At 39.3% G+C, this 72,089-nt stretch overlaps 2 protein-coding genes across 2 annotated transcripts in view; one reads left to right on the top strand and one right to left on the bottom strand.

Annotated features, from left to right (window-relative positions):
• Window positions 1-3,034, bottom strand: part of vax1 (ventral anterior homeobox 1) — a 19,902-nt gene extending 16,868 nt beyond the window's left edge. Inside the window, exon 1 of the mRNA XM_062975661.1 lies at window positions 343-3,034. Within this exon, the coding sequence (XP_062831731.1) occupies window positions 343-619 (277 nt within the window). The 5' untranslated portion in view covers window positions 620-3,034. The remainder of the gene's footprint in view (window positions 1-342) is intronic.
• A 39,195-nt stretch (window positions 3,035-42,229) lies between these two features.
• On the top strand, window positions 42,230-71,791 carry kcnk18 (potassium two pore domain channel subfamily K member 18). The gene is made up of 3 exons (XM_062976975.1): window positions 42,230-42,251; window positions 63,170-63,313; window positions 67,487-71,791. The coding sequence occupies exons 1-3, from the start codon at window positions 42,230-42,232 to the stop codon at window positions 68,296-68,298; spliced, it is 978 nt and encodes a 325-aa protein (XP_062833045.1). The 3' UTR covers window positions 68,299-71,791.
• Window positions 71,792-72,089: the final 298 nt, after the last annotated feature.

Here is a 72,089-nt window from a genome sequence, read left to right as displayed (position 1 = left end):
GTTTCCAACAGATCTCACACCTCTGCCATAGATGTGGGCGAAACGTCAGGAAAGAATACTTCTGGTACATGGCCATACATCCCGGAAAACTCACAGCAACCCAATCATTCCGGCCATGAAAGCCTTCGACAACACAAAATAGACACTGCCCGATCTGGGATATCCAGCCACCTCCCAGTGCCCAGCCTCGATTGCAAAACAAACAGAGTTGTGAAACAAAACAAGGAGAGAGTGAAACAAACCTAGAGAGTGAAAGGGAAGAATGAAAAGTCTGCCTTTCCAAACACACACACAGACACACACAAATACACGCTCTCAGGCACAAGAACGCGACGCTCCTACCTCGGACTAATATTCTCCGACAATAATCCGGATCAGTCGAGCTGGATTTGTTTTTATTGCAATCTTCCACGGCGGCGCCGGAAGCTGAAAAAGTCCCTTGCTGCTCCTTCAAGAAGGCCGTCGAGAGCGTCCCCTCGCCGCCTTTCCCTTCCTTGCCCTCTTTATTATTATTGTTGGCGTGGTTGTTGTTGTTATGCCCGTTCTTGGACAACCGGTTGGCTTCCAGCTCCGGGTTGGTGTTGCATCTAACGTCCATTTTGTCTGGTTTCCCAAACATGTAGTGCAAGATGGTTTTAGTTTTAGTTTCTTCAAAAGGAAAGTACCCAAAAAGAAGGAGGAAAGGAGGGGGATTTGGGAGGGGGGGGGGGAGAGAGGAGAAGGGGTGGCGGTGTGGGTGGAAGCGAGGCGAAGCCGGTGTGTTGGGCGAGGGCACGTCTTCTGACCAGATGAGGGTCCCCTTGAATCCGGCGAAGGGGTCTGCAGAGAGAGAAAGAGGGAGAGAGAAGGAGGGAGAAAGAGAGAAAGAGAGAGAGAGGCAGGGAGCCTGCGCCTTCCTCAGTCCCCGCGTCCTAGTGCCAGTGTCCAGCTTTCTCCGTCGCCCCAATGATCAGGTACTCCACAGTGCAACTCTAAAGTGATTTAATGCCTCCCTTATTACAGAGGGGAGAGAGAGAGAGGGAGAGGGAGGCGGGGAAGAGAGAGATGTAGTTGTTAGATACCCAGAGGGACGCACACTCTCTGCTTCAATTGATTACGGGTAATTTTGCAGCCTCCACATTTAGGTTACCTCATGAATACACTAAATTGTTTGGATAATATATCACATCGTAATGGGTGGTTTGTATGCTTGTCCCCAATCAAGTCGAGTTTAGCCAGTGAATAAACTGAAATGATTGGCCTTGCTTTCAGGAAACACACAATCAAAAGACGGAGACTTCCAGAAGAAGGGGAGGAAAGAGAGAGAGAGGGAGGGGATTTTTTTTAAAAAAACTTTTGACAAATTCAGCCCGAATTGTCAGCAGCCATTATGAACTTTCTGATCCTTTTGTCATTTGGGAGTTGTAGTTGCTGGGATTTATAGTTCACCAACAATAGTTCACCTACAATCAATCCAACCAACGATAGAATTGAACCCAACTTGGCACACAGAACTCCCATGACCAACAGAAAATACTGGAAAGCTTTGGTGGACATTGACCTTGAGTTTTGGAGTTGTAGTTCACCTACATCCAGAGAGCACTGTGGATTCAAACAATGGCGGATCTGGACCAAACTTGGCAGGAATACTCAATATGCCCAAATGTGAACACTGGTAGATTTACAGTCTTTCTCCTCCAAGGCACGCCCCAGAAAAGGCATTGAGAGGCATAGAAAGACCCATGAACTTGGCTCAAGAGATCCTTGATGGCTCCACAAAAATAGCTACACAGGGCACAAACCCCCACCAGTGACTACCCGCCCAAAATGAAAAGAAGATATTGAAAATAACTGCACCCAGTCTCTGGGCACATAGCCCTTTGGAAATACAGTAGAGTCTCACTTATCCAACATTTGTTTATCCAACGTTCTGGATTATCCAACACAGTCTGCCTTTTAATAGTTAATGTTTTTGTAGTCAATGTTTTCAATACATTATGATGTTTTGGTACTAAATTCATAAATACAGTAATTACTACGTAGCATTACTGTGTATTGAACTACTTTTTCTGTCAAATTTGCTGTTAAACATGATGTTTTGGTGCTTAATTTGTAAAATCATAACCTAATTTGATGTCTAATAGGCTTTTCCTTAATCCCTCCTTATTATCCAACATATTCGCTTATTCAACATTCTGCCGGCCCGTTAATGTTGGATAAGTGAGACTCTACTGTAAATGACAATAATAACCTTATTGAAAATGAAAAATGATGTCATATCCATTTGGCAAATGTGAATCTCTATGAACATGTGGAGACCACCTTTTGAAAACCACTAGTCAAGAAAAGAATGATCTTGTTAGAAGTCAATTCTTTGAACAAGTGATATTCATAAGCATTCATGTAATGGCACACAGGTAACTCAGCTGTTAAACTGAAGAACCATGTCTTTGAACTGTCAAGGACAAAGACATGCCACTACAAAATATATATTTGGTTAGCAGAGGATGGTTGTTTCTTTGGCCTTGTTAGAAGTCAACTCTTTGGACAAGTGATATTCATAAGCATTCATGTCATGGCACACAGGTAACTTAGCCATTAAACTGAAGAACAACGTCTATGAACTAACAAAGACATGACACTACAAAAAATATTTGGTTAGCAGAGGATGGTTGTGCCTTTAAAATTGAAATTACAGTTGCAGTTGCCCAAAAGATATACACTCCCTTGAAACCTATTAGTTTAAAATATGCACTCAGAGATAAAAACAAAGCCTTCTTTGGAAAATAACCTATCTTGTTTACTCACAAACGTTTTGTACAAATTAGCCATAGAGGCATACTTCTTATTAAAGTTCAGTTATAGATAGGATGTAGTTCTCTATGTGTTGAGTACACAGGGTATCATTCTTAATCAATAGTCCATAGTCTTTAGGTATAGTTGTACTCACTGAAGTCCATAAGTCATACTTCTCTACTGAAGTCCAAACAGCAACTTGCATCCACCTCCAGTGAGGTGTTCAGCAGACACTGAATGTAAAATGGAGTCCTGAGTCTGAACATGTTCAGTACAATCACATATCTATAACCCCTCCCAAACAAAAATTTACAGAAAGTGGAAAATCAACATACACACAGAACACAGGTTAGCAAATATATACATTAACAAATGAACAGTGAAATGCTTGGGAGGTTGATATTTCCAACAGAAGAAATATCCCCTGGGGAAGAAGTCCAAGAGAATACCCTTCCTTCCTTTCCTAGTTTTTTTTTCCCTCGGAAGGGGAAAACAAGTAAAAAAGAATCCTTCCTTTTTCTCCCCAGCCAGCCATCTTCAACTCATCTCCCCTCCTGAATTCTATTCATACATTTGTGTGTGTGTGTGTGTGTCCCTCTTCCTTCCTTCTTCCCCATTCTCTGCACCTTGACAAACACTGAACACATTTGCTTTCTTTTCCTTTTTAAAAGGCCTGTTTTGTATTCAGATGGATCCAGGAGAGTGAGAGAGAGGGAGGGAGAGATCTCAACTGCGTGATCTACTAAAAAGGGGGGGGGGGTGTGTGCAAGAGAGAGAAGTCCTCCCCCCTGACTATTTCATTGTCTCTGCTACAATATCTTTGAGAACCGCAACAGCCCATAATCCAATAAGACCATTGATTAGGCTACAATGATTCAATTCAAGCGCCTGGCTTTGTGCGGAGAGCATGCTCCGGCCTTTCTTGTCACCTTGCAGGGCAGAAGCCCCCTTCATACTGCTCTCCTTATTCAGGCCTTTATGGGAAATGTAGAGCCAAAGGAGTGAAAGATGGCAATTATCTAATTGGACTATTAACAAACAATTCTCTGAGTGTGGCTGTCTGGCATTGGTTCTTGGGCGGGGTGAAAGGCCACATGTTGCACTGGCCTCCTTGACAAAAGAGTTTTAGGGGGCCAGGCAGAGAGAGGGGAAGGAGGGAGGGAGGGAGAGAAAGAAAGAAAGAAAGCGAGGGAACTTTTCACACAGCATCCAGGCATTTTTTTGAGTGAGATTACATCCTTTCCCGTACTCTCAGACTCAATACTTCTATATGAGGAGGAGATGGGGAGGGAACAGGAGGAGAGAGGCTTTTAGTTAACTTTCTCAAACTAAGAATGACACCGAACTGCTAAACAAGACAAACAAGACATTTTGAGCAGTGGGATAGAGCAGGACCTAGTTAGACCAAGGCTGTCTCCTTAAGCTCTCCACATCAAAACAGGAAAAGAAAGAGGCATTCTTCAAGTAAAATAGGATCTTGGGTGGGTGGGGGACCAAAAACAACCTCAAATTCGCCCAAGGACCCACTTGAATGGATTATTCATGTGCTGGGTCTGAACAGCAAAGATATAGAGGCTTTTCAGTACTCCCAGCCACACAAACACACACACATTTAGCAGGTTTGTTTCTCCTGGAGACTAATTGAAATCTGTGTTACAATTTGATCACCTCTTCACAGAACCACTTGGGCCTGTGGAAACTACCTGAAAAACTTCCATATTGAAACAGGGAGCTAATTATCCCAGCAGCTGTTGCCGTGTTGTGGTTAAGGTATTGGACAAGAGACAGGGGAGACTCAGTTTTCAGTCCTCATTGAGCCACAAAACTCCTTGGGTGATCCTGGGTGAGTCATGCTGTCTCAGACAAACAGCCTTGGCAGGGTTACTGAAATGATAAAACGAGGAGGAGATTCATGTATGGTCTTCTGCTTTGAGCTTAAGGGAAGAAAAGGGCACAAATATAACTTGACAATACTGTCTGTAAATCATCAACAATATTTGCTAATGTACCTGTTGCTATGTGAAGATTTGGGTTTCAGGATGCATTTACTGCTGGGTCTGCTTCTAGGGCCCCTTCCACACAGCTGAATAAAATCCCACATGAGCTTTGAACTGGAACATATGACAGTGTGGACTCAGACCACCCAGTTTAAAGCAGGTATTGTGGGATTTTCTGCCTTGATATTCTGGATTATATGATTGTGTGGATGCGCCCTAGCTCACATACCGTGAGGCTAGAAGCCAGTATATGAAGGCACTATATTCTGGTAACTACTCCCACAAGGAGCCTGACTCACCAACTTCACATCAAAAGTGCAGTATAATAAATGAATTGTTCAGCCTAACTCCTAATAGCTGAAATTAGATAGATATAGGGTAATTCCAATATCTTTTAGTATGTAGTGTTATTAATTAATTAATTATTATTATTATAATTACTATTTCATTATTTAAATTTTGCTGTCCACTACAGGCAGAATGGAGTAAGCTATGCTAGTAACAAATTCAGTATGAACAAATTGATTTCCTAATAGTTTCACTGGAAAAGGGAGAGAAGTAAACGTGTTAAGGAGGGATGCATTTTTCCATCAATTTATCAGTTAAATTAAACAATCTAATCAACCAACCAATCAAACCAACTTAAAGGTGCCCTTGATTAATCAGGCAACATTTTAGACAAATTGATTATTGATATAAGTATCTACACAAACTACATATGGGAAGCAGCTTTTAAAATAGGTGTTCCCTTTTTCTCATATTAGAAAGATTGTGCCTTCTAAGACAGTATTTTCAAACTCTGTGCTTTCATATGTTGGATTACAAGTCTCAGAATTCCTGGCATTTGCACACACTACAATATGGGGCTTCCAGGAGACAAAGTCCAGCAAAATGTGCAGTCTGAGGGTTGGGAAACACTCCTTTAAGATGATGTTGTTACAATGCCTCTATACACAATCCAAAAACAAAATATGACCCTTGCTTGTGCACTCTTCTTTTTCTAATGCAGAACCTTATTCACATTTAATCAACAATCACACTGTCAATTCACATAGTGAACCAATTAATAATGCAGTCGCACATTTTTCTATTCAGAAATATTGGTGCCTCCCATGTCATCAGGGCCACTATTATTCAATAATAATAGGAGGCTATTCAAGATAGCAAACATATTGGAGTGATCCAGTCCAATACCTTGGATAGATCTGTCAATGTTCTGATTAAACTCTAGAGCAGATTCACTAACCTTGGGTTCAGTAGCTACCTCTGCCTCCCACTGAAAGCAAAAAAAAATGTAATCCCAGAAATTGAGTATGAACCTTTAGGTTATGATAACCAACTAACCTACCTAAATATTAATGGATACCCTTTAACGTGAGAAACCATTGAGAACTTCGGTTCCATGTATAACAACAGTTTCCTCTGTCCTGGACATATTGCTCCAGGGAGCCAGGGCTTCTTGCACTGAAATATGCCTCACTTATTCTGCACTGTTGAATGTCAGTTATATGAACCTTACCTATTAGTCTCCTCATTGTCCACATTAATGGCATCTTTTATGTGCATTGTACTTTACTAGGCTGGAGCCTTTTACAATGGCTGCTTTTTTCCTCTCTCACCCTCAGACCATTTAGATAAAGAATGTAGTACTGTACATATTTCCAAGGGACAATGACAATAAAAAGCATTGCAATGGTTCATGTAGGAAACCATTAATATCTCTATCTGAAGGACACTGGTTTGCAAATGCAACAGTTCCCTTAATTTATTCTCTCTTGAATGCTCAGCTCTTGATACTGACTACTCAAAGCATGTATGAACTGACACTGTTATATCTGAAATAATGTGAGAGTTTGGTCTATGGGGGGGTTTTTGGTTCATGATGGATCTAGGAACCATTGCTATCCAAGGTGCTGAATTCTACTTCAGTAACAGGTTAACAGTTCAGGTGTAACTTGAAAATTTAGAATTCAGAGTGAATTAATCATTGATGTGGAAATCATCATAGCTTATCCACACATGCAACTCACTGCTTGACGTTGCAACCTTTTCGTGAAAAATATGCATATATGAACCAAACTGAGTTTTCCATCTCAGGTGGGACTGGATGATGTGTATTTGCTCTGCTGTTCCTCATGTGCACATATAAATCAATACTCAGTATGAATATAAACATGTGTGCTGGCTCCTGAAAAAGTCAGTTCTTTAGAAAGTCATGGGAACTGCTCCAAAATAAACATGCTTGGGATTAGAATACCTACCTTCTCTATTACGTGTATTTTAACCTGATCTGTAAGACGGTGTTACTTAGACCTTTTGTGAATTGGTTCACAATCTTCTCTCCTGATGCACACACAAGCTATGTAAGACTGTGAGAGTAATAGAAAAATGGATCATGTGAGGAAAGACTACTGGCATCACTAGACTGCTGAATCTCTCTGCCAATCTTCATACCCAAACCAGGTCTAGAAAACATTGGCTGACAAGCAAGATAGCTAATAGGAACATGGGAGAACAGGCCAATGTGGGTAAATAATGTATGATCTTTCATAAAAGTCAGTGTGGTACACGAACTGAACTTGGTTCAAGAGAAAAGTCAATGGAATTATCATAATTATCTTTTTATATGTTAAGCAGATTTTGTCTTCCCCAAGACTAGAGAAAATATTCAGTTGTTTCCACAATTGCAGATCTTTTTTCCCCTTCATGATGCCCAACAGGAGGTGAGTGCATTTCATGTGGATGATGATAGATAGTAGTGTGTGTATGTATGAACGGATGTGTGTATGTATGGCTGTGAGACAGAATTGCTTTGTGTACAAAGGTTGTTGTTGCTGCTGCTACTGTTGCATGCCTTCAAGTCATTTCTGAGTCATGGCAACCTTTCTTAGGAAGATTTATTCAGAGGGGTTTTGGCTTTGCCTTCCTTGAAAACTAACAGTATGTGACTTGCCCAAGGTCACAGGTGGGTTTCCATGCCTGAGGAGCAATTCAAACCCTAGCATTCAAAGTTGTAATCTAATCCTCAAACCACTATACCACGCATGATATAATGAGACATAATGTGGCATGAGACATCTCCACAAAATCACAAACCAGTATTTCCTTATGGCATCCATATGTATGGACACTGGAAACAAGGTGCTAGAATATGCATCACAGTCCAACAACTAAGCACAAATAACTCTGTTTGTATCTTAGTAGAGCATTAGGCCAGAGGGGCTATCAAAAATGTAGAGTCCTCCTTTTGTACAAATAGCTTGTATAACTTACTTGTATGCAATTTTTATGTCTGTATATGCCTTAAAATTCTTGTGACACTGCTCCTCTGTATAAAATAAACATGTAGTTAAATTAAAGAATGTCTGGAATTGGCTGTCTATTGGGAACCTTTATTTCCAACAAGACAAAAAGATTGCACTTGCATTCTGTTCCTGGAAAAATGTATAACAAGTGTTTTCAAATAAACCAGGCAATATAGGTCTATTATAAAGCGAAGAGAAAAATATACGTGTAAAATGTGTGTGGGTGTCATGTGTGTGAAGACATTTCCCCCATGCTTCAGTTATAATATTTTCTACACATATAGCATAATAAAAAGATGGAGGTGTTCGGCTCAATGATTCCATTTAAATCAAAATATTTTGAATTTAATCAATGTGTTTGACTACTATAGATGCAATAAAAAAAGCCAGGCACATCAATGGGTGAGTCTCAGTCAGCCCTCCTTGACCTAAATATAGCAATCTTACAAATCAAGTGAAAAAAAGAGATTGTGAACAGATATTCTTCTGCTTAAATAGAGGTCCTACCCCCCACCCCATCTATTATATTTATGGAGAGCTAGAATGTGCACATGTTTTATACCTCACAAATTTCAGGAGCCATTCCAAACTACACAGTTATGGCAGTATGATCCCACTTTAAATGTCATGGCAACATTCTGTGAAATCCTGGGATTTGCAGTTTATGAAAATTTATTTCATTTTTTTGCCAAAGAGCTCTAGTGCCTCAGCAAAACAACAATCTCAAAGATTTTATAGGACATTGTTATAGTAATTAAAGTGGAATCTTAACACAACCCAACAAAAAAAGTCTTGGTGTCTTGGTTTTTAGGCCTGTTCCTGGGGTTATTTAGGGTGCTAATTCAGAAAATTGTATTGGATTGACAACCTCTGCTCTAGTTTCTTAGATATGGTATCATGATTTTCTATGAAAACTGGTTTGTATCTCAAAAACCAAAGCTGATTGGGAAAAACCGATACCATTTTTGAAAACAGCAAGTCACATATACCTAGAAATAGGTCTAACATTTGAGGCACCAAAATATGTGTTGGCCAGTGTAATGCTCTAATGGTGTAGCATGAAAGGACCCCAGGGGCAAAAATTTACCTAGATGTGACTAGTGTGTGAACGACAAGTAGAAATCCTCACTTTTCATGATTCCTCTCAAGAGGAAAGGTATTCTTCTCAGATAGACTATTAGCTGATCTTGATATGTTGGTTTTCTATGAAGAATACCGTTCATGGAGCGCTATTCAGAAAGATTCACCTGTAAGAGCTCATGTTGTAATAATGGTACAAAACTCTGCTATCTGATAAATCTACTGTGAGGCTATGTTGCAGGTTGTGATGTTGTGACAGAGAAAGACTTTCAAAGACTATTAGAGTCATTTTGTGCACTGCATTTGATGACACAGTTTGAATGTTGGACTACAACTCTGGAGGCCAGGGTTTGAATCCCCATTCAGCCACAGAAACCCAAATCATACTGTTACAGCCTCAGAGGAAAGCAAAGGCAAATGCAATCTGAACAAACCCTGTTAAGAAAACCTTGTGATAAGTTTGCTTTTGGGTCACCATAAGTCTGAGATCACTTGAAGGCACACAATAACATCAGTAAGTATGTCTTTAGAAAATAAGTAAATATGCATGCACAATATCCTAACATTTCCTGCATTTTTGAGGCCTATACAGGTAGAACTCATATCTATCCCGTTAAATATCCACAGAACACTAGGAATATATGTTTGTTCTCCCAAACCTAGATATCTTAGCCTGGTATAAAAAGCAGAGCATTTGAGGGGCAATCTGTCTAATGAGATTTATTCTGAGCCAAACTGTACCCTTTCATATAAGTCATTTGATTCTGTTTAATTGACAAGAGCCAAATGTATTCAATAATAATAAAGACAAATATTTTTCGCCTCTCTTCAGGTCAAAACTATTTGTAATCTCGAAAAAAGAAAACAAAACATCAAAGCTGAAAACATCCACTCCAGGTTTTTCACTGGCTCCACAAACAAGAATACATAATTAAGAATGAAGTGAAAACAGGAACAATATTAAAGATGTATTGAAGAGCATAGCTTTATTTGTTGCATTAAACACAGGCCACTCAAACAAATGTGACTTAAAGCAGACACACACACTCAGAAAGGATATAATCTTCCCACAATGATGTCAATAAAACAGTATTACAGTCCAATGTCAGGTATTAAGCTCTATCTGGTTAGAGAACTGTGTTTCTATCAATCTTTGGACATTTTTTTAATCTACATTCTCTATAAGAATAGTCTGGGTAAATCATGGGAAGTAGTTTTTAATGTCTGGGCTAGTCCTAGAAGGATAAACTATTGCTTTTTGGGACTTAAGCACTGAACCACATCATCCAGCAATATAAGCTTCTCAGCTTTCTCACTTTTTATTACCAACTAAAGTTATGCTTCCTCTCTTAATCCCATACAAATGCCTCAGAAAGGCATAGTTAGGCCCTGGTATACAATCTTGGAATTACATACAACTGAATCTCACTTGAGTAATGTTTCTTTCTCTTAAAAAAAAAACCCTTTAAAAGATATGGGTGATCACTTTTATTGTTGTGTGTCTTCAAGTCCTTTCCAACTTATGGAAACTCTAAAATGAACATATTACAGGATTTTATGGGGCTGAGGATAATGACTCACCCAATGTCACCCATTGAACTTTCATGGCATAGCGGGGAATCTCCAAAGTTTAGCATAATGCTCAAACCACATAATGCTAATGCTATAATAATTCATTGTCCAGAAGTATTTCTGGCTGAACTACTAAAGGCGAGAATAAAGTGTTTGGATTTCAACAAATCAAACACGAAGTGTGGATATGTAAAGGTAAAGGGTTTCCCCTGACATTAAGTCAATTCGTGACTGACTGGGGTTGGTGCCCATCTCCATTTCTAAGCTGAAGAGCCAGCATTGTACATAAACATCTCCAAGGTCATAGGGCTGGCATGACTGCATGGACCACATTTACCTTCCCACCAGAGCAGTACCTATTGATCTACTCACATTTGAATGTTTTCGAACTGCTAGGTTGGCAGAAGCTGGGGCTAACAGTGGGAGCTTACCCCGGTCCGAGGATTTGAACCACTGACCTTTCAGTCAGCAAGTTCAGCAGCTCAGCAATTTAATCCACTGTGCCACCAGGGGCTCCTAAAAAAAGTGTGGATAGAAAGAATACCATGGGAGGATATCTCTAGCTATTGTTTCTAAATTAAACCAAATCAGGCTCAAGGTCAGAGACTACCTTCCAGTATCTAGTGAGCAGTGGGTGTACATGTCCCAAGGACATTTAAAACCTTGGGTCACTCTGGACCCCTCCCAACACCCCCTCATAAGACCACAGTAGAGTCTAGATAGCTAGATAGCACAGCCGGCCCTAGGTATTTTTCAAGTGTAAGTGAACAGAATTTTGGCGCCCCCCCCCCCAAAACCAATCACTGAAAAATAAAATGGTTGGATAAGCAAAAATGTTGGATAATAAGGAGGGATTAAGGAAGAGCCTATTAAACATCAAATTACATTAAGATTTTACAAATTAAACACCAGAACATAATGTTTTACAACAAATCAACAGAAAAAGCAGTTTCAACTGCGCCCCGTATGTTTTGTGCCCCAAGCAACCGCTTAATTCGCCTCATTGTTGGACCAGCTCTGGCTGCTAGGGCAAGGAAAGGTTTCTCTTTGACCCTGTCCCTGATTAATTTAATTTAGAAATAAGAATAAGATGCTTAGATGATCTTTCCATGGTATTGATTCACAGTGGCCATTAGCATATATATCAACAGACTTTAAAAATGCCCTGAAGTGACTACCTACACTTTGTCTTTGCCTTGGTGATATTCAAAACCTTTCTTCTTGCCTTAGAAACAACATCTTAACCTATGTCTTTTTGAGTAATTTGAACAGAAGGCAATTTTTTTCCTGACTGTAAATTGTAATAGCCAGTATGATGTAATGGTTTGGGCATTAGATTATACTCTGTAGAACAGAGTTTGATTCTCATCTTGCCCATGGAAACCCAGTGGGTGATTTTGGGAACTAACACATTCTTAACCCCAGACAACCAAGTGATAGATTCATTTTTAGGGTGTCCATAAATCAGAAATGACTAAAAGGCACACAACATTAAAGCATTTTGCATTATGACCACACCATTTTTGAACTACACCTCCAGACAATGTCTGAATGCTTCTGTCAAAGGTTTCACCTGTATAAGGCTCAATGTCTAGACATTTGCAACAAAGTAAACTTACCTTAACTAGTCACTTCTACTTTGTTTGAGCTGAACAGTGGGATACGAGGCAAGAAAACTTTGCTGTTGTGACACAGGATAACAGGAGTCTACATTCACCATAAATTCTTGGCTTTGACCTCTGACTCTGGAACTGTGAGAGCCACATTACCTTTAATTGACTCATTCTTCAAATGGGCACTTCATATAGTTCAATATACTTCCTAATGACTTGTAAGAGATTTCAAAAGCACGGTTAGCAAGAGAAGCTGCCCATGGCATTAGTTATTAAAATCTATAGAGGATTTCAGGGCAGTTTAGGGTTATCCTGCCTTCTGACAGAGGTACATAAGCACATTGGGAAACTGGGCAGCACGTCAAGAAGCCACATTGATCATGGATAAATGCAAGGTAATGCACAGTGGCCACAACATGTTAAATGTGTGAAAGAATCTGATGGCCTCTGAACATTTGGGACTCTCTGAAGAAAAAGTAACTGTTGTAGATATTAACTGCACCACTTTCATCTGGATCTTTGACTGTGATTTTTCAAAAGCTCTAAAAGGGATCATTTGGACACTGAAAATTGAAATGGTCTAGAAAAATGTCCCAAAAAGAGACATCTCTTTCCCACCCCTCTTAATACCATGATCAGTTTGGGTCATTTGCCTTGTAAGGTATATTTATTGGCAGTCTGAAAAGCTTCTGGAAACAGTGATGAAAATGACTGATTATAGGTATGGAAAGAGGCATGTACAAAAGAAGACTGTGCGGTATAGAATTATTTCGCTTGGCATGAATGAATTAGAGAAGGCCTGATGGTGGTAATCAGACTTATACTTGCACATTGGACGGCGAACACCTCTCTCCCACATCTCCTTTTTAACATAATATAGGAATAAATTCCAGGTTGAATTAAATGAGAGTCAAAGATACATCGGCAAGAGGTGTACTTTCTTGGAATATGCTGCTGCAGTGTGATTCTGCTGCCAACATTATGATTTTGAAAATGAGGTGTGTAATGTCACGGTTGTTTAATCAAACATAGTGCTGAAGCAAGTCAGAAACTGTTTCACAACATCACAATTTTTATCAATCACATGGGCTCAAAGTGCATAATTTTATCAGAAATTGTCTGTATTTTATAAAGAAATTGAGACACACTGACACAATATCTAAGTTCTGAAATTCTGGAATTCTCACTTGCTGGGCCACCTACAGCCAGATACTGACTCCCAAAGGACATTTAGAGTCCTAAAATTCGGAGATTTCATAAACTAAGGTACTATTTAAGGTTGCCCTCAATCCATAGCATGATCCCCTAGGGCAACGTTTCTCAACCTGGGGGTTGGGACCCCTGGAGGGGTCAAGAGGGGGTGTCAGAGGGGTCGCCAAAAGGCATCAGAAGACACATATTAATTCACATTAATTGAGTATTTGTAATTCACATTAATTGAGTATTTGTGCCAAGTTGCTGCCTTTTAAACTTTAAATTCGCTTTTCTTTTCTTTTCCTGGAGGTAGTGATCTATAGAAAGCCCTGGAACAATTAATACTAAAATTCTGTCTTAAATTTGATCAAAGAATTACAAGTGCTTATCTCATTTTGTTTCCAAAAGTGATGATTTCAATAGTAATAATTACATTTGGTATGAATAAAAATGCATGTTTGAAAAAACTTGTATTATTCAGGAAGACATAACAACTCCTTAAATTATTAAAAACTTGTCTTTCCTTGTAATGTTAAGTTTTTCCTTTCCATTTAATGGGATGGTTTATCCTTTTCAAGATACATCCCTTTGCAAAGTGAAACCATAAAATGTCCTTCACATTACCTGGATGATGGCAAACAGTATTAGAAGTTTCATTGTTACACTGAAGCATAATGTTCAAATGTTCTCCTTAACACAGTGGTTCTCAACCTGGGGTTCCCAGATGTTTTTGGCCTATAACTCCCAGAAATCCCAGCCAGTTTACCAGCTGTTAGGATTTCTGGGAGTTGAAGGCCAAAAACATCTGGGTAGCCCAGGTTGAAAACCACTTACTTAGCACCATTAACATTTAACCAAGGATCTGATTTCTCTTCTGCAATCTTTCAATTTTGATTCTAAAGAGGAGGCACACAATCTAGGTGACCATGAGCATTAGCCATAAAATTTGCATGATGAAAATTAAATAGCCAACACTCTCAGGAGTGGAAATTGCCAAAATCTGTCTTCTGGGGAGTCCAAGATTTTGGGTTCAAGCAGTTGAATAAAATAGTTCTGTCACCTGTTGTAGACACTTTTGCAGATAATCATCATCATCATCTGCAGCTGATTTTACATTATTTTGTACAACTAACTTGAAAAATTACATGCTCAAAATTGTAATCCAGTGCAATTCCACTGAGGAAGATTTTTATTCTGCTGATATTACATTGGATTTAGTCATTACTACAGTACTACATTCCATTACCTTCAGCTTCCTGGTGATAGGCACTCATTCACTCCTTCCATTTCAGAGGTTTTCAACCAGTGACAGAATTGTCTAAATGTTCCCCCATCCCCAGTGTCCATTTACTACTCTATATTAGTTGAAACATATAGTTTCCCCCAGTACGTCTTCTCATGGATCAGATAATGGGCACCTGAGATTTCATCTCTTCTGAGATCAGACTCTGGCTCTAGACTTGGTATGGATATCTTGTCCATCCTATTTATTCTCAGGTTCTGTTCTAGGGATATCTACTCTCTCATTTGTATGATATTTTAAAAATTGAATTATTAGTGTTCTTAAACTGCACAAGCATTTTTGTTGAAAATAGCAACCTCCCAAGCCTCTTACTATTTACTTGTTAATGTATATATTTGCTAACCTGTATTCTGTTTATATGTTGATTTCCCAGTTTGAATCTTTGGTATGGGAGGACTCATAGACATGTGATTGTACTGAGCATGCTCAGGCTCAAGACTCCATTTTGTATTCAGTGTGTGTTTGATCTTCAATGAAAGCAGGTTGCTGTTTGGACTTCAATAGAGAGGTATGCTTTAGGACTTCAATGGATACAGTATGATTATGGACTTCAATGAGTACAACTATACTTAAAGACTATGGACTATTACATATTAAGAATGATAACCTGTGTATTCAACACAGAGAGAAGCTACATCCTATCTGTAACTGAACTTCAATAAGAAATGTGCCTGTATAGTGAATTAGTACAAGATGTTTATGAGTGAACAAAATATGTTATTTTTCAAACATGATGTTGGTTTGTTTGTTTTTTAAATCTCTGAGTGCATATTTTAAACTAAGAGGTTTCAAGGGAGTGTATATCTTTTGGGCAACTTCAACTGCAAAGAAACAACCATCCTCTGCCAACCAAATATAAATTTTGTAGTGGCATGTCTTTATCCCTGGAAGTTTAAAGACATGGTTTTCAGTTTAACAGCTACCTGTGTGCCGTTACATGAATGCTTGTGAGTATCACTAGTTCAAAGAGTTGACTTCTAACAAGGTCATGCTTTTCTTGACTAGTGGTTTTCAAAAGGTGGTCTCCACATATTCAAAGACTGGGTGCAGGTATTTTCCAATAGGCTATGCAATAATTTTCAATGATATGAGCCACTCTGTGGAAGGCCTTTCCCCTTGAAAAACAAGATGTAATTATCTAAAAATACAGTTTACCAGGAAGTGCTCTTAACTCTAGAGTTTGACTGGAATATATTATTTCAAAAGTTCCCCCTGTCCCACCAATGAAACACTCTGAGAAATAAAGGCAAATGAACAACAAAGATGTAAGAATATTTCAACAGTGTTATGATTTCGCATCCCGAAAGACTGGTTTCATTCCAAAATCTGTCTCCTCTTCAATTGAGACTTTCTGGAATGTGAAAGCAGAATCCTAGCTAAGTAAATCCAAACATGTAACACTTTTGTGAAATGCATCTTATTTTTTGAGTAATACACTTTAGATGTGTCTATAAGTTACTCATAAGGGAAATGTAATTTTCCATTATGAAAAAGAGAGGGCGAGTGAATGGGAAGTGCTTGAAGACCTTGATGCTTTCGTGAAATAATCTTGCCAAACAAATGAAAAAGAAGCCATGTTAATGCAGTTCAGGGAATGAGCCAATGTAATGCCCCTGAATTGTTAGGCATCCTGCTTTGTAAATGGAAGCCCGTTGTTAATATCCATAAAACTGTGATCAAGTAGAGGTACAGTGGCAAAACAAAGGAGTGGAGTGATTGTGCTGGCATAAACAGTAATTAAGTCATTTAAGGAGATCAAGGCTGAGTTGGTACTCGGAGGTGCTGCATATCCATCCTTATGACAACCTTGAGAAGGGGTACTAGATTGAAGAATGGCACGTGTGAGTCTCCTGCTTTGTCTTTCCATTTTTAATTTCAGGATGCCTCCTCTTCCACATCTCAGTCCAATCCTTTTCTATAAGGATGCAGAGATGATGGCCACCAATTTAGATGACTTTGAAGACTAAATCTATTTAGGCCAGGTCAAGGAGGATAATAAGGTCGCTGTTGGCATTTAATCATGGGGTTCTATGCTTTCTTTAGCAGTAGAGACAACGTATCTGTGCATATCAGTCCTGGGGGTGAGTTAGGGAATAAAAAGGGGGATTAGCCCTATGCAGGATTATGAAAAGTTGCATTTTTGACTGCCACTCCTGAGGATCGCCAACTGAGGCTTTTCATGTTGTTGGCCACTGTGACACGGGATGCTGGATGAAATAGGATTCTGACCTGCTCCATTGAGGATCTTCTTTTGTTCTTATGCTCCCTAAATAATAGAAAATAGTCCAGTGAAAATAGTCCAGTGAAATAGTTCCATTTTTCACCAGCATAGAATAAGAGATGTCTTTATTTTGTGTCAAAAGCATTGAATAAATTAATAAGTTTAAAACTGAGAAAATAAAAGGATTAAAAGCTGCTAAATAGTTTTAGACCAAAAACAGGCAACAGCGACCTCATTGTCTGTAGATTTAAGCAGTTCTTCCTCTGTGCATGAGGCAGGGCACTGTGGGCAAGCATACAGATACTGATTTGTTTGTTCTGCTCCACAGTAACACAAGGTGGAGGATTCTTCTTGGTAGTGCCATTTTGCCAGGTTGTCCTTTGATCTGCGAACTCCACTTCTGAGTCTGTTCAGGCACTTCCAAGTTGCTCATTCTTGATTTGCCTCTGGAGGAAGACCCTGGTGGGGGGCATCCAGTTAGAATTGCTTGGTTTAGCTGCCCACAGGGATATTCTTGCTATTGCTGGAGGAACATTTAGAGGAATGATGGTTCTCATGAAACTTTTCCTTGATTTAAGTCTACTGGGAAGAGGCTGGTAGCCATACAGTGGGTGGCTTTCACAGTGTGTTCAACCTTATTTCTCTCACAATTTGCAGCAACTTCCTATAGCACATGGGGGGGTGCAATGTCAGCTAGCTTATAGAGTCTATCAACAGGTGTAGGTTTAAAGCATCCTGTGATTATTCTACATGTCTCATTCAATGCTATATTCATCTGCTTCGCGTGGACGGATTTATGCCAGATGGGGCAGGCATACTCAACAGTGGAGTAAGACAAGGCCAGGGCTAATTCTAATGTTCTAATTGATATTGGGACTGCATCCCATGTGCTATTAGTAAGTTTCTGCAGGATGTTATTGTGTGCAGCTAATTTGTGCTTGGTGTTTGCACAAAATAAGGGATAATATACTATAACATACTAAGTTTGAGTATCCCTTAACAAAAATGCTTGGGACTAGAAGTGTCGTGGATTTCATTTTTAAATTTTTTGAAATGCCTGCGTTTGGATATGTGTGCATAATAAGATATCTAAAAGATGGGACCCAAGTCTTAACACAACATTTATTTATGGCTCATATGCACCTTTTGCATATAGCTGAAGGTAATTTCACAGAACATTTCTAATAACTTTGTGCATTAAGCAAAGCTTGTGTATACTGAACAATCAGAAAGCAAACATGTTTCTATCTGAGCTATCCGTATGAACATATTTGGATTTTAGAGGATTTTGGATTTCAGAATTCAAAGTAAGAGATGCTCAGCCCATACTAGATGCTCAATCTATCCCTCCAAATGAATTTTTCCATCACTAAATGCATTGATACAAGCTACCTAGCTGGACTTCTTTTGAAGTAGCTATAGGCAAGGGTTTAATATGTTAACTGTATCAGATGCTGTCTGCTCTTGCAATTTATGCAGAGTACTTAGTATGCAGATGTGATTCGTGGTATTATGTAGGACAGTGAAAATCAGTTTGGATGATACACCAGTGGATTGTTTAATTTCATAACAGCTAGTTTATATTTATAAACTGGACTGGAACATCACATAGTTTGCCTCAGTCTTCAAACAAATTTAGCTAGCAGTCAGAGTTGAAAGTGTTGTGCCCACTTTACCTGAAGTCACAGCTGCTGGAACAATGGAAATACACATTGAGATATGCATATCTTGTTGTTGTTGTTGTTGTTGTTGTTGTTGTTGTTGTTGTTGTTGTTGTTGTTGTTGTGTGCCTTCAGGCCAATCTATGGTAATCGAAAGGAAAATCACAGAAATTTCTTGGTAAGCTTTGTTCAGAAGGGATTTGTTATTGTCTTCTTCTGAGGCTGAGGGTGTGTGACATCCCCAAGGGCACTTAGATTACTATATGTAACAATGTTTGAAAAAAAATCTGTTCCTGGTTTGAAAGTGTTATTTCCTGTTTAATTGTGCACTGCTTATTTTGAAAGTAGTTGTTATACTCCAGAAACTTCATTTTTGTGGCTGCCACAAACTATGTTGAATTGTGTTGTCGAAGGCTTTCATGGCCGGGATCACAGGGTTGTTGTATGTCTTTCAGGCTGTGTGGCTTCTGGAACATGGCCACACAGCCCAAAAGACATACAACAACCCTATGTTGAATTGGTTGAGACTGGATGAGATATTCATTGAAAAACTATAGCAAAACGTGCTGCAGGGTGTCCCACAAAAACAAAGTTTAATAAAACTTTTCCATGTTTTTATGATCAAACAAATTAGGAAATTACATGTATAACCCAGGAACAAAAATTGTGTTACATAGTCTTAAAGACACCAGGCTAATGAGGATCAACTCCTTTGCCCAACAACATAGATAAAACCAAAGATGCATCTACACTGCAGAATTGATGCAGTTTGACACCACTTTAATTGCTAAGGCTCCATGCTACGGCATCCTGGGATTTGTAGTTTAGTGATTTTGGAAAACCAGAATCTCGATAACCTTTTAGAGAAAATGGCATTCACAACCATTTGAAAATCGCAACCTTTTGTAAAAGCATTATACTTTTGAATTAAAGCAGGTTGAACCCAATATTTTTTGGAAAGGCATGACCTTTTAGAGACCATAACCTTTTGGAAAACCAGGAATCTACATAGCCTTTTGGAAACGTGACCCTTTTGGAGATTAATTGGCATTCACACTATTTGGAATAATCATAATCATACTTTTTATAAAGTATGATCTTCCCAAGAAGAGTTAAATAGTAATTTGAGTGAATTTTCTCCTTAGTGGTAAATATCCACTAGTATTCATGCAAGGTAAATTAGGCTTCTTAGTAGTTAGATTGATATACCTGGTTATCTCACTTAACTGTTAGGAACAAAGATTTGCCAATGCACAAAATATACAGCAGATCTTCTGAAGTGCCCCAAAAACATCCACTCTCTCATAAAATATATTGCTTTTATATCATGGTCTCAAGAGACAAAAATAAAGTAGACTTCATTAAAAGTAACATATCTAGTTTACTCACAACCTTTATGTATTCAGTATGCAGGTACATAACTTGTCAATCCAGTTACAGATGGATTTGAAGTGGTTTCTCTGTACAGGATATCTTTCTTACAATCAAAAGTGACATGAGTTTGCTCTTAACAATCCAAAATTTATTGTCTCTGTCCTCTAAAATGGAGTCTGAGCTCTGAGCAGTCTCAGATCTGATCATATGATCTGCAGCCCCTCTCACAACCTCAAGAAACATAGAGTAAAGGGAAAGCTGCATACCAAAACATACATATACAATACAGTAAGCAAACAGAATAATATACAAAACAAATTACTAGTAGAGGCTTGAAGAAGGTTGCTGTTTCCAACACTTTGGCAGAAAAGGCTAAGACCTTGTAAAACTACAATTGCACAATGCATGGAGCTGTGGCAGCTCAAGTTGTGTCAAATTGTATTCTACAGAGTAGATGTACTCTCAATTAGGTTTAGAAATGGAAATTAACAAGGGATCACTTCAGAACTATAATAAGGAGGCTTCGATAAAATATAGTAAAATACATAATTTATTGTGATGTCCTATAGTAGCAGATTCTTTCTGTGGTTTAAATGAATGGCTTGGAAGTCCATCCATCCGATTATTTTTCCCCTTCCAATGATCTGGTATTCATTGGCAGTCTTCCATTCAATGACAAATTAGGGTTGATCCTCCTCAGCATCCAAGACATGAAGGAATCTGGTTTTCTTTTGAGTAGTTAGACTATTATGACAAACCTACCTAGTTTAAAATCAGAGTTTTGTTTGTTGTTGTGAAAACATGAAAATAATTAAGAAGGGGAGGAAGGGGGTGGGATCTGCACCCAGTTCTGTAGAAGGTTTAGAAGTTAACAAACCATCATCCTCTGGGATCTGAAGATTTGAAAGTTGGGAGATCTGGAAAAAAAATCTCGAAAAAAGTTAAAACATATTAATGTAAAGAATCCATGGAGGTTTTAGTTACCCTAAAGCTTTCCTTTGTAAGGTTGCAGCCCCACCTGGAGCCTTAGGGAGAAGGAGAGGCATGTAAGAAAAACATCTTAATAATAATAATAATAATAATAATAATAATAAATATCATATTATAAATATTATATTATAGTATTATAATATGATATTATAGTATTATATAATATAATACAATAAAATAAATAATATATTATAATATAATGATAATAAATAAAAATACTAATAAAATAAAAATATTATAGTATTATATTATTACATTATAGTTTTATATAATATAATAAAATATAATAAATTATATAATATAATATAAATAAATAAAATACTAATAAATAATATCATATTATATTACTATAATAGATTATTATATAATATCAAATTATATAATACTAATATTATATTATTATAATTGTATATATTATATAACCTAATAAATTATATGATAATATAATTTTAATAAATGATAAATAATAAATAAAATACTAATAAATGATATCATATCATATACTAATATTATATTATAATATAATATAATATAATAGTATTATAATATATTATTATAATTGTATCTATATATATAAAAGAGTGATGGCATCATGGCAGTGGACAAAACAACAAAAGTAAACACCCCACAACCTTGAAAATTGACAGCACAACCCCTCATCCATGCCTCTAGGTTGATACAACAAAAAGAAAAGAAAAACAAAGTCCTAATTAGAGGGAGAGGAATAATTGTTTTTATCCAATTGCTGCCAGTTAGAAGGCTAAGCTCCGCTCACTTGGTCTCCTAGCAACCCATTCAGTCCAGGGGACCCTTTACCTTAACTATAAAGCCTTAAACGGTTCAGGACCTGCCTATCTCCGTGATCGCCTCCTCTCCTACGAACCAACGCGAACCCTAAGATCATCTGGGGAGGCGCTCCTCTTGCTCCCGCCTTTGTCTCAAATGCGGCTGGTGGGGACGAGGGAGAGAGCCTTCTCGGCAGTGGCCCCCCGGCTCTGGAACTCTCTCCCTAAGGAGATCAGGTTAGCTCCTCCTCTGCCCATTTTCCCTCGGGATTTGAAAACATGGTTGTTCCAGAGCGCGTTTAAATGAACAGGCCCAAAAGAGCTTCTTTCTGTTTTGAAAGCATATGGCACTTTATCACTGCTACTTATTTCCATGATACAGCACTTTATGAAACCTGTCCCCACTGGGTTGCTTTTAATTACTCTGATTTTATCTGCTTGGATTTTATTTTGTGTATTGTTGGAATGTTTTAAGTTTATGTTAAATATGTTGCTGTTGTTCGGGCTTGTCCCTGTTGTGAGCTGCCCCGAGTCCCTTCGGGGAGATAGGGCGGGATATAAAAATAAAGTTTATTTATTATTTATTTATTTAACTATCACCAATTCCTCAATACTTTATTTCCCATACCACCATACTTCGCCACAGCAATGCGTGGCCGGGCACAGCTAGTATATTATATAATGTAATAAATTATATGATAATATAATACAATGATAATACATAATAAATAAAAATACTACTGAAGTATATCATATTATAATACAATATTATAATGTTATATAATAATATATTATAAGATGATGATGATGATTATTATTATTATGATTATTATTATTGGGGTATTCAAAGGTATTGCCCCTCTCCCCCGTTTTTCCTTGCTTAAGAAAATCCCATGAAATCCATGAGGTTAACAGCCGATTTAAAGGCACAGACCGAATTTCTAGTATTGTTGAAAATGAGATACTGCCAATTGTTCAGATCCAGGACTCTCGATCAAAAGAGAAAAGTGAGAAAACAATAATCATAATAATCTTTGCATGTCTAAGGTGCATTTCCAAATGCTCAGGTTTTCAGTAACTGCATTTGGTGACATCTTTGTCCTTGGAACACAAACTTCTTCTTAGGGGGCAATGCCCTCATTTTGTTCCCTTTCCTCATAACTACACCTCTGAATGTATGTGTCTTTGGGAGACCAATGCTCAGGAAAACCCAGTGGCCACTGAATTACAAATAATCGTATTGAACATAGAATGGAAATCGCACGAAAATTGGGATTTATTTCTAAATATATTCAGACTTGGGCTGTGTATACTTGAGAATCCCGTTTGCTTGCTGTATTTCTATGCCGACTTTGAGTGGGAGAAAGACCCACAAGAAGGCAGCTCGCATCGATTACTGGACATCATACCTTAAATGGAGCACAGCACTTGTAAAATGTACTCAGTAAGATCAAAACATTGGTTGGGTTTCTTTCCAAAGTTGTGCAAGTTATGTCAAAGATGTGGCGAAAGATTCGGTCGCAGCCGTTATCATTTTGAGGACGAACTATTTGCAAGTCAAATAGCAAAGCTTCCGAAACTGATCTTTTATTTTTTTTTAGGTCGTATCATTGGCGGTACAGAAGTTGTCGTCCTCAAAGAACTCCATGTAGTTGCTGTGAGTTTTCCGGGCTGTATGACCGTGTTCCAGAAGCGTTTTCTCCTGACGTTTCGCCCACAACTACGGCAGGCATCCTCAGGGGTTGTGAGATATATTGAAAACAAGGCAAGGGAGGTTTATATATCTGTGGAAGGTCCAGGGTGGGAGAAAGAACCCTGAGGCAAGTGTGAAAGTTGTAATTGGCCAGCTTGATTAGTATTGAATGGCCTGGCAGCTTCAAAGTCTGGTTGCTTCCTGCCTGCGGGTAGCCTTTGTTTCAGGAGAGAATGCTTCTGGAACATGGCCGTACAGCCCAGGAAAACTCGCAGCAACCCAATTCTGAATACAGTAGAGTCTCACTTATCCAAGCCTCGCTTATCCAAGGTTCTGGATTATCCAAGCCGTTTTTGTAGTCAATGTTTTCAATATATCATGATATTTTATTACTAAATTCGTAAATACAGTAATTACAACATAACATTACTGCGTATTGAACTACTTTTTCTGTCAAATTTGTTGTATAACATGATGTTTTGATGCTTAATTTGTAAAATCATAAACTAATTTGATGTTTAATAGGCTTTTTCTTAATCCCTCCTTGTTATCCAAGATATTCACCTATCCTAGGTTCTGCCGGCCCGTTTAACTTGGATAAGTGAGACTCTACTGTATGTTTTTAAACCGATTGAGGCAAATGTTGCAGTCTATCACCTTGATTAGCATTGAATAGCTCCAAAGCTTGGCTGTTTCCTGCCTGGGGGAATCCTTTGTTGGGAGTTGTTAGCTGGCCCTGATTGTTGTCTGGAATTCTTCTGTTTTTTGAGTGTTGTTCTTGATTTACTGTCCTGATTTTAGAGGGTTTTTTAATGCTGGTAGCCAGATTGTGTTCATTTTCATGATTTCCTCCTTTCTGTTTAAATTGTCCACATGCTTGTGGATTTCAACAGCTTCAATGTGTGGTCTGACATGGTGGTTATTAGTGTGGTCCAGCATTTCTGTCTTCTCAAATAATATACTGTGTCCAGGTTGGTTCATCAAGTGCCTTGCTATTGAATTAGTCTGCAGTGCAAGGTTGTTGTATGTTTTCCGGGCTGTATGGCCATGTTCCAGAAGTATTCTCTCCTGACGTTTCGCCCACATCTATGGCAGGCATCCTCAGAGGTTGTGAGGTATGGAGAAACTAAGCAAGGAAGTCTGCAGTGCCTTTCATGTTCCTTGATTCGTGTTTGGGCGCTATCTGAAACAGACAAGAATTCTTTCTCCCACCCTGGACCGACCATCCACAGATATAGAAACCCCACTTTCCTAGTTTCCAACAAACGTCGCAACTTCTGAGCATGCCTGCCATAGATGTTTTTTTTTCCGGGTCAGGAGCGACTTGAGAAACTGCAAGTCGCTTCTGGTATGAGAGAATTGGGTGAAACATCAGAAATGCTTCTAGATTAGAACATGGCCATGCAGCCCGGAAAACTCACAGCAACCCAGTTTTTTGGGGGGTTTTTTCGTGTCAGGAGCTCTCCGGATTCGAACCTCCGACCTGTTGGTCACCAGTCCTGTCGGGACAATGCGCCACCGGGGTCTCCTACAGCAACACAGTCATTCCGGCCATGAAAACCTTCAACATCAACAACACTAGCACGGGCTGCAATTCCTTACCAGAAATATATCCAATTGAGTCTTATTTCCGAGCAGGCATGGACACAATCGCATTGTAAACTAAACAGTTTACTTCAAATACTAAATTCCAAAACCGTATCACTGATTTAATTCCATTTATTCACTGTCAAGTAAGTTTGTGACGTGTTGTCCAAGGCTTTCATGGCAGGAATCACTGGTTTGCTGTGAGTTTTCCGGGCTGTATGGCCATGTTCCAAAAATGTTCGCTCCTGAAGTTTAGCCCACATCTATGAGGTTGTGAGGTATATTGGAAACCAGGCAAGGGAGGTTTATATATCTGTGGAAGGCCCAGGGTGGGAGAGAGAATTTTTTGTTAGGAGGTGTTAGAATCCACAAGCCATTGAAATCCACAAGCATGTGGACAATTTCGACAGAAAGGAAGAAACCATGTAAATGAACAAAATCTGGCTACCAGTATTAAGAAAAATTCTAAGATCAGAATAGTAAAGAAAGAACAAAACGTAGAAGATAGGGGAATTCCAGACATGAAACAAGCTGGGCCAGCAATCACCTCCCAACAAAGGATCTCCCAATCAGGAAGCAGTCAGGCTTTGAAACTGGTGATTAATTCCAACATTCACACTTGTCTCGGGCAGGCAAGAGTTTTTTTCTCCCACCCTGGACTTTCCACAAATATATAACCCCCACTTGACTAGTTTCCAACAGACCTCACAACCTGAGGATGCCTGTCATAGATATGGGCGAAATGTCAGGAGAGAATGCTTCTGGACCATGGCCATACAGCTCGGAAAACCACAGCAACCCAGGTCTGTGATGGTTCAAACAAGGAGCCAAAAACAACCCAAAGTGTTGAGTCCATAGTGCCAGATAATCCTAGATAAAAAAAATAATCTGGGCTCAGATCCTGGGGTATAGGGCAGTGTAGATCCAGCCTGAGGTTCCAAGTTCTGGGTTACTTCCTTCTTTATTATTTTGGAAGTCCCTCTGCAAGGCTGATAAGGTTACATACCCAGGCTAGATCTAAACTGCCATAGACAATTCAGATTATCTGCTTTGAACTGGATTATATGGCAGTGTAGACTCATATAATCTGGTTCACAACTGATAATGTGGATTATCTACTTTGACAATCTGGATAATATGGCAGTGTAGAGTCATATAAATAATCCAGATCAAAACGGATAAAGTGGATAATCTGATTTGACAATTTGGATTATATGGCAGTGTAGACTCATATAATCCGGTTCACAACTGATAATGTGGATAATCTGATTTGACAATCTGGATTATATAGCAGTGTAGATTCATATAATCCAGTTCAAAACTGATAATGTGGATAATCTGATTTGACAATTTGGATTATATGGCAGTGTAGACTCATATAATCCAGTTCAAAACTGATAATGTGGATAATCTGATTTGACAATTTGGATTATATAGCAGTGTAAATTCATATAATCCAGTTCATAACTGATAAAGTGAATAATCTGATTTGACAATCTGGATTATATAGCAGTGTAGATTCATACAATCCAGTTAAAAACTGATAATGTGGATAATCTAATTTGACAATCTAGATTAATGGCAGTGTAGATCCAGCCCCAGTCCCCAGTCCAGACTCCATAGGGTGCATCTACACTGTATAATCAATGCAGTTTGGCCCCTCTTTAACTGCCACGTCTCAATGCTATGGAATCGTGGTCATTGCAATTTTCCAGGGTCTTTGGAGCCTCCTCCAACCACGATTCCAAATCACTGAGCATGGTACTTAAAGGGACGCCGAGCTGCATTCATTTACAGTGTAGACATGCACCCCACGTCTTTCTTCCGGTGTTCCTCCACAACCTCCTCCCACCTAATCCACTTAGCTGTCCTCCTTTGCTTCCAATTCGCTTCCTTTGCTTGCAATTTGATTCCCATCTTCGCCCTTCTCTGCCATCCGTCTTAAGTCGCTCTTCTGTCCTTTCTGGGTGTTTTTCTCCTCTCCTTCCTCCCAGGACTTCACTCCGAAACAAGCCCCGTCAAAGGTACCAGTCAGCAAATTCTGGATTTACACTGCCACGTAATGCAGTTTAGACCCACGTCGCGCAGTTCAATCCGTATCATATGGCGTTGGAGCTCTAGCCGGCAAGGTTGGGCTCCTCGAAGTGCTCCTTGCCTGCATCTCCTCCGACGAATGAGGGAGGAAAGGGCTGGATCCCGCCTTACATTTTCAGTTTCCTCTTTCCACCCACTTCCTCTGCTCAGTTCTTGAAAGGAGGGGAGGGGAGAGAAGAAGAGCTTCACGTTCAGATTTTGGTGTTGTCTTTTGCGTTACATCAGCCCTACCTCTGTGGCGTACCTACGCTGGAGAATTAATGTTGCTTGACACCCTTACCTGGCATGGCAATGGGAGTTGCAATTTTACAAGGTCTTGTAAACTGCAACTCCCAGGAGGCCATACTCTGGAGCCTTGACAGTTAAAGTGGGGTCAAGCTGTGCTATACTGTAGAATAGATGCACCCTGTGTTCCAGCATTAAATCAATGGTATAACATGGATGTTGATTCCACCAAGATGATTTTGAACATATTTCAGATAACCATTGAGGGCCCTTCCACAGAGCCATATAACTCAGAATATCAAGGCAGAAAATCCCACATTTTCTGCGTTGAACTGGAATATATGGATGTGTGGACTCAAGACCCTTCCACAGAGCCATCTAACCCAAAATATCAAGGCAGAAAATCCCACATTATCTGCGTTGAACTGGAATACATGTCTGTGTGGACTCAGGACCCTTCCACAGAGCCATATAACCCAGAACATCAAGGCAGAAAATCCCACATTATCTGCGTTGAACTGGAATACATGTCTGTGTGGACTCAGGACCCTTCCACAGAGCCATATAACCCAGAACATCAAGGCAGAAAATCCCACATTATCTGCGTTGAACTGGAATATATGTCTGTGTGGACTCAGGACCCTTCCACAGAGCCATATAACCCAGAACATCAAGGCAGAAAATCCCACATTATCTGCGTTGAACTGGAACACATGGCTGTGTGGACTCAAGATCCTTCCACAGAGACATATAACCCAGAATATCAAGGCAGAAAATCCCACATTATCTGCTTTGAACATGGCTATGTGGACCCAGATAACCCATTTCAAAGCAGATATTGTGGGATTTTCTGCCTTGATATTATGGGTTACATGGCTGTGTGGAAGGGCCCTGAATGGGGAGCCCAGAAACAAGGGAACTATATCTTTGTGTACAGCAAAGCAAAAAGGTTTGAGGTGAAGTTGGTGCAGCTAATTCATATAACTCTGATATATAAACAGACAGGTCATGTTCAAGATAGAGAACTTGTTTCTCTTTGGGCCATTTTTGAAAAGAATAGAGAATAGCTGTTCCTATCTGCACACTTCTCTTGCAGCTATATTGTTGGGTTGCTGTGAGTTTTCTGGGCTGTATGGCCATGTCCCAAAAGCATTCTGAAAATGAGATTTCCTGCTTCTTGGCAGGGGGTTGGACTGGATGGCCCATGAGGTCTCTTCCAACTCAACTATTCTATGATTCTATGATTCTCTCCTGATGTTTTGCCCACATCTATGGCAGGCATCCTCAGAGGTTGTGAAGTCTATTGGAAAGAGGGAAGTGGGGTTTATATATCTCTGGAATGTCCAGGGTGGGAGAAAGATTTCTTGTCTGTTTAAGGCAGGTGTGAATGTTGCAGTTGGCCACCTTGGTTAGCGTTGAAAAGCCTTACAACTTCAAGGCCCGACTGCTTCCTGCCTGGGGGGATCCTTTGTTGGGAGGTGTTAGCTGGCCCTGATTATTTCATGTCTGGAATTCCCATTTTCAAAGTGTTGTTCTTTATTTACTGTCCTGATTTCAGAGTTTGTTTGTAATACTGGTAGCCAGATTTTGTTCATTTTCATGGTTTCCTCCTTTCTGTTGAAATTGTCCAAATGCTTGCAGATTTCAATGGCTTCTCTGTGTAGTCTAACATGGTGGTTGTGAGAGTGCTCCAGCATTTCTGTGTTCTCAAATAATATGCTGTGTCCAGGTTGGATCATCAAGTGCTGTGTCTGCTATGGCTGACTTCTCTGGTTGAGTTAATCTGCAGTGCCTTTCTTGTTCTTGGTCTTGCAGCTCTTCTGATGTCTGTGGTGGAGTATCCATTGACCTTTATATATCTCTGTTTGAATGTGGCATTTGTACTATTTGTCATGTTCAGGATAGAGATTTTTTTTTCTCTTTTGGCCATTTTTGAAATAATAGAGAATAGCTCCTTTCTATCTGCACTTTTTTTTGCAGCTATATTATTTCTAGTCTTATTGCCACTGGGAGAACCAAAGCTTTTATTATTCTTATAATCATCATTTTGTAATAGGTGTTTGCCTTCATCTGAGGCCCCTTCTACACTGCCATATAAAGTCCATATTATCTGCTTTGAAGTGGATTATATTGCAGTGTAGACTCATATAATCCACTTCAAAAAAGATTAGCTGTATTATTTTCTTTGATAGTCTGGATTATATTGTTGTATAGATCCAGGCTGAATCTACACTGCCCTATAGCTCAGGATCTGATCCCACATTATCTGCTTTGAACTGGAATATATGGCATTGTAGATTTATATAATCCAGTTCAAAGCAGGTTATCTGTATTATTTTCTTTGATAATCTGGATTATATTACTGTTTGGATCCAGGCTGCATCTACACTGCCCTATAGCCCAGGAGCTGACCCAGATTATCTGCATTGAACTGGATTATATGGCACTGTAGATTCATATAATCCAGTTCAAATCAGATTATCTGTATTGCCTTTTTGATAATCCGGATTGCATTGCTGTGTAGATCCAAGACTGTACACTGCCCTATATCCCATAATCTGATCCCATATTATCTGCTTTGAACTGCATTATATGAGTCTACATTGCCAGATAATCTGGGATAAGAAGATCATGGGATATAGGGCATTCTAGATCCAGCCTCAGTTAGTGTGATTGGCCCAAGGTAACTTTTTGGGTTTTCATGGCTGAGTGGGGATTCAAATCCAGATCTCCAGAGTCCTAGTCAAATTCATCTTTTCAAAATTAGTTACAATTCATTCATTCAAAACAGAATCAGTTCCCCCACCTCCTAGGGTTAACTCCATTTTTTCTGCTTTTAGTATAAGAAGAAGGAAAGAAAGAAACCATAGCTTCAATCTTAATTTTAAGGAGGTCCTGGGAACTTTCCTTTGCAGGACAACATGAGATGAAATGCTGGGTGCATGGATGGCAACATCTGTGTGCCAAATTAGACTATGAGATAATCTGATGGAGGGGTTTTTTTTGGTAGAGGATGCCTTTAGCAATCTACCTGTTCTCACACTGTTTAGAAGAAGAGACGTCTCAGGGAATGCTGGAGAGAAAAGGGGATAGGGCAGGCTTTTACTTCACCAGAAGCAAAACCCTTTAATGTAAGGACTCCTAAACTTGGTCCAGATCATTTATAAGGGATTCCAGTGAGCTTACTTCAATTCCATAAATTTTGGACTTCTATTGTGGGCTGTTAGGAATTGTGGGAGTTGAAGTCCAAAACACCTGGAGAGCTGAAGTTTGCCCATGCCTACCCTAAAGGCACCAGGTCCTGTCTGATCTTGGAAGCTAAGCAGGCTCAACCTTGGTTGGTATTTGGATGGGAGACCACCAGCGAAATATCAGGTGGTAGGCTTTAAAATATTTTCTACTCACTCTCTGACACCGGATCTGTAAAATCAACACTTTAGGGGAGAGTTTGAACTTTAAAATAGTTAAAATATATAACTAACTTTCACAGATAATTGCAATGGGTTATGTGCTTGGATTCCTTGCCTGGCCATGGAAACCCACTGAGTGACTTTGTGAGAATTACACAGGGTGCATCTATCCTATACAGCAGTGGTTCCCAACCTTTGGGCTTCCAGGTGTTTTGGACTTCAGCTCCCACAGTTCCTAACAGCTGGTAAACTGGCTGAGATGTATGGGAGTTGAAATCCAAAACACCTGGAAGCCCAAAGGTTGGGAACCACTGCTATAGAGTTAATGCAGTTTGACCCCACTTTAACAGCCATAAGGTCAATGTTATGGAATGCTGGGAGCAGCACTCTTCGCAGAGAAGGCTAAAAACCTTGGGAAACTAAACTCCCAGGACTCTATAGCAGGCATGGGCAAACTTGGGCCCTCCAGGTGTTTTGAACTTCAATTCCCACAATTCCTAACAGCCGGTAGACTGTTAGGAATTGTGGGAGTTGAAGTCCAAAACACCTGGAAGGCCCAAGTTTGCTCATGCCTGCTCTATAGCATTGAACCATAGCAGTTAAAGTGATGTCAAACTGAATTTGTTCAACAGTGCAGATACACCCCCACTCTCAACCCCAGAAAAACGGTGATAATCTCACCTCAGGATAACCACAAATTGGAAAGGACTTGAAGGCACACAACAAGAACATGTGTATTTGCCCAGAAGATGTGCTTTGTGGTCATACATGCCTTGCACATGTAGGTTGCCCTAGTTTAGCTTTAAAAAGCAATCTTTAACCCAGAGAGGACTTAGGGCCCTTCCACACAGCCCTATAGCCCAGAATATCAAGGCAGAAAATCCCACATTATCTGAGTGTGGGCTCAGATAACCCAGTTCAAAGCAGATATTGTGGGATTTTTGGCTTTAATATTCTGGGATAAAGGGTTATGTGGAAGAGCTCTCAGTTTCCACTTTTATTATCCAAAAAAGTGGGTTTATATATCCGATATATCCAAAAGCTCCTGAGAAAATAAAATTTAGCCAGTCTTAAATTGTAAGGCAATTTATCTCAAAAAGGAGTTCTGGCACAGCAGGCAAACAGACAGAAAATCGAGTCTTGTGAAAGTACAAAAGCAAAGTTTATTTTCACCATAGCTATGAGAAGGCAAAACAGCCGTACACACACCAAAGGGTCTGTACTTGCAAATGGCTGCCACAAAGCGTGGCGCAGTAAATAAAGAATATATATCTTGGCTTATCTAAACTTGACCAATTACTGAGAAACTTCTTCACCTCCAACCTCTTTGGCACAAAGTGGTGTCTGTGATCTCACTTGTTTACTTGAACTAGCTTCTGTCCTTGGAACTTTCTAAGAAAGGTAGTAACTCAAAGAGAAAGGGAGGGACACAGATCCTTTGTTACTTTGTCTATACAAAGCGCTTATTGTCTATATAAAAGTTAATATGATATATGCAGAGGCAAAGCTATATATGCAAAAGTCTACTATTTTCTGGCTTATGGTCCCTTCAAAATGTGCTGTTCTGTTTTTCCTTCTACTTCTGCCTTATTATGGTTACCTGAGGGCCCTTCCAGATAGGCCCAATATCCCAGGATCTGATCCCTGGTTTTCTGCATTAAACTGGATTATATGTGTCCCCTCTACCAGTGGATAAACAGAAAACCTGGGATCAGATCCTGGGATATAGTGCCCTTCCACACAGCCCTATATCCCAGAATATCAAGGCAGAAATGCCCACATTATCTGAGTGCGGAGTCAGATAACCCAGTTCAAAGCAGATATTGTGGGATTTTATGCCTTGATATTCTGGGATATAGGGCTGTGTGGAAGGGGCCTGAGAGTCTGCTTGAAATGGCTCTTTTTTCCTGCTTTGAAGGTTTTCAAACAATCTACAACAAAAAAGAGGGGGGAAGGCAACCTACAACTCTGACTTTTCCATCGAGTTGAGCCATGTAGTGGGGCCAAACTGCATTCATTCTCCAGTGTAGATGCATCCTTGGTTCTGCTTGAAAACATGCTGGTTGAGTTTCACAGTGGCTCTGGGAAGAGGAAGCACCCCAACCGTTTCTTCTGCGATGGCACTGAAGCAAGAAAGCCTTCTTGAATCGCCTCTATTCAAACCATCTTCCGACTCAGCATTTCCCAGCCAGTCCCTCTTTGGTTTCCTGGAGTTTCCAGACGCCACGTGGACCCTTTTCTTCTTGAAGCCCTTCTCCCCCTTTCCTTGCCCCAGCAACCAAGACTTTCAGGCTCGATTATGTTTTGCTGCAAAAAGGAAGGCCCCTTCTACAGAGCGGTACAAAATCCAAATTATCTGCTTTGAACTGGATTATATGACAGTGTAGAAGGGACCAAAGTCTTCTTTTTCTGGTTTCTGTAGAGGGGAAAATGAAAAAAAGCAACACACATTGCTGTTAGAAAATATTTTGCAACTATTTAAGATCTCTTTAAACACCCACTTTTTTCTGATATTGAACAGCTATTAAGACCACCCAGGGCAGTGGTTCTCAACCTTCCTAATGCTGCGACCCCTTAATACAGTTCCTCATGTTGCTGTGTCCCCCTGAAGGAACCATAAGCCAGAAAATAGCATATATAGCTTTGCCTCTGCATATATTATACTAGCTTTTATATAGACAATAAGCTCTTTGTATGAGCCAAAGGACCTGTGCCCCTCCCTTTCTCTTTGAGCTGGTACCTTTCTCTAGAAAGTTCCAAGGACAGAAGCTAGTTCAAGTAAACAAGTGAGATCACAGACACCACTTTGTGCCAAAGAGGTGTGGAGGTGAAGAAGACCCTCAGTAATTGGTCAAGTTTAGATAAGCCAAGATCAGGCCTGTAGTGAGGGGGGGGGGGGGGGTTAGGGGTTCAACCCCCCCCCCCCGAAATTTTTCAAGTTATAAAAAAAATCTCGTTTACTCATGAATTTTAACTGGTTAACCAAATCCCCATGCTAAGTCTATGAGATGCAAAACATTAAGAGTCCCTCCAGGCACTATCTCAAGCAGATATTGACAGGTTTGTAGCGGGGAGGGGTATGTGCTAGGGGTTCAACCCTCCCCCCCGAAATTTTCAAAACCCCTCCCGAATTTTTTTTCTGGCTACGGCCCTGGCCAAGATATATATTATTTGTTTACTACGCCACACTTCACAGCGGCCATTTGCATAGTACGGACCCATTGAAGTGAGTCTGTACGACTGTTCCACCTTCTCATAGCTATGGTGAAAATAAACTTTGCTTTTGTACTCTCACGAGACTAGATTTTCTGTCTGATTGCCTCCTGTGCCAGAACTCCTTTTTGAGATAAATTGCTTTACACCCCAACCATAACATTATTTTTGTTGCTAATTCATAACTGTAATTTTGCTACTGTTGTGAACTGTAATATAAATATCTGATATGCAGGATGTATTTTCATTCACTGGACCAAATTTGGTACAAATACAGTAGAGTCTCGCTTATCCAACCTTCGCTTATCCAACGTTCTGCATTAGCCAACACAGTCTGCTTTTTAGTAGTCAATGTTTTCAATATATTGCGATGTTTTGGTGCTAAATTCATAAATACAGTAATTACTACATAACGTTACAGTGTATTGAACTTCTTTTTCCGTCGATTTGTTGTAAAACATGATGTTTTGGTGCTTAATTTGTAAAATCATAACGTAATTTGATGTTTAATAGGCTTTTCCTTAATCCTTCCTTATTATCTAACATTTTTGCTTATCCAACATTCTGCTGGCCTGTTTATGTTGGATAAGCAAGACTCTACTGTACCTGATATGCCGAAATTTGAATACTTGGGTGGATTGATTTTGTCATTTGGAAGTTGTAGTTGCTGGGACTTATAGTTCACCTACAATCAAAAAACATTCTGAACTCCATCTAGCATGGAATTGAACTAAACTTGGCACACAGAACTCCCACGACCAACATTGGTCAATGATGAGCATTGACTTTGAGTTTTGTAGTTGTAGTTCACCCACATCCTGCCTTCTCTGCCAAAGGAGTTCCTAAGACCGTCAGAAATATGTGTTTTCTGATGGTCTTTTGACAACCCCTCTAACACCCCTCTCACGATCCCCCAAGGAGTCCCGACCCCCAAGTTACGAAATGCTGACCTAGAGTGTGCCTACACTGTTGAATAAAACAGTTTGGACTCACTATTGAACCTGCCATTGCTCAATATCATGGATTCCTGGAAGTTGTAATTTTACCTTTCTCTGTCAAAGAGTGTTGGCAAAAGCAGATATTGTGGATTATCTGCCTCGATATTTTGGGTTATATGGCTCTGTGGAAAGGCCCTAAGGCAGATGTGTTTGACCTTGTATCCAAATTATTAATAGCTTAACAAATAGCATAGTGACACAAGAAGAGTATGTGTGTCTGTGTGTATCAAGAATAATGTATCAAATGGAATATTATTTTAAAAATGTTTATAATTACATATGATTCAGAAGCAAAGTGGTTATTATTATTCATTTACTTATTCTAAACAGCCTTCTACAAACACCTCACACCACTCTTCATTTCATTCTCGACTCTTTCATCCCTAATTCACATTACATTCAGTGCCATGACAAAACACCTGTTTTCTGATTCCCCAAAGTGCCATCGTTGTTCCAAATTCATGTATTAAAAAAATTCCAAATTCTCAGCCAATCACCATTCCTGGCCCTCACCCTTCCCAGGGCCCTTTAACATATTCTATCTAATAGCCACACTATATCACAATAATTTACCTTATGGAATGCCTCTTTACTCATGACTGGGACAGTGGTGGCTGTTGGCATTTCTGTAATGAATCCACTCTGGATTTTAGTCTGAACTCTGAAAGAGCTGTCGAAGATGTTGAACCTTATTGCCAAAATAGCTTTTGAAACACATCAATGCGAATCTACTAAAAATGACCATGGGGATGCTCCATTCTCTGAGCCTCAAAGGAAGGCAATGAGAAACTCCTTCAGAATACATTTTGCCAGGAAAACCCAGTGCTAAGTTCACCATGGGCCACTCTGCATTGGAAACAACTTGAAGGCACACAATAACAACAAAAGGTATTTGATAAGGTTGCATTTCAGGGCTGAAACAATTACATTCTAGAAGTTATACAACAGGGGAAGATTCTGTAACGAATGGTAGCTTATCATCATACCCAATTTCAACCAGGGTATGATTTTTTTAAAAGTTAGTACTATCAACACAAAGCAAATGGGACTATAGTAACTATAGTACTTCCTCAGAAAGTAATTTGTTAACACAGTGGCTCCCAACTTGTGGTCTGTGGACCACCAGTGGTCCCCAAGAACTAAAATATGGTAATTACTACATCATTGCAATGAGAGCGACTTGTCTCGCGAAACCCTCTTATAGTGCTGAGGCAATGAGGATGTCAGCAAGGGAGAGGCTGACTACTCACAAAATGTGCAACAACAAGCCTCCTGACTGCTGCTTCTCCTCCTCATCCCTCCTCCTGAGCTGAGCCGTTCCATGTGGCACCTGGAAGCAGGAGCACTTTAGTGTCTTCCTTTTTAGGCCTGTTCCTGTGGTTGTTTGGGGTGCTGATTCAGAAAATTGCATTGGATAGACCACATCAGTTCTAGATTATGAAATAAAGTTTTCAGTGGGCAAGCAGATGGCAACTACTGGATGGCATATGTTCTGTATCAGAAACTAGAGCTCATGTGGTCTATCCAATGCAGTTTCTGAATCAGCACCCCAAATAACCAAACTGAATCTAAAGTTGACCAAAAACTGATTTGTAACCCTTTTGGTACTAATGTTGGAAAGTGGTCCCTGGTCAAGTGGTTCCTGGTTAAAAAAAAAAAAAGGCTGGGATCTACTGTGCTAACACAAGTAATATCCACATTTTAGTGAATTTCTTTTATCTTAAGGTCTGTATTTATATTTTTCTGAGTCTATAGTTCATCTTGACTTCTGTAATTGCTATCTATCTGTCTGTCTGTCTGTCTGTCTGTCTGTCTGTCTGTCTGTCTATCTATCTATCCATCCATCCATGAAATATTGTGAAAAGATATTGGATAAAATTAATTTTAGAGAACAACTGAGGTGTCAAACCTTCACTTATTCAACTACATGGGACATTCTGCAATTCTGTGGATCCTACAAAATCTTGGGCAATACAGATTTCTTTGAAGTATGTATGTGAACAAAAATGAGATCTTCAACAAAATGTTGCAGGTTGAAGCTCTATATGTTCAGGATCCCAGCTACCCAATTTCTTCAGCTTCACTTCATAACTTTCATCAGCCTCATCTGACATAGTTTAAAACATCTGGAGTGCCAAAAACCCTTCCATGTCTGAACTAACATTTGGAGCAACTGATGTATCTGTTTGCATTTTCTTCACATCTCCTTGCATAATCTCTGGGGTGGTCAGCTATGAGAAGAGGACCAAAGGTTTTTCTACAATCTTGAAAGAGATCAAGCGCCCTCCTGTGGTAAAATCAATATCACTAATATGTGTTGACAAGTCACAGAAATATCACTAATATTTCTGTGACTTGACTACTACAGTATTCACAAGGGTAAGCAAACTTCTTTTTTGTTCTCTTGTAATTAAGCCTTATAACCTGTCACTGAAGATTCATTAAATGATAATGACCTCAGCGAAAACTTTCAATTGTCCCCAAACTAAGGCCCACAAGGTCATTTACTCAGCTCCTGCCCTAAATTTTAGAATTTGGGCCGCCCTAGGTCTGAAATGATTTGAAGGCACACAACAACAACAACAATCCTAATTAACTTGACTATCTCATCAGCCAAAAGCAGGTCCACACTTCCCCTTGAAATATGGGTAAGTTTATGTTGGTTAAAACTGTTCTTCATTTCAAATATTGTATTGTTCTTTCATACTTTTTGGCACTACAGATAAGATATGTGCAGTGTGCACAGGAATTCATTCATGTCTGAGGGACCGTGAACTTAAAAAGTTTGAGGACCCCTGCATTAGAAAGTCAAGGTAATCTCAGCCACCCATATGGATGATTTGGGATTTTGAAGTATTTGGGATTTTGGAATTCCAAATAAGGAATGGACAACCTGTATCTTGAAGATGGGACTAAAGTTTAAATGTGAAATTCATTAATGTTTCAGATATACCTTACACACATGGCCTGAAAGTAATTTTATGTAAAATATTTTAAATTGTTTTGTGCATGAAACAAATTTTGTGTACACTGAATCATCAGAAGGAAAATGTGTTACTATTGCAGCCACTCGTGTGGTCATGTTCAGATTTTGGAGTATTTTGAGGGATGCTCAACAGCGATGGTGCAGCGGATTAAATCACTAAGCTGCAGAACATGCTGACCAGAAGGTCGATGGTTCGAATCTGCAGGATGGGATGAGTACCCATTGTTAGCCCCAGCTTCTGCCAAGTTAGCAGTTCGAAAACATGTAAATGTGAGTAGATCACTAGGTACCGCTTTGGCGGGAAGGTTGTGGTACTCCATGCAGTCATGCCAGCCACATGACCTAGAAGGCATCTACTGACAATGCCGGCTCTTCAGCTTAGAAATGGAGATGAGCACCCCTCACCCAGAGTTGGATTCGACTAGACTTAATATCAAGGGAAAATCTTTACTACAACCTGTATATGCACCTGTCTTTGTAAATAAACATGAGATGCCCTTCTTTTTAACTAAGCTCCAACTGGCAAAGTAATCCAACATGTAAACCTTGGGGAAAACAGTGTATATAGATTTACCAACAATCCACTCTCAGACATCAACAGGCTATAATTAGAATTTAATAATATGAGTGGTGGAGTGATCTGCATGCTGCTTGAAAAATTGGAGCCTTTTCTCAGCACTTCTGTGCATTCGGCTTCCTAGATTGGACTCCAACTCGCTCTACACAATGTCCGCCCAACTGAGACAAATGCAACACAAATAAGAACAATGAGATCAGCCATAATCTAGTTTTAAATACTATAAACAAAGGGACTAATTGGCGTAACTCTAGTCCCAATAGAATCTGTGCAACTGGTTAGTCTGGGGATGCAAAATATATATATATATATCAAAAACTCTGCTTTCCTTGTAAATCATTATTCTCTGTTTGTTAAGTACAGTTGGACATCTGTATCCATAGATTCAACCATTCGTGACTTGAAAAAAATTTTAAATCGCAAATCAACCATTTTTGACACTTCATATAAAGGACACCATTTTGCTATACCGTTGTATATAAGGGGACTTGCGCATCCATGGGTTTTGGTATCAATGGAGGTCCTGGAACAAAACCGCAGTGGAGACCCAGGGCCCAGTGTACATATTTAAGGCACTCAGTGATATTCTTAAAACAACATAGTGAGGATAAATTGATTCTAGATAACGTCCTGAGATTAAAAAGGTGATTTTTTAAAGACTACAACTCCGAGAATTTTCCTTGCCAACATATGAATTTACAGTCCAAGAAAGTAAGTTCTCAGCACTAATAATGAAGACGACTTTCACAACGGATCCCCTTAATTAACTAACCCCTGATGAATAACTGATTTATGCCTGTTCTGTAATTAGTTTTGCTTCTTACATTAATTATGCTAGCAAGAATTTAATTCCATAACTGGTGATAATTTGATAATATTAAATTACAACATGGTAATTTAATTAGATGCTGTTTAATTGTATCTCTTTTTCTTACTGGATAGATGGGGAAAAGAGAGATCAAATTTTCAAGGTAGCATGGGTAACGGCTAAAATATTAATTAAACTAATTAAGCACAGATAATGGGTGTATATTATTTTGGATACAACTCTGGTTTCATGAACAGTGTGGTGATTCAGACCATACATCCTGTAGAGTCACAAAATATATCCAACTCATTTCTTCCTTTTTATGGTGGGAAGGTGGGTTGACATTGTGATTATTGGCTCCTACCCTTAGTTTTAGTCAGCCTGCATGTGCTGAAAATCCATTTCCACATGGGCCTATGTATTTTTTCCCCCCAAACACAATATTCTTGTTTTTTCAATACGATGAGTTATTGTTGTTAACTGTCCGCATGTTAACCTTGAAGTATGAATGAACCCTATGAATGAAATAACTTCAAGTAACCCTATCATAATCAGCTCTGTTCAGGTCTTACTGACTCAGGGCCTTAAATTTCTTGTCTAAGTTTGGAATGCAGTCTTCTTCTCATCCCAAGCAATGTCTTTTGTAGTGAGTCATAAATACATATAGATTATGAATATAGATTATATGAAGGAGCCCCGATGGTGCAGTGGGTTAAACCCCTGAGCTGCTGAACTTGCTAATTGAAAGGTTGGTGGTTCGAATCCAGGGAGTGTGGTGAGCTCCCACTGTTAGCCCCAGCTTCTGCCAACCTAGCTGTTCGAAAACATTCAAATGTGAGTATATCAATAGGTACTGCTTCGGCGGGAAGGTAATAGCACTCCATGCAGTCATGTCGGCCACATGACCTTGGAGGTGTCTATGGTCAACGTCTGCTCTTCGGCTTAGAAATGGAGATGAGCACCAATCCCTGGAATCAGACACAACTAGACTTAATAATAATAATAATAATAGTAATAATAATAATAATAATACTTTATTTCTAGACTGCCCTCTCTCCCCAGAGGGACTCAGGGTGGTTAACATACATATAAACGGCAAACATTCAATGCCACAATTTCTTCATGAATATCAAAAGTATAAAATGACAATAACATACACATTATAATAAAAATTCCAAACTTAATGTCAGGGGAAAACTTTTACCTATGGATTATATTCATTGGGAAGAGAGCAATGAGCAATCTTGATAAAATAGTTAAGAGTAGAGACATTACACTGGTGAAAAAGATCCGCATAGTTAAAGTAATGGTATTTCCCATAGTAACTTATAGATGTGAGAGCTGGACCATAAGGAAGGCTGAGTGAAGGAAGGTAGACACTTTTGAACTGTGATGCTGAAGGAAAATTCTGAGAGTGCCTTAGACCACAAGAAGATCCAAGCAGTCCATATTCCAGGAAATAAGTGACTTGAAGTGACTGTCTTGACCTTGAAGGAGCTAGGGGATGGCGATGGCCGACAGGGAGTTCTGGCGTGGGTTGGTCCATGAGATCATGAAGACTCAGAAGCAATTGAACGAATAAACAACATAGATTATAGCCTTTTGGATGGATGCTCATGGTCTTCCTTACACATTGGGAGTGGAGGGCTCCAAAGTACAGAGATTTGGCATATTGAGGAAGTAACAATGTTGGAAAAACCTTCTCATGTATGATTGCATGTACTTTGAGATAATCTATACATGGTTCCAGTTGTGCCCACATGATGCAACATGGCTATTTGTGAAGACATGCATCCTGATCTGTAGTCATAGTAGACAATGCATTCAGCCTATTCAATGGCCAAAGATGTCAAATTATATGCAGATGCAAATGCATGTCCAGATGGACATCTGAATCCACACTGTCTGCACATGAAGATCTCACTTTGTCTGACTTAGACTAGAAATGTTCTGCAACGGGTTTTTGTGTCAACTTCTCCTTTTGTGTCAGGGCTGTCCTGCTTGTCCTCTGTAAAGTACAAAGGGCATAGCTGGCAAAGAATAGCATATATCACATTGGAGGAAGAATAAGTAAATGTATATCTGATGCTGTGGATGATGCTGTTGGTTCTTGTAAAATTATATTTTATGTTTATATTTATTTATTACAGTCGATGATCAGCACCAAAAAATTTACTAGTGTCAGAATAGGACCATATACATTTAAGTATTAAGAAACACTGTCAAAAGCAAAGTTAAAACCCAGTATTGAATATGATAGTTAAAATGGTATTAAACATTTTTATGCTAAGATGACAGTGGTAAATACTGAAATAAATATTAAAGCCTTCTAAGACTGTGACAGCATCTTGCGCCGACAAGCTATTGCTGCTGCATAAAAGCTAGCAACTTTGGCTGTAATTTTGGGGTATTTTTCCAAAAGGCGTTGTAAGGACAGAGTTTCCATCTGGGTTTGTGACCAAGTCTTGCCCTCTGTATTATCACCCATGTTATGTATCCAAACTCTAAGAATACAGCATCTGATACTTTTTACAGTTATTTATTTTAATATTTACTTTTTTGTTCTGAATTGTATTGTTGTGGTAATTGGTGAGCTTCTTTGAGTCTCAATTTTTTGGGGAAACGGCAACATCAACAGCAACTATGGTCATAGATTTCCAAAAAATAAACTTTTTGCCTAATATTCTCTACGTTTGTGATATATTAATATTTGTTTGACTTTTTTGTTTGTATTTCCAAACATTGGGTGTTTCTTTGTCATGTTGCAGATGACGGAGGAATCGAAAGCAGGTAAAACAAGAATCAAGAGGCGTTTTTGGCTATGTTGTGTCTTGAAAAGGCCTTGCCCCCTTCTTTCAGGATGAATAATCTTGGCAGAATTCCTGGAACAAACATGTAAAAATGATCGGCATTCCTCAACATCTCACATCAGGTCACAAATGTGCTTAGAAATCATTCTGGTTAAGTGAAGGCCACATAACAATAGATGATCACCTTATCTTAAACAATTCCACCCTCCATTGTTGATACCTTATAATAACTAAACAAAATAAAAGTGAAAAAACTGCAATGCAACTGATTCTGGCAGGTCTAAATTTGTAAACCTGTCTGTCAGCATCAATACAATGAGTTGATGAAAGTGTAAGAATGGCGAACTATTGTTCCCATAAAGAAATTCAGTCGAAATGCTCCAAGTACAAAAAAGCACAGGTCCAGGAACATACAGTGATTTTTTTTTACTATGATCCCTGGAAACACCCTGAACTAATGCCTTAAATGAGGCATTTTTATCTTTCTTTAAAGCTTGTTTGCACCATTCTTATGTTCTTTGAGTGCCCTCTTGTGGCTTTTAGGTAGGGGTTTTCTTGTTGTTGTTGGTTAAGAATAGCATTACTATAGATTTTCTTTTCTTACATTGAAGGCTTAACTGAATTATTCTCAGCAGCAGAGACTTTTAAAAGAATCTTGTGCTGGAAGCAAAAGTGGCATTCTGGTTAACACTTTAGCATATCCTTGAGTGCTGGACTATGACTCTGAAGACCAGCGATGAAATCCTGGCTCAGACATGGATGTCCAACTGTGTGAACTTGGACAAGTCATGCTCTCTGCCTCAGAAGAAGACAAACAGAAACTGCATCTGAACAAATCTTGCCAAGAAAACCCTATGTTTAAGGCTACCTTAGGATTGCCATAAATTGGAAATACAGTGTTCCCTCACTTATCGCAGGGTCTAGGTTCCAGGACCACCCGCAATAAGTGAAAATCCACAAAGTAGGGACGCTATATTTGTTTTAATATTTATACATTATTTTAGTAGTTATACACTATTTTAAGTCTTTATCCACCAATCGTGTGTTTATAAATCACCTCCTTCTCCTCCCGTTGCCTCTTGGGCTCCTTTTCTCTCCCTTTGGCTTCTCCTTCCTCCCTTCCTTAGGCTGTAAATTGTAATTTTTTATGATTTATAATAGTCTTTTAGAGTTTATTGAATAACCATGAAATAGCGAATCCGCAAAAAGTGAACCGCGAAATAGTGAGGGAACACTGTAACTTGAAGGCACATGGCAACATTTGGTAGTCTACAAAAGCTTGTGTTTTGATATATTTGTTTGATTTTAAAGTGCCATACAGTTCTTCATTGGTTTTGCTTCAACATACTAACAAGACTATCCTTTGGAAATTTTTATCACATTATACAATCAATGTCAGTTGACAACTTGTACATCAGTGGGATAGTGATTTCACTCTGGCTTTTAGGGTGAAATTGAAATAAGTTGTTTTTCAAACTGCTGGCTTTTTTGGATAGTGCTTTTGAAGCCAGGAATAGGGCTGCATCTACACTGACTACTACATGCCACATGAAGTTAATCCAGCTTAACCTGGGGCAAGGCTGCCATAGTGGAGCCTTTGCCCCTGGTTAAGATAAGTTGAAGGAAAGGCTGAAATCTGACCCAGGATTTAGACTTTCCCCAAACTTCGGGGCTGTGAAGACTATTGCCTTCATTGCCATCCTTTGTTTCCTGGACTCACATCAGCTGTCAGTGTAGAAGGGCTCTAAAGCTCAGAGCAGATTTACAGTCCTCCTGGTGTAGGATCTGTTAGTGACCACTGCATACAATTTGAGGTACTTAAAATTAATTGGGGGCCTTATTATTGCTGCTGCCTCCATTTCAAAGAATATTCAATACTAGCTTGGGTACTCAGCAGTGCCTGGGTTATTTGAAAAGGGCATGGTTTATTTTTTGATGTTAGGTAATAGGTTATCAGTTTGTTCATATGTTACGCTATTTCTTAGAAAAAAATGCAGTCTTTCCTGTTGTTTTTTTTATGAATGCTCCTATCAGAAAATGCATAAGGATATGGGTGAACTACAATTCCCCAAAATATTGGGCCAATCCTCCCCAAACTTCGCCAGTATTCATAGTTGGCCATGTTGGGTCTGTATACTAAGTTTGATTCAGATCCATCACTTGCTGGTTCAGTGTTCTCTGAATATGGGTGAACTTATAACTCTCTGATGCCAAGGTCAATCACGCCAAAGTCCATCAGTATGCAAAGTTGGCAGCATTGGGTCTGTGTGCCAAGTTTGGTAAAGATCTGACATTGGTGGGGTTCAGAGGACTCACAAAATACAAGTGAACTATAACTCCCAGAGTTAAAGGTCAATCACCTCCAAAGCCTACCAGTATTCCCAGCTGGCCATGTTGAGTTTGTGTGCCAACCAAGTTTGGTCCAGATCTGTTATCCGTTAGGTTCAGTGTTCTCTGAATACAGGTGAACTATAACTCCTAGATGTCAAGGTCAATCACCCCTCAAATCCCACCAGTATGAAAAGTTGGCCATGTTGGGTCTGTGTGCCAAGTTAGTTCCAGGTCCATCATTGGTGGGTTCAGAGTGCTCTTAGATTGCAGGTGAACTATACATCCCAGTCCCTACAACTCCTATAAATTATGGTGAATTCTCCCCAAACCTCTCTCTCCAGTATGTTCAGTTACTGATCAATTCCTCTGTTTGCTGTGTGCCATAGAAAAGAACAGGAAAGGGTTAAGGGAGAGGCAGTGAGTGGGATCATGCAAATAAAGAGATAAAGTAACCCTGGGATGTGCTCACTGTAACCTGCAATGTCTTGGGAGAGAGTGACTTGGTGGCTCCTCACCACTGGGAACAATAGCCTGTTTGTCAAGGCTGAAGGCTGTCTGTGTGAATGGACACCCGTGCCACATACACACATATAGATTTTCACTTTTATTATGTGTATAGATAACAGTTAATCAAGCTTTGATTAAAAGTATATGTATTATTCTTTGATTACCACTGGATCTATACACAACAGATGAAAGAAGGGAATAATCAGTTAAACCAAAGTAGGAAAAAACAAGCATCCTGAAATTTCTACTGGCCATCATTGATCAATAATTGTTTCAAATTTCCCTAGTTTTTTATACACTCAAACACTGGAATGATTTAAATATAAATGAGATCAGAATTTGACCACAATGTAAGACAGATTGACCAATGCTAGGAAAGCTAAGGCTGTTACTTAACTTTAATGGTCTACTGGTTCCTGCTATTTGTGGTATGCTTCCAAAGAGCTCTCAGTCTCAGATTATTAAACAAAATAATGATGGAGGAGGCAGGTAGATAAAATAGCTCTCTAATGGAATGGCCTGCTGAGCTAATCACTTTTCTCTGTATAAACATTAGAAGATATAGAAGGATACATCTTTGTGTAAGGCAACAAAGAAATGTTTTGGAACAACAGTAAACAGGGTTGATTTTTCTCCTGGGGTGCAACTATTGCACAATTTGTCTGATTCTGGATCAATTGTAATTAGACATGAAGCTACTTAGGCATAACCTTCTATGGTTTCTTGTTCTGTGGCAGGATCTCCAATGAAGTGGGAATCTACTCCACAATTGTATGTGGAGGCTGGTAATTCCTTATCAGTGGAGTGGTAGATCTACTTTAGGTTTTAGTCTGCTCTTTAATGAAGCTACAGTAGAGTCTCACTTATCCAACACTCGCTTATCCAACGTTCTGGATTATCCAATGCATTTTTGTAGTTAATGTTTTCAATACATCGTGATATTTTGGTGCTAAATTCATAAATACAGTAATTACTACATAGCATTACTGAGTACTGAACTACTTTTTCTGTCAAATTTGTTGTATAACATGATGTTTTGGTGTTTAATTTGTAAAATCATAACCTAATTTGATGTTTAATAGACTTTTCCTTAATCCCTCCTTATTATCCAACATATTCGCTTATCCAACGTTCTGCTGGCCCGTTTATGTTGGATAAGTGAGACTCTACTGTATATGAAATCCTGAATTTTATCCCTCAAAGAGGTTCAGACCTTGGACAGCTCCTTGGTGCTGTCCAACGTTTGGAGTTGATCCAGTGTTCTACTACTATATTTTTAACCTAACACACAGAATACTGCTTATTTGTTTTTAATTATTGTATTTGTTTTGTTTTAAATTGATCAAAGTAATAAGTATGTGGTTGTTAGACACCTTGAGTCCCCTTGGAACGAAAGGTGGGGTATAAATAAAGTAAGTAAAGTAAAGCTTTTCCCCGGACATTAAGTCTAGTTGTGCCCAACTCTGGGGTTGGTGCTCATCTCCATTTCTAAGCCAAAGAGCAGACATTGTCCGTAGATACCTCCTAGGTCATGTGGCCAACATGACTGCATGGAGTGCCATTACCTTCCCGCTGGAGCTGTACCTATTGATCTACTCACATTTGCATGTTTTCAAACTGCTAGGTTGGCAGAAGCTGGGGCTAACAGTGGGAACTCACCCCGCTCCCTGGATTCGAACCACCGGCCTTTTGGTCAGCAAGTTCAGCAGCTCAGCAGTTTAATCTGCTGTGCCACCGGGGATTCCATATAAGTAAAGTCAATAATATAATAATAGCAAAGGAATTACCAGCCACCATGGAGAGCTACAAATGTTAGAATTACATCATTAGGCAGAGAGAGCAATTGTGTGGGACAAGTTTTCACCACTTTCAATTCCCAGGATGTACCAACACTCCAGAAGAGACATCATGTCATTTTTGGTTATTATTTTCAGGAGATTCAAAAGTCGGGTTGTGGTATACGAAACAGGGGATGTATTTTCCCCACTCTTGCTATAAGAGTGGCAATGCAGAGGGTTCCATGGAAAAATCAGTATCTGAGCTGAGGCTTGTTGCTAACATTATACTTTGTAGGTGTGTACATGGGATAAGAGCATTAAGCATCTAAGAAGATGTCAAACCCAAATACTGTTATACAGAAATTGATGCATTTACCACAGATTTAATAGAATTATGGCAGTGGCAGGATGTGGAAAAAGACACCAGAACTGCATGGAAACTGTGAGTAATGGATATATTTACAAACTGAGTCACGAAAGCAGGGAAGGCAAAATGGGCTACAAGGAAGCCAAAGGGGGCTGACTAACTATTTTCCAGTAACATATATACAGCCAGTGGAACGGCGGTGGTACAATGGGTTAAACCCTTATGCCAGCTGAACTGCTGACCTGAAGGTTGGGATGCTGACCTGAAGGTTGCCAGTTTGAATCTGCGAGATGGGGTGAGCTCCTGTCTGTCAGCTCTAGCTTGTGGGGACATGAGAGAAGCATCCCAGTAGGATGGTAACACATTCAGGCGTCTCCTGCGTAATGGGTAGACTGCCAATTCTCTCAAACCAGATGGCCTTTGCGAAACTCTTCTATAGGTTCATATAACCCTTCATGCTGTTTAATATCTACATGATTTTGCTAGTAGAAATCATCCAGGGATTTGAGATGTATCAATATATTGATCATTTCCAGTTACCTTTCTTTGCTTTTTATCTCAATCCAGGAAAGCTTTGCAAGTCATTTTGTCTCTCGCATTTGCTTAAGTGTCACATTTCTTGACTAGCCATAAGATACCAGCAGATATATTGATAATGATCATACTGACTGGTCTTGAAAGCCATTACTTTTTGTCATGGATAGGAAATAAATTTGGCCAAGGGACTGAATCCCTATTTTGGAAGGGACTCAGAAACTATATTCTAGTAATAGGTGGGCCTACCAGCATGGGGCAGAACCAAGGACAAAATAGGTAGGAACAACCTGGTATAATTCTTACCAGCATAGGCACTTTCCAGCAGCTAGATATGAGTGGTCTTCAAAATGTTTCCGCAGTTTTATGTTTTTACTAGCTGTGCCCTGCCATGTGTTGCTGTGGCCAATTGGAATTGCACTGAATAGCCTCGCTGCTTCAAAGCCTGGCCACTTTCTATATAGAGGCATCCTTCCTTGGGCAGGTTGAATGGGATGGAGTAGCCTCGTAGCTTCAAAACCTGAGGGTTTTCTATCTAGGGAAAATCTTGGTTGGCCAGGTTGAACAGCACTGAATAGACTTGCTGCTTGCAATCCTGACCGCTTTCTACCTTGTGGAATTCTTGTTTGGCCAGATCGAATAGCAATGAATAGTCTCAGTGCAGCAAGTATGAATGCTGCAATTAGTTACCCTGATTAGCATTTAATGGCCTTGCAGCTTCAAAGCCTGGGTGCTTCCTGTCTGTTGGGAGATGTTAGCTGGCCCTGATTGTTTCCTGTCTGAAATTCCCCTGTCTTCTGAGTGTTGTTCTTTATTTACTGTCCTGATTTTAGAGATTATATTGTTCTGTATTATTATACCACAGTAATTAATACATATTATATTTATAATCTTATATTATCTGCTTGGAACAGGATTATATGAGGTCCCTTCTACACAACTGTATAAAATCCACACTGAACTGGATTATATGGCAGTGTGGACTCAAGATAATCTAGTTCAAAGCAGATTATCCTGCCTTGGCTTTCAGGATTATATAGGTATATGGTACGGCCTTGAGTCTACACTGCCATATAATCCAGTTCAAATCAGATAATCTGTATTTTATAGGCAATGTGGAAGAGGCCTGATTGAAGAGGCCCTGGGTGCCATTAAATGGCTGAGTGGATTGCTAGGAGACAAAGTGGGTGGAGCTTAGCCTTCTAACTGGCAGCAATGGGAAAAAACCGTTCTTCCTCTTCCTCTAATTAGGACTTTATTTTTCTTGTTTTTTTATTTAAAGACATATTTTGGATGACTATGTCTTTTGTGGCCAGATTTGTTGTGATTTGGTTCAGTGGCTTTGTTGTTTATTCCAAAATAAAATGAACGTAACATTTTTTAATATATAGATTGGAAAAGATGAAGGCAGAATTAGCAATAATTGGCCATGTCCAAAAATATCGTGTGACTACTATTAGCAAAAGAGCCCCTGGTGGTGCAGTGGGTTAAACCACTGAGCTGCTGAACTTACTGACCGAAAGGTTGGTGGTTCGAATACGGGAAGTGAGGTGAGCTCCCACTGTTAGCCCCATCTTCTGCCAACCTAGCAGTTCGAAAACATGCAGATGTGAGTAGATCAATAGGTACCACTCCAGCGGGAAGGTAAAGGTGCTCCATGTAGTCATGTCGGTCACATGACCTTGGAGGTGTCTACAGACAATGCTGGCTCTTCAGCTTAGAAATGAAGATGAGCACCAACCCCCAGAGTCGGACACGACTACACTTAATGTCAGGGGAAAACCTTTACATTTACCTTTACCTTTTACTCTTAGCAAGCCATCTGATCTTGCAGTTTTTGTATAAGAATTGCCATGCTGTGGTGAAGAAGGCTGTGAAAACTATAAACTGTACCAAAAAGAAACAATGTTCTGTCATACACTTTTTGTGAGCAGAAGTTGTGTTGGGAGCACACATTCATAATTTCTGCATTTGTACTCAGTATGGAAATTGAAAGGTTTGGAAATGGGTGTATTAGTATGGTGGATACAGAGTGCTCTAGATGTTCAGCTATAGTCACAACCACAAGGAGTGAAGGAAGAACTCTGGAAGTGATTCATGAAGAATAACAGTCAAAGAAGTTGCAGGAAAACTGAACTTGAGTGTTGGATCTTCCTATGCCCTGATTCATGACAGCCTTAAGATTAGGAAAGTGTGTGCCAGGTGGATCTCTAGGCAACTGACAGAGACGCATAAGCACAAGCAGCAAGCAGATACATCACAAAGAAAGGTGACTATGTAGAAAAGTGATGTTATTTGTTTTTGAAGTTCTTGATAGAATTTTTAAAAGTGTAGAAACTTTTTGAAGACCCCTCATAAACTACAGCTCAAAACAGAACAATTGGTGGATGTTGAGAATTTCTGAGACAAAATCTTAGTAGATAGATAATTATTGAATTGGCTATTAAAGGATTCGTTTTAAGGACTTCAAGATTAGAGCATCACCAATCTTGAAAGCCCTAAAATGAATTTAGATAAATCCACGGAGGACAGGGTTCTCAATACTACAGTACCGGCCACTGTCCACTATCATATATAGGGCCTATGAGCACATTACCCTCATGGCCTAATTTTGGGCTTCCTGTTGGTGTCTGTTTAGACACAGTGTGAACAGTATGCTATACCAGTGTAAGTTCTCAATCCAATCTGCCAGGACACTTAAGTTTTAAAGGGAAGTGTCCTCTTAAGTGTAGTGGTGGCATGCAACCAGACCCTTTAAAAAATAATTTCAAAATCCAGCCCAGTGAAATACATTCTTATTGCTTTAAATGACATTATAGAATAAAGTCCAGCAATAATTGATCTAATAGAAATATTTGTAGAAGCATTAAATTAATCTAAGCTACTACAGGGAATTCAAAGATCCTCTGTGCCAGGTAACTAGGAAAGAACATCAAAGTGGTGAACACCACCGAATATCACACTGAACTGCTTATTTAAGGTTTTCTTAAAACCTTTGAACCAAACAGGTTTTAGCTTTAGTAAATGAAGTTGATTTGTTCCAGGGAATTAACAGAAACGTTGATACCAAAGACAGGAATAACATGGAAAGGATAAGGATATGGATTGCTGTGAGTTTTCTGGGCTGTATGGCCATGTTCCAGAAGCATTCTCTCCTGACATTTCACCCACATCTATGGCAGGCATCCTCAGAGGTTGTGAGGTTTGTTGGAAACTAGGCAAGTGAGGATTATATATCTGTGGAAGGTCCAGGGTGGGAGGAAAGTGTGAATGTTACAATTTATCACCTTGATTAGCATTTAATGACCTTGCAGATTCCAGGCCTGGCTGATTCCTGCCTGGGGCAATCCTTTGTTGGGAGGTGTTAGCTGGCCCTGATTGTTTCATGTCTGGAATTGCCCTGTTTACAGAGTGTTGTACTTTATTTACTGTCCTGATTTTAGAGTTTTTTTTTTACTGTAGCCAGAATTTGTTTATTTTCATGGTTTCCTCCTTTTTGTTGAAATTGTCCACATGCTTGTGGATGTCAATGGCTTCTCTGTGTAGCCTGACATGGTGGTTGTTAGAGTAGTCCAGCATTTCTATGTTGTCAAATAATATACTGTGTCCAGGTTGGTCCATTAAGTGCTCTGCTATGGCTGACTTCTCTGGTTGGATTAGTCTACAATACCTTTCATGTTCTTTGATTCGTGTTTGGGCCTATGTTTGCTGGTCCCTATGTAGACTTGTCCACAACTGCATGGTATACGGTAGACCTCTTCAGAGGTGAGAGGATCCCTCTTGTCCTTTGCTGAACATAGCATCTGTTGGATTTTCTTAGTGGGTCTGAAGATAGTTTGTTGGTTGTGTTTCTTCATCAGCTTCCCTATGCAGTCCGTGGTTCCCTTGATGTGTGGTAAGAACACCTTTCCTCTGGGTGGATCCTTGGCTTTATTCTTGTGGCTTGTCCTTGGTCATGCAGCTCTTCTAATGTCTGTGGTGGAGTCTCCATTGGCCTGTAAAACCCTTGGAGAATATGTCCTTACACCCCCACCCCCAAAAAAGAGTTCAATATATTTCAGCAAAGTTTTAATTAAAAACTAACAACACACATGTGAAATGGGGAGAAAAACAGGCCAGACCAGTCTGCATAAAAAAGCAAGAAAATATTGGACCTTCTAGAAACCACTAGAAGGCTCCATGTTGGTGGCCAAGCATATAAGTCTATGCCCTTTTTACATGCTGGGCATAGCTGTTGTTGCTGGCTTATCTGCTTTCTCATTTCCTCTCTTTAGCTATTCACACATGCCCAGTAAGGGATTCTGGAGGTAGCTGCTGCTTACATTGTCTTTTGTAAGCAAGCTCTCACACAATAGGATTAGTTATAATATATTATCTCCCAGTTCAAGACTTATTATATTGTTTATTGCAGATTTGCTATAACATGAAACTGAAAATCAGTGTTTTTCTAGCCTTACTTCATCACCCCCCCCCCCAATGTCCATGGTTCTAGAAAACATCTAACTAGAGAGAAGATAAGGAAGAGATTGTGTGTAAAAAGATTTTGCAAAAAGGAGCTTCTTGACCAGAGTCTCTGTTATTTGTTTTAATTTTTTTGTAAACTAGCTAAACCCAGCCATGCCTCGCTCTGGCTCAGTATGATATCTGAAAGCAAATGAAAGTGTTGTAGCTATAGATTCAGTGAGAAAACACATCATTCAATTGAAAACCTGCCTTACGTTGCTGTGTCTATGTGGAATGTATGGAAAGGAAGGGAAAAGAGGGTTTTTTTCTTGCAAAAAGCATTTTTTTATTGTCATGCTCATGGATTGACTACATTTTTGGTTTGTCTTTTTTCTGTATCAACATTAAGATCAGACAGTTTACCAACTTTGTAGCATGCAACGTATAATTGCCCATGAGAGAAACATTTGTTTTCTAATTTCAAACTGCACACTTGCAAAGTTTGCCCCTGCGCTTTAGTGATAGTCATTGTGAATGCAAGGTATATTAGTAATGGAAGTAGTTTGAAATCGAATGCCTTGTCAGTCAGAATGAGTGGGATTTCCAGGGCAATCACTCCCAACTCCTGTATGTATGTAGTGTTGGCCATGTGGGGTCTGTGTGTCAAGTTTGGTCCAGATCCATTGTTGTCTGGTTTTAGTGCAGACTGGATAAGGGTGAAGTACAACTCCCATAACCATAGCAGTATGTTCAGTTGGTCATGGGGGCTATCTGTGCCACGTTTGGTCCCAATCCATTGTTGTTGGTGGTAACAATTTCTCTGGATGCAAATGAATTATAACTCCCATAAATCAAGGCCAATATCCCTCAATCTTTTCCAGAATTTTCCGATGGTCATGGGGAGTCTGTGTGCCTAGTTTTGTCCAGGTCTGTCATTTGTGTGGATCTCTGTGGTCTGTTGAAGTTGGAACTGAGTTGGGTGAAGGTGCTTCAAATCCCATCATTCATGGTCTATCCTTCTTTTATCAGTACCAGGACATGAAGTAAGTAATGGGGTGTATGTTTGCCAAATATGGCCCAGGTCCGTCATTCGTAGGGTTTGCAGTGGTCTGATTCGGGTGAAGGTACTGCAAATCCCATTGTCCATGGTTTGTCCTCCCCTAACTGCACCAGGATGTAAAGTGGGGTATGGGGGGTCTGTGTGCCAGGTTTGTTCCTGATCTGTCATTGGTGCAGATCACAGTGGTCTGTGGGAGGTGAAGTGATTGAAAGTACTGCATCCGTGATTCTTCCTCCCCTAAACTCATTATTAAAACACGTGCGTATTAGTGTGCCATGTTGTGTCAAAATTTCAAGTTGATCGGCCAACTACTTTTCGAGTTCTGCGTGCACAAATATGTGCAGGCTGTATTTTTATGTATAAAGATTACCTTGTGTCCTGTACTGGGAGAAAAGTAGAGCAAGCAATCAGTCAATCAATCAATGCACTCAACTCCTGCTGTAGGAAAGATTGTCCAAGTACATTAGCATTTCTATTATATTATTAACCCTGCATTAAGAATTTGTCAGATCTTTAAAAACATTTAAGACTAGATATCTGGAGGTTCTGGAAATTGTAACTCAAACAAAAGGAAGTTTCCCAAACCCTTGGAATTTGTGGTTCACTTAGACAATGACCTTAATGCAAATGGTATTCATGGTACAGAAAAAGGCAGCAAGAGTATGAACTGAACAAAAAAGTGTTGAATATCTTTGGGAAAGCTCATCCCATCAATAAAAGAGTACATTTAGGATTTGCATAATGCTTTGAACATATTTTGCCCAGAAAACAATGTGATAGGGTGGCCTTATAGTTGCTATAAGTCAGAAGCAACTTGAAGGCATGAAACAACAACAGCTCTCCAACATTTGGAGAAGTGGTTCACAACCTTTTTTTTTTTTTGACCAGGGCCCACTTTGATCAGAGCCTACTTTGACCAGGGACCACTCTGATCGGGGACCACTTGAACAGGGACAACTTTAACCAGGGACTACTTTGACCAGGGACCACTCTCCAACATTAGTACCAAAAGGGTTACGAATCAGTTTTTGGTCAACTTTAGATTCGATTTGGTTATTTAGGGTGCTGATTCAGAAAATTGCATTGGATAGACCACATGAGCTCTAGTTTCTGATACAGAACATATTTCATTGAGTAGTCACCATCTGCACTCCCACAGAAAACCATATTTAATAATTTAGAGCTGATGTGGTCTATCCAATGCAATGGTCAGCTCTGCAGAAAGGAGTGAAAATGAAAAAAAATAAAATAAAGAAGAAGAAGGTGCGCGGACCAGATTTTCGTTCTCATGGCCCACTGCTGGACCACGGCCCATAGCTTGGGAACCACTGATTTAGAGGATGGAATGGAATGGACACATTCCTCCCTAGACCCTCAGTGGATGCCTTACATATTGTAGATCATAACCGTAGTGGTCATATAGGATAAAAAATACTTTATTGTGTATATGTATGCATGAGCATGCGTGTGTACATGTGCATGTGTTAGTCCCATGTTATTCTGGAAAGAGACAAGGACATATTGCTGCTGTTGTTGTGTGCCTTCAAGTCATTTTCAAGTTATAGCAACCTCATGGGTTCTTTTTGGCAAGGTTTGTTTAGAGGGTTTGCTTTTGCCTTCCTCTGAGATTTAGAAGTGCCCAAGGTTCCTCAGGGGTTTCCATGTTTAAGCAAGGCTCTGAACCTTGATCCCTGGATGTCTTAAATGCCCTAAAGGCACTAGATCCTATCTGATCTTGAAAGCTAAGCAGAGGTGGTGCTGGCTACTACTTGGAGACCACCAATGAATATCAGGCAGTAACTACAGACTATACTTCAGAGGAAGGAACTGGAAAACTACCTCTGAGTATCCCTTGCTCATGAAATTCATGGTGTTGTTATGAGTTGACAGCTGGGTTGAAGGCTCATACACACACACAGTGTCTACTGACAATTATTGTAGGGTTGATACAAAGGGAAATGGAACTCCTGTATACTTATCAGCTGTGCAAAAGAGAAAGTTTCAGCTGACATCACATACCTGACAGTTCTACATATATATTTATGGAAGACATGGGAGCTCTCTTCTTCATCTGGCCACTCTACTTAATATATCACATGAAAAAAGAATTGGGGAAAAACATGAGCTGTAATTTAATGCGGTTACAGATTCTGTTCTTGGTAATAATTTTGATGCAGAAAAATGAAGCATAGGTTCATAATCCTACATAGAGTTGTTTTAGTGTTCACATGTTGCCTTGTACTTCTTCAAAGTGCCCTGGACAGCTATTTTCTTGAGCTAAAAGTGACTAATGGAAGATGGAAAAACCTATCTATTAATATTTCAAGAGAGCATCTAGCAAAGAAGATCCAAAATATGAGATGAAAATCAATGTCCATCTAAATGAAATGCTGTTATGTGGTTACAGGCTTTGGTCACGTTCAACCACACAGTCACAAGTAGTGCCAAACATAATCAAAAATCTACCTTTACCTCTGCCTCTACCATCATCATTGCCATCATCCATCACCACAAACTCCATTGTCAGTATTGCATTGTTAAAGAAAGAGCTTGCAACCATGGGTCAAACACTGCCAAATTATCTGACAAAATAAAGAAATATGCAGCCTACATCCAATGCTAGTTGTCCTTAAAACAGACTTATTCAAATCAGTGAACTCTGGTGTGGACTGGTCCATGAGGTCATGAAGAGTCGAAAGCGACTGAACGAATAAACAACAAACAACATTCAAATTAATGGGTCTATGCATCAGCATCATATCATTTTTGAATTGGCCATTGTGATCAGAGCAGGGATATAGAGTTAAATTTTGAAGTGCAGGAACCTATCTGGGTGCAGTATAGCTTTGTTCCAAAGATTAGTAGTCCATAGCATAACATCCAGGTCATAATTCAAGATAGATGTATGGAAGTGTAACCTTATTCATATATAGTCGTGATAGTAGCACTATTGTCACAATTGTGACTGTATCCTGAGATCTACATTAACAGGCATCAATCAAAATAGGACCCCTTGTTATGTTTTCTTGTCATACGAGGGTTATCCAGAAAGTAGATTACGTTTTGGAATTAAAAATGAACAAAGTATAGGAGAAAACATTTACCAGATGCAGTTGAAAGCCACACCCAAATACCACATCTCATGTAGTCGCCATTCAAATCTAGGCACTTACCATAGTGATGAATGAGCTTTGCAACTCCTTTCCCACTAAATTTGCCGCTTGCGTCCTCAACCACTTGTTTCCAACAATGGGGATGTGGCTGGCAACACAGCATTTTGGTGACGCTGCACAGCTGCGGGAAGGGGTGACCGGCTGGTTGAGGACGCAAGTGGCAGAATTTATTGGGAAGGAGTTGCCAAGCTCATTCATCGCTAAGGTATGTGCCTAGATTTGAATGGCGACTACGTGAGATGTGGTATTTGCATGTGGCTTTCAACTGCATATGGTAAATGTTTTCTCCTATACTTTATTCATTTTTAATTCCAAAACGTAGTCTACTTTCTGGATAGCCCTCGTAATTCCACTGGTTGGTAGAAATATCAGTTACCCAAACCCTGATTGTTGGCAGTAATGGACCATCTTCTGTGCATCTGATGCCTAAAGTGGGTCAGGTTGGGGGGTGCTACATAGCTACATGACTAACTAAGTGATGCATGTTGATCTCTGGCCTTTTAATAGGACCAGCGTAACTGTAATCCTATCCATGCTTGGGTCCAGAAAGAAAACTCCATTGAACTCTGTGGTGCTTATTTTGAACTGCATGGACTCAAAGCAAATTTGATCCTCAGCAAATTATCTTCAGGGCATGGAAAAATAAACATTTAGCTTTTAATTTGGAAAACTGATAATCTTGCAATGAAGCATTGTCATTTCAATGGCTGGAGTGAAGTAGAAATTCATCAAAGGAAAGCAGTATCCAGCTTCTGTACATTTCCTTCATGCTCACATCTGTGCTAATTCATCTCAAACAACAGCAGAAGTCAAAAACTGTGCCATCCCATGCCAGAGCAAGGAGGGCATGCTATTTACCCTGGTGATCTGGCAGATAATAACATCACGCTTAAAAACAACAGCAGCAATTCAACACCTCTGGAGGACACCTGGTCAAGGGAAAGTTGTAGTGCTCCTTATTTGCACCCCCCCCCGCCCCATAATGAACTTGTTAAAGTAGAATTTCAGCAATACTCTATTACTTGGGATATATATATACACACACTATAGATCCCAGAAACCTCCATTCAGTATGGCTGGTGGCTGTGCTGACTGGGAGTTCTGGGAGTTGTAGCACAAAAAAGTAACTTTTCCAAGTTTTGTTCCTCTGTACAGGAATGCCTTAGCCAAGTGACCACTTTCCTTCCATAACTCAATGATAGTAATAGTAGGAAGTAGGTTTGTGCCATTTTGAAAAACAGTCTTCGGCTGGTTCAGCTGTTCCAGATGCCTATAACGGCATGGGCTCCACTGCCATCTTTTTCTCGGCCACAACAGAACAGTGACAGTCGAAAACCAGTTGCCTTTGGTTTCTTTTGGTTACACATAGAGTACTGGGAGGGAGGCAGTCACTGCAAGGAAAAGAGGAACGGATCAAAGAAAGTGATACTTCTTAAGCCCTTGCCTTAAACCCAGGTCTCCTTGAAAGACAGAAGGAAAGGATCCCAGAAAGAGTGGTATCTTAACTCTGATGCTTTTAATCCAGGTCTTAATGAAGGATATAAGGACAAACAATCCCAGAAAGAGTGCTATCTTAACTCTGATGTTTTAAATCCATGTCTTAATGAAGGATATAAAGACAAACAATCCCAGATAGAGTGGTATCTTAACTCTGATTCTTAATAAAGAATATAAGGACAAACAATGCCTAAAATGATGGGAAGGGGAGCCTGGAGAGCCCCACACTATTGCTGCTAATAGGCTGGATTGAAAACAAATCTTTCATATTCCCAGATCAAAAACGGATTTCTGTCCTCCCAAATTTGTGGGGGTCCCGAAAAACAGATTGGGGCCCCATCAAAATCCGGGCCACTAAAACGGATCGCTGTTTATCTGAACTGCACAATTCTAGTAGGAAGAGAAAACCTACCACATATTCATAACGGATATGGAAATATGAGCATTTAATGCTTAGAAGTGCAGCAGTTGAATATAATGGAGTGCCTAAACAGAAGCTCATTGATAAAATAATGCAGGGAGAGTTACTATTGATTATCTAAAAGCTTTCTGTTATGCAAAGAAAGAGCTTTCTAATTTGAACTTCTGTGATCTAAGAAAATTAGAAGACTGCGTGCATTCTAATCTACACTTATCTGTAGAGTTAATTGAATTAGACTTGCCCATCTGAAGTATTCCTTCCCCACCCACATTTCAAAGTGTATTTTTGGAGTACATTTTTCTGCAAGGAAACATATCACTTTAACAACATGAAGGGCTTTATAATTTTCTAAGGCAGAGCTGAACATAAGAAAAGAAAGCAAGTATGTGCATCTTTGATCAGGATGGTCTAGAGCAGGGGTCCTCAAACTTTTTAAGCAGAGGGCCGGTCCACAATCCTTCAAACTATTGAGGGGCCAAATTATCATTTGGAAAAAAAAATACAAACAAATTCCTACGCACACTGCATATGCCTTATTTGTAGTGCAATACAACAATACCAATTAAATAACAATACAATATTTAAAAATGAAAACAATTTTAACCAACATAAACCTATCAGGATTTCAATGGGAATTGTGGGCCTGCTACTGGCCAATGAGATACTCTGTTTCCCCGAAAATAAGACAGTGTCTTATATTAATTTTTGCTCCCAAAGATGTGTTAGGTCTTATTTTCAGGGGATGTCTTATTTTTCCACAAAAAAGAATTCACATTTATGGTTGAATTATTTAAAAAATGAACATTTATTATCTACTGTACAGTAGTTGTCATCACAAAACAGCATAACCAAACTGTGAATCCTTTCAAGAATGTCTATATTATATTTTATTGCTATACTGTTTTTAAATTACTGTTTTAAATTTCTGTTCATATGTAAATTTATGTTGTTGTTGGACTTGTCCCTGTGTAAGCTGCCCTGAGTCCCTTCTGGGAGATGGAGGTGGGATACAAGAATAAAGTTATTATAATATTATTATTATTTCTTGTTACTACCTTTATTTCCATGTACAACAATCTATGGTATGTACATTTACCGATCCTGCATGCTTCCAAACAAAAACTTTGCTAGGTCTTACTTTCGGGGGTGGCCTTATATTTAGCAATTCAGCAAAACTTCGACTAGGTCTTATTTTTGGGGGATGTCTTATTTTCGGGGAAACAGGGTAGTCAGGTTAATTAGGATTGTTGTTGTTGTTGTGTGCCTTCAAGTCATTTCAGACTTTGGGTGAGCCTAAGTCTAAAATTATATATTTATTTATTTACTACATTTATTTACTACATTTATATCCCACCCTTCTCACCCCGAAGGGGACTCAGAGCAGCTGTATGTACATACAATATATTATATTATTAGCATAGCACAATATTAGCATCATATGTTACTATATTGAACTATACCACTATACTGTAATATTATATGTAATATATAACAAATAATTAACATTATTATATGGTATTATTATTAGTATTATATTGTATAACATTATAATATATTTATCAATATTATATATATATACAATATATTATATTATTAAAACTAATATAAAAATATTATATTATAAAACTGAGGGCGGGGGCCAGGTAAATGACCTTGGAGGGCCGCATCCGGCCCCCGGGCCTTAGTTTGGGGACCCCTGGTCTAGAGATAGATTGACAGCAATGCCAACCTGCCTCTATTATAAGCCACTCAGGGCCCTTCTACATAGCCCTATATCCCAGAATATCAAGGCAGAAAATCCCACAATATCTGCCTTGAACTGGGTTGTCTGAGCCCACACTGTCATGTATTCCAGTTCAAGGCAGAAAATGTGGGATTTTATTCAGCTCTGTGGAAGAGGCCTTTGTTGTGGGGGGAAATTAAGTGTGAAATGAATTCTGGGTGATTCAATACAACTGGTCAATGGCTGATTCAGGATAGATCAGAAGTATTTATTTTAAAAATGCATAATTAACCTATGGAGTCTGATACTACAAAATATCTTGATGCTAGTAGGTAGCATGGGGCCCTTCCACACAGCCAAATAACCCAGAATATCAAGGAAGAAAATCCCACAATATTTGCTTTGAACTGGGTTATTTGAGTCCACACTGCTATATATTCTGTTTCAAAGCAGATAATGTGAATGTTGTAATTTATCACCTTGATTAGCAATAACGGCCTTGCCATCTTCAAGGCCTAGCTTCTTCCTGCCTGAGGGAATCCTTTGTTGGGATGTGTTAGTTAGCCCTGATTGATTCATGTCTGGAATTCCTGTATTTTCAGAGTGTTCTTCTTTATTTATTGTCCTAATTTTAGAGTTTTTAAATACTGGAAGCCAGATTTTGTTCATTTTCATGGTTTCCTCCTTTCTGTTGAAATTGTCCACATGCTTGTGGATGTCAATGGCTTCTCTGTGTAGTCTGACATGATAGTTGTTAGAATGGTCCAGCATTTCTGTGTTCTCTAATAATATCCTGTGTCCAGGTTGGTCCATTAAGTGCTCTGCTATGGCTGACTTCTCTGGTTGGATTAGTCTGCAATACCTTTCATGTTCTTTGATTCGTGTTTGGGTGCTCCCTATATAGACTTGTCCACAGCTGCATGGTATACGGTAGACTCCTGCAGAGGTGAGAGGATCTCCCTTGTCCTTTGCTGAATGTAGCATTTGTTGGATTTTCTTAGTGGGTCTGTAGATAGTTTGCAGGTTGTTTTGCTTCATCAGCTTCCCTATGCGGTCAGTGTTTCCCTTGATATATGGTAAGAATGCTTTTCTTCTCGGCAGATGGGAGTGTTATTTCCAAAGCTCTGGGGAAATAGGCATTAAACCCTACAACAGCAGAGGCATAGTAGCTCTCTTTGGGGAAAAAATCAGATGCTACATCCTCATTCCCTTATTACATTGAGATCCATTATATTCACCCATTATCTGCGCTATGCAGTTTGTCTCCTCTTATTGGAACTCTTCTTTCTGTTGTTGCCAAAGGGCTGGGTACCAAAAGCTATAGTTAAGGTTGAAAAATTATCAACTATCAGGTGACTGACTCCCAAGGCTGTGTGTAGCAGACAATCATCTTTATGCATTACAGCGTTAAAGGAATCAATAGCCATTCTGTATGCTATATTAGCATCTGACAGATCTACATTTTAAGTCATGATTGGTTGCAAGCACTCTCCAGATTCCTTTGGGTATTGTAAGAGGAATTCCCGTTATAAAATCAGGAGCACTTTTTCCTGTGAAGCAGAAACGCAGTATCCTTTCGTTCTGAAGGCAGAAGCGAAGTGCCGGACCCATTTATCCCCTAGCTCTTTCTGGCTTTGTCAATTAGAAAGTTTTGAGGAGATGAAGTCTGAACCGTGTCCTCCCCAGACACAGAAAAGGACTTGCAGCCAGGTGTTTTGGACTGTCTTTCCTCATGCCTGCTTCCTCTGTGCTTTAGTTATCTATGCATTGCTGGGTGCCCTCATGTTTTCTCATGTGGAAGGCAACAGAGAGAGCAACGAAAGTGAGGCATACAGGAGATTTATGCTGAATCTTTGGAATCTCTCAAAGGATTTGTCAGGTATGTGCATAACATCAGCAGAGAACTTGGCAAAGTTAGTTGCACAGAACAGATATCAGTCCTCTTTTTAATGTTTTTAATTGATTGTTCAGTGTTTTAACTTGTTTTGTTGGGCTTGTCCCCATGTGAGCCACCCTGAGTCCCTTCGGGGAGATGGAGGCAGGATACAAAAATAAAGTTGTTATTATTTTCATTTTGAGTGTCTGGGTATACCCGAGAACCTGGGATTGCCACCAGTGGCTATTGGTAGGGATTTGCTCTGGATTTTAGTCCGAACTTTAAGTGAGTTTTTTTATTGTGTTTATCCTCATGCTTCAATTCTAAAAGCATTTGTTCATCCTCTTACGGTAATGTAATTTCTGCAGGATGTAAATTTCAAAACAGATTGCCTTTAGAATAAAAGATAGCACAGTATATGTCTTAAGGGATTATATATCTTGGTGGGAGGAAGATGATCAATCTTTCTGAGATACATTGTAATTTTAATTTATAGAACTTCCTTTTAGTGTAGTTTTTTGCCTTTACAATATGGCATTGTTTCATCTACTTTTGAAAAGAAAATACAGTAGAGTCTCACTTATCCAAGACTCACTTATCCAAAGTTCTGGATTATCCAAGGCATTTTTGTAGCCAATGTTTTCAATATATCATGATATTTTGGTGCTAAATTTTTAAATTTAAAGTAATTACAACATAACATTACTTCATATTGAACTACTTTTTCTGTCAAATTTGATGTATAACATGATGTTTATGTGCTTAATTTGTAAAATCATAACCTAATTTGATGTTAATAGGCTTTTCCTTAATCCCATCTTATTATTCAAGATATTTGCTTATCCAAGGTTCTGCCGGCCCGTTTAGCTTGGATAAGTGAGACTCTACTGTAAAGGATTTAGAGCATTGGTTTTAAAACTAGTGGCAATCCTGGAATATGCAAAAATATACTATAAAAGTAATTCCAAGTAGATTAATTATTTCTCTCTATATTGAATAACTTCAGAAAACCCAGATATAAGAATTAGAGAGAGGAGGGACTATTGGATTTCAAGGAGTCATACCGAGTCAAAATTGAGGGTCAACACAATTGTCTCATCCCTGAAATGTCAATAATTTTCTGCCATTCAGCATGATTTACCTCTCTTATCAATAAGTTATCACTTTGTCTCACATTCTTTTCAACAGAAAATGAGACCTCAAATGAGATATTTAAGAACAGAATACATGAATTACTCAGTGATATTGACTTCATATGGTTTTCCAATCCCAAAAAGAAGTGGTCCTTCCTTGGCTCTCTCTTTTTCTGTTGTACTGTCTTCACAACAGTGGGTAAGTATGATGTTTAAAATTGTGTGTTGGATTTACTCAGATACTTGATCTCATTGGTAAATGAATGAAAGAAAAAGCCTGAAGGGGCTCCATGAATCTTTCAAAATCAGTATATCCACCTCCATTATCAAAACAGTGGTTCCCAACCTTTGGGCCTCCAGATTTCAGCTCCACCAGTTCCTAACAGCTGGTAAACTGGCTGGGATTTCTAGGAGTTGAAGTCCAAAACAACTGGAGGACCAAAGATTGGGAACCACTGATGTAAAGCACTGCTTCTTAGATGGTGGATCTTTGATCTCAAATGGGTTTCTGAAAAAGAAAATGGAGGCCACAAAAATGCAGCAACACTAAAAGGTTTCTGAATGCCACCTAGTGACCATTTTAAAGATTTACACAAATGTGAGCAACAACCTGAATTGTTTACAGTGTATTCTGTTGAAAATGCTTCAGTTGTACTTCATAAAAAGGAGAAATCAGCCTCTTTAGCAAGCTTAGCTAATGCTGATTTATTATTAGTAGATGTTTGATTTGTATACTTACCTATTTGATATACCTTATATACCTGAGGTCACATAAAACATTCTCAGTCAGAAAGGAACATAAGGATAAAATACTAATACCGTGTTTCCTTGAAAATAAGACAGTGTCATATATTAATTTTTGCTTCCAAAGATGGGCTAGGACTTATTTTCAGGGCATGTCTTATTTTTTTATGAAGAAGAATTCATATTTATTGTTGAACAAAAAAAAAAGAACATTATTGTATACTGCACAGTAGTTGTCATTACAAACCAGCATAACCAGACAAATTGTGAATCCTATCAAGAATTTCTTGTTACTACCATTATTTCAATGTAAAACAATCTATGGTACGTACATTTACTGATCCTGCATGCTCTGGTGTTCTGTTTGGCAGGCATGCTTCCAAACAAAAACTTTGCTAGGTCTTGCTTTCAGGGGAGGTCTTATATTTAGCAATTCAGCAAAACCTCTACTAGGTCTTATTTTCAGGGGATGTCTTATTTTCGGGAAAACAGGGTAAAAATGTATAGGAATATTGGTAGAAATTTTGTGTTTCAATCATATCTTGTCCTAATTTACAACTGGATATTCTTGCCATTATTTTATTTACGACATTTCTACCCCGCCTTTCTCAACCCAGCACGAGGATTTTGGAGGAATGGATTTTAATCATATGTTTTATATTTTTATATTGTTTTAGTTGTTTTATTGGATTTTCATTGCTGTTTTAATTATGTGTAGGCATCGAATTGTTGCCAATTTTGTACGCCGCCCTGAGTCCCTTCGGGTGAGAAGGGCGGGATATAAATGTTGGAAATAAATAAATAAATAAATAAAACCTTGAAGGGGACTCAAGGCGGCTTCACACATAGGCAACTATTTGATGCCTTAGAACAGTGGTTCTCAACCTGTGAGTGCCCAGGTGCTTTGGCCTACAACTCCCAGAAATCGCAGCCAGTTTACCAGCTGTTAGGATTTCTGGAAGTTGAAGGCCAAAACGTCTGGGGATCCTCAACTTGGGAACCACTGCCTTAGAACAATGTACAATTAAAATAAACATTTTAAAATAGCATTTAAAACACATTCAAACATTTAAAAACATTACTTTCACTATTAACCATGCAATCCGCAATCCATCTATTGCACTACAATTGTTCTCTGATGGCTTGATCCCAAAGCCGCATTTTCATTCTCTTTTGGAAGGTCAGGAGGGAGGGGGCTGATTTAATATCCATGGGGAGGGAATTCCACAGCCGAGAGGCCACCATTGAGAAGGCCCTGTCTCTTGTCCCCACCAGTCATGCCTGCAAAGGAAGTGGGACCAAGAGCAGGGCCTCCCTGGACGATCTTAAGCACCGAGATGGTTCATAAGAGGAGATATTATCTCAATGTGCATCTTCACAATTCACTGGCCAGATTTCCTATCACCTCTGTTCCATAGACAAGTATACATCAAGTTACATTAAGTTAAAATTATAGGATTACAACAAAAATCAATTGAAGTCATTTAGACTTTTGTATCCATTAATTCCATGCAGTCATGTTGGCCGCATGACCTTAGAAGCATCTACGGACAAGGCCGGCTCTTTGGTTTAGAAATGGAGATGAGCACCAACCCCCAGAGTCAGACATGACTGGACTTAATGTCAGGGGAAAACCTTTTCCTTTATCTATCCATTAGCTAGATGTATATATTGCCTTTCCACTAAAACACAGCTTAAGACACTACACTTTAAAATAGATATTAAAAATTATAATTAAAATATGAAAAAACATTAGAGTAAAACATCAGTGAACAATGCATCCATTAAAGCACAGCAATAAAAAATACATGAATGGCTTCTTTCAAATTAAAACTTACTTTAGCAACAAGATTGCATTAAAAAACCTTTCTGAATAAAAATGTCTTTGCTAGTTAGTGGGAAGAACAAAACCAGAGCCAACTTTGCCTTCCTTTGCAGCATCTTCCAGAGGATCGATGCAGCTGTGAGAAGGCCCTCTTTTTAGTTCCTGCTAAAACTGATTCCAGTGCTTCTTTAAAGGCCTGAAAATCTGAGGAGGCTTGTATGAGAAAATATTGTAATATCTAGCAATCCAATACATTTTAGTTACAGTTGTTTTTCAAAATGTTTAGACAGCAGTACATGGTCACAGCATTTGTAAGTAATTTGCAGCCTGAAAATTCAATTTCCAGCAGTTAGAACCGTTAACTTTAAGGCCAGAATCCAGTATCAGCTACATCAGTGGTTCTCAACCTTCCTTGATACAGTTCCTCATGTTGTAGTGACCCCCAACCATAGAATTATTTTTGTTGCTATTTCATAACTGTAATTTTACTACTGTTATGAAGCATAATGTAAATATCCGATATGCAGGATGTATTTTATTACACTGGACCAAATTTGGCACAAATACCTAATATCCCCAAATTTGAATACTGGTGGAGTTGGGGGGGGTTGATTTTGTCATTTGGGTGTTGTAGTTGCTGGGATTTATAGTTCGCCTACAATCAAAGAGCGTTATGAACTCCGCCAACGATGGAAATGAACCAAACTTCGCACACAGAACTCCCATGACAAACAGGAAATATTGGAAGGGTTTGGTGGGAATTGATTTTGAGTTTGGGAGTTGTAGTTCACCTACATCCAGAGAGCATTGTGGACTCAACTCAATGATGGATCTAGACCAAACTTGGTACAAATACCCAATATGCCCAGATGTGAACACTGGTGGAGTTTGAGGAAAATATAGCTTGGCATTTGGGAGTTGTAGTCGCTGGGATTTATAGTTCACCTACAATTAAAGAGCCACTTGAACCCCACCAATGATCAAATTGGACCTAACTTCCCATACAGAACCCCCATGATCAACAGAAAATAGTGGTCTTTGGTGACCGCACTGAATCCCCTTCACGACCCCCTCCAGGGGTCCTGACCCCCAGGTTGAGAAACACTGAGCTACATATTTAATGAGAAAACATATATTATCGAAAGTGTTTTGTGTTCACAATAGATAGTCATTGTTTTGAAATTATTGCCACAATCCTAACTCCCCTGTTATTCAAAACCTATTTTACTAGACATCAGCTATAAGGTGAGAAATAGGTCCATTCTGTCGGTGATCAGAGTGTGCATTAGTGGTATTTCCATCAGGTTTGGGATGGGAGTCAAGTCAAGAGGGAAACAGGGGCAGAGATAGTACCTCATTCCATTTTTCACTGAAAACAGGTAGAGACATCTTCCGTTTTCTTACTGTGGCATTTCATCTCATTGTGTTTAAAAACAAATTGTATCATTTCTTAGAACCCATTACTGAGTTAAACTCTTGTGCCAGCAGGACTGCTGACCAAAAGGTCAGTGGTTTGAATCCATGTAGTGGGTTGCGCTCCTGTCTGTCAACTCTAGCTTCCCATGATGGGACATGAGCGAAGCCTCCCACAGGATGGTAAAACATCAAACACATAGGTGTCCCCTGGGCAAAGTCCTTGCAGACGGCTAATTCTCTCACACCATAAATGGAAAAAAATGTTATATTTTGAGAAAGACCTTAAGTGAAGAAATTACCATCATATTTTATCAGCTTTGTTCTGGGAAAATGAGCAGTAACAGATCAAGTAACACTTTCTTTTTATCTTATTTGGTTTATTTTCAGGTTATGGCCATACCTATCCTGTGACAAGACTTGGGAAATATTTGTGTATGCTGTATGCTTTATTTGGCATACCTCTGATGTTCTTAGTTCTCACTGATACGGGAGATATCCTTGCAGCTATACTATCGAGGTCTTACAATAAAGTCAGACAGCTACAGTCAAAACTGTTAAGCAGACTCTCTTGCGGACCTAACTGCAGAAAGAGGAGAGAGTCAAAACCAGGCTCATCGTCGCTGAGACAAAATAAAATAGTGCTTCATGAACCTTTAAATATTAGAGAAGTGCTACAAAACAATCCTTCCTTTAAAAAAAAGTCTGGACAAGATCGAAACATTGAAATGTTTGAAAGACTTATTGCTAGGGAAAATGACTTTCTTGCACCACCAAAACCGAACAGAGTTGAACGATGTAGTTCGTGTCCTGAACTAGACAAAGGGCCCATGATGAATCACGTGATTGGCAACATTGACAATATAGGGAAAGAAGTAGAAAAGCTGGATGTACCCTTTTCATTGATGACTTTTATTGTCTTTGCATACATTTCCTGTGCTGCTGCTATTCTTCCTCATTGGGAACATGACTTGAATTTTGAGGGTGCTTTCTATTTTTGCTTTATCACCTTAACAACCATTGGTTTTGGTGATGTCCAACTGCGGCATCCCAACTTTTTCTTGTTCCTCTCAATTTATATTGTGGTGGGCATGGAAATTGTGATCATCGCTTTCAAGCTGGGACAAGACAGACTTCTAAGTCTTTACAAAAAGCTGGTTTCCTTCATTGGCCGGAAAAACATTCACCATAAAACAGTATGACAAAAGGAGAAATGCCAATGCCAGTTTTGAAATCATGTCCACAGACAGCTGCAAGTTAAAATGGAAGGACAATCATAAAGGAATAGACGGCTTCATGGGTAGTGGGAAGTGACTGTATACTGCTGGAATGACTAATTTATAATGCCCACCAAGTACAGAGGGTTTGCAAGAGTTTCCTCTCTTTGCAGGATCAAATAGATAGAATAGCATGCAGTCTACCAAGAGCAAACTCCATAGAGCTTGAAGGAGGCTGATGTCTCCTTTGTCAGTGAGACAGTGAATCTGCTCTAGGGCTTCTTCCACACAATTGTATAAACTTGGACACTATCTGCTTTCAACTGGATTGTATAGCAGTGTGGACTCAGATAAACCAGTTCAAAGCAGATATTGTGGATTATCGGCTTTGATATTCTGGGCTGCGTGGAAAGGCACTGGATTTCCTTCTGAACTTTATAAAAGGCACTTGTGGCACCAAATCCTGTGCCCAAAATAGTTAAGTATCTAAAGCATCTATGCTGTAGAGTAAATGTAGTTTGACACCACTTTAACTGCCATGGCTCAATGGTCTGGACTTTGTAGTTGGTGAGGCACCAATACTCTTTGACTGAGATGACTAAATACCACTAAAACTCATGATTCCAGATAACTGAGCCATAACAATTAAAGTGGTATCAATCTACATTCATTCTATGCTGTAGATACAATGAAAATACCATACCTATAACAATTGTAATAAAATAGCATTAAGCAAACAATTGACTGATTTATTTTAAATAAATGACTAGAATTGTTTAAAACTCTGGGGAGAAAAAAAGAGTATAACTTGATGCCTAAAACTCACTGGGCTAGCACAGACATATCTGCCCAAGTAGGGCATTTCACAGATAGGTGCCATTGCATGAAAGGCCCTGTCGCTATTTATTATCTGATTTAACTCAATAAAGAGAGAATAATGATCTTACAATGTGAGCAGGATTGTGTAGGAGAAAAATCAGAGTTTGGAAACATTTCTTTTTGAACTACAATTCCCAGACTACCTCAACCAGATAAACTTTGTCCCAAGATGGCAAATCAGATGGCAAAAAAGAGGGATGTTCATTAAAGATTTCCCCTGACCCACTTCCCATGGACTGAGAGCAACAAAACTTGGCACAATTATTAGTCCTTCTCTACATAGGTGCCATCTAGGGACACACACTTCTCCCATCTTTTTAAGCAGCTGTAGACAAATTGCTTGAAGAAGTCAACAGATTGCTCCAAAAGCCAAGTTGTGACTTCAGAAATCAGAATCTCATCATATGAAAAATGCTTCAAAAATAACTTCATTGTTGGAAAGAGGTGGAAGTCCGATGGTGCAAGGTCAGTGAATAAGGGGAATGCGGTAGAATTTCAAAGCCAAAGGAGCATGCTTCCATTTGGGCAACATGTGAATTGTGAACTGGTGCATTTCTTGCAGTAGGTGCACACCTTTGGTAAGCATGTCCCGTCTCTTGGTTTTGATGGCCTCCCACAATTTCCACATTGATCATGGTACCAGTGATCATGATACCCTTTGCTAGGAAATCCATCAATACTATTTAGTGTTGGTCCCAAAATACTGTGAGCATGACCTTGCCTGCTGAGAGTTGGGCATGTGCCTTCTTTGGAGGTGGTGAGTCATGATGCTTCCATTGCATCGACTGGACTTTAGTCTCAGGATCATAGTGATGGACTTAGCTTTCATCCTATGTGATCAGTCTGTTGGAAAAGTCGTCCTGGTTTCCATGGCACATCGTCAATAGAGCCTGAGAGCATTCAACTTGTTCCTGCTTCTGGAAAGCAGCCGGGGAACCCAGTGAACTGTTAACTTATGCATTTGAAGATGGTCTTGGGTGATTTTTTTCCATGGACCCCACACTAATCTTGACATTTTGTGCTAGATGGTGAATGGCTACTCAACAATTTTCCAAAATGATGATTTCCACTTGCAGGATGGTGTGTTCCTCAATAGCGGGGTGGGGTCACCCTGGAATTGAAGCTGTTTGCACAGAAGTCTGACCATATTTGAATTGACGACGCCAGTTCTTGACTACATCTTATGATGGGGAATAATCACCCTAAACCTCTTTCATCTCATCGAACATCTCCTTTGGTGTGTGGCTCTTCAAGTAAAGGAACTTGATGACTGCTCTGTATTGTACTGGGTCCATTATCAAACCTCACACCACTTCAGCACCAGTAAAATCAAGACCGCTATCAGTTCTGAGTTGTAAATAGGCATATAACCTATAGAGACTTATATCATTATACATGTGCAGTTTCAACATCCTGTGATAAATAGAAGTGGTCAGGAGGAGCTTTAATGAATGCCCCTCGTACATCAAAAGCAATTGGGTATTAAATATCAATGCTAGGATCAGAACAAGAATAACTTTCAAGGCTTGGTCCTAAATTCCTCAAGGCAGTAAATACTAAAATATTCATGTTGAATGCCACTCCCTGATCTTGAGAATTAGCCATGCAATATCCTTGTAACTTTTCAGGAATAAACTTCAGTTTATTGCCCCTCAGCTATCTCATAGTGCTTCTGACAACTTCAACCAGCTTCAGAGGTCAAGAAAAAAAACAGGAGCCTTCAGAAAGAGAAATGTAAAAATCCAGCAGTGTCCATTATGAACTTATCATATGCTCCCCAACATGTTTCACAGAAGTGTAGTGAGAGAGATGCCTTCAATAAAACTCCTGTGGAGGAAATTGGTAAACAGATAGAAAACCAAGGCATTGTGGTTCAGAAGATTCCAGACCATTGAATAATAGTCCAAAGATTCAAGCAGTTTGCACGAAAGGCAACAACAGTTTCTGTAATGTTTTCTATAGCTGGTTATCTTAGAATACTAATACACTTGAGAGTGGGAATATGTTATTTTTCGTTCTATGTGTGGTTTGTATGAGAAAAGGACCCCAAAAGAAAGGAAGAGTGGCGTATACTTCAGGTTTCTCTCCTATTCTTCCAGTTTCATCTTAGATTTACTACCATTGATGCAAAAGTTTGCACTCAACTAATTCAGCATGACGGAAGGAGAAAAGGGGGTGCAATCTTTCCTTTCCCAGTGGGCAAACTGCTCTGGTATAGCTTAGCTACAGTTCATTATGTATGACTTTTTGCCATTTTCACCATCCACTGATTTTGGTTGGCCAGAGATGTCCTGTTTGTCTTCTGCTAAATGTTGGAGGGTATGCCAAAGTAAAAGTAACCAAACATACCAGAGAATCTGGGGATGTAGAAATGAAGAAATTGTGAGAAAATTTGAATGAATCATTATTTGTATCAGATTCTGGTCTGTTTCTATTTTCTTGCAAAGTGGTGTGACTTCACTGTGTATTACATTATGCTGGTAATAGATGGGTTGCATGTATTTTTATGCTACTAATAGCTTTTCTGTTTTATAGGGATGAGAGGTCCTCACTCTTCCTTGAGCTGGTGAATTGGAACATGCCTGAGAGCCAAACACCATTTTGTTGGGGGTTGTAGATATAAATAAATATAAGCTTTACCACAGTATCTGAATCAAGATAAACCCTGAAGTATAATAAAGTGTCACTTAGGCTTGTGTAACAAGTAACAGTATCTTTACTTCAGTTCAAAAGATCAAACAGGCCAATAATATATACAGCACTCTCTCTCTGAATTTACATAGAGAAAAGAGGAATAAACAGTCCCTTTAAACAGTCTTTAAATATGCCTCATTTGCTTTATAAATAATCAGGCTTCGGAGATTATGGCAGCCATTTCCTTCCTGACCATTTTCAGT

The sequence above is a fragment of the Anolis carolinensis genome, chromosome 3 (assembly GCF_035594765.1).
Source record: "Anolis carolinensis isolate JA03-04 chromosome 3, rAnoCar3.1.pri, whole genome shotgun sequence".
Lineage (NCBI taxonomy): Eukaryota > Metazoa > Chordata > Lepidosauria > Squamata > Dactyloidae > Anolis > Anolis carolinensis.
This window is presented reverse-complemented; position numbering and strand designations above follow the sequence as displayed.

Bases quoted from the DNA above. Each gene is read 5' to 3' on its own strand.
- kcnk18 (XM_062976975.1), top strand. From the start codon at position 42,230: ATGACGGAGGAATCGAAAGCAG. The intron at 42,252-63,169 runs GTAAAACAAGAA...TCTTTTCAACAG, and splicing joins GACGGAGGAATCGAAAGCAG to AAAATGAGACCTCAAATGAG. The intron at 63,314-67,486 runs GTAAGTATGATG...GTTTATTTTCAG, and splicing joins TACTGTCTTCACAACAGTGG to GTTATGGCCATACCTATCCT.